Source organism: Choloepus didactylus, chromosome 12 (genome assembly GCF_015220235.1).
Source record: "Choloepus didactylus isolate mChoDid1 chromosome 12, mChoDid1.pri, whole genome shotgun sequence".
Classification (NCBI taxonomy): domain Eukaryota; kingdom Metazoa; phylum Chordata; class Mammalia; order Pilosa; family Megalonychidae; genus Choloepus; species Choloepus didactylus.
Window position 1 is genome coordinate 1 of NC_051318.1, and position 53,648 is coordinate 53,648.

Below are 53,648 nucleotides of genomic sequence, written 5' to 3' on the forward strand. Positions count from 1 at the left end.
TGTTACTATTTGGTCTACATGGTCTTTAATTAAGTCTGTTCTTCAAACTTTAAAAACTGATGATGATGAGGAAGAATATGAGTCTGATGACAATACTGGTCCCAATCCTCTTTCTGATGATGATAAGGGTAAAAAAGATCCAGTAAAATCTCAAGTTTTTTATTCTTGTCAATGCCCCAAACCTCCTTCTGTGCCTTGCTGGGAGGAATGGCCCCCGCCTCCTCCGCCGCCCCTTCCTGCACATAGCTGTACCCCGGCAGTTAAACCTGCGCGCCTCTCTGGCACACAGCAGGGTCTGGCAGAAGCCAGGCGGCAAGGAGATTTAGAGGCCATATGTTGTCCTGTTGCCTTCCCTGTTATGGTTCGTGAGGAAGTGCCTCCTGGACAAGACGCTAATTATCCTGATGGAGTTTATACTTACTTCCATGAGCATGTCCCATTTGCAGTTCTTAAAGAATTGAAAAAAGCTGTACAAACGTATGGGATTCATTCCCCTTTTTCAGTTGGCATATTGCAAAATTTAGCTGAAGGTTCTCGTCTAATTCCCATAGATTGGACCACATTAGCCCGTACAGTCCTTAGCCCAGGAGAATATCTACAATTTAGGACTTGGTGGACTGAGCATGCAGAACGACAGGCTGCACATAATCGGCAACAGAAAGTAAATATAAATTTAGATCAATTACTGGGCCAAGGAGCTTATTCCACTGTTGAAAATCAGTCTGTTTATAATGATCAGGCAATTGAGCAGATTCGCCGTTGTTTGCAAGCTTGGAACAAAATTGAATCTAAGGGTAAAGCTGCACAATCCTTTCAAAAGGTTTTACAAGGGCCAAAAGAATCGTATCCAGATTTCATTGCCCGGCTCCAAGAGGCAATACACCGGCAGGTTACTAGTTCAGAGGCTGCCGATACTATTTTGCAGCTGCTAGCATATGAAAATGCTAATAAAGATTGTCAATGAGCCATTGCCCCATTTAAAGGTAAAGCTGATCTTACTGGCTATATTCATTTATGCCAAGATATTGGGACTGAAGGTTATAAAGCAGAAATAATGGCTCAAGCCATGGCTAACTTGAGAGTTGGCTCTCGTTTCCCAGGAAAATGCTTTTCCTGTGGAAAAGTGGGTCATACCAGAAAAGAATGTGGTCACTTTAAAAATAAATCTCCACAGGAATGTAGACCCGGCATCGTGCGATGGAGAACATCTTCTTGACCAAAAGGGGGATGTGAAAGGAAATGAAATAAGCTTCAGTGGCAGAGAGATTCCAAAACGAGCCGAGAGATCACTCTGGTGGGCACTCTTACGCACACTTTAGACAACCTTTTTTAGGTTCTAAAGAATTGGGGTAGCTGGTGGTGGATACCTGAAACTATTAAACTACAACCCAGAACCCATGAATCTCGAAGACAGTTGTATAAAAATGTAGCTTATGAGGGGTGACAGTGGGATTGGGAATGCCATAAGGACCAAACTCCACTTTGTCTAGTTTATGGATGGATGTGTAGAAAAGTAGGGGAAGCAAACAAACAGACAAAGGTACCCAGTGTTCTTTTTTACTTCAATTGCTCTTTTTCACTCTAATTATTATTCTTGTTATTTTTGTGTGTGTGCTAATGAAGGTGTCAGGGATTGATTTAGGTGATGAATGTACAACTATGTAATGGTACTGTAAACAATCGAAAGTACAATTTGTTTTGTATGACTGCATGGTATGTGAATATATCTCAATAAAATGATGATTAAAAAAAAAAAAAAAGAAAAAAAAAAAAATAAATCTCCACAAAAGCAGCCTGATATGTGCCCAAAATGCCAAAAAGGTCGACACTGGGCTAACCAGTGCCGATCTGCCTTTCATAAGGATGGCACCTCCCTTTCGGGAAACGGCAATCGGGGCGGGCTCCCAGCCCCTCACAGAAAGGGAGCGCAGCAGTAGACCTCGCTGCCAATGCTGAGGTATGTCTTCTCCCCAATAATCCTGTTAAGGTCCCCACTGGCTATTATGGCCCCTTACCTAAAGGGACGGTGGGTCTTTTGCTTGGACACAGTTCTCTCAATCTTAAGGGTGTTCGTGTACACACTGGAGTCATTGACTGTAACTATACTGGGGAAATTCAGGTGGTTATGTCTTCTTCTATTCCATGGACTGCCCATAAAGGTGAAAAAATTGCTCAACTCTTATTATTACTTTATGTACCTGTTGGTTCCTCCTCTAAACATTGGGAAAATGGAAGTTTTGGTAGCACAGGAAAGGCAGGAATTTTTCTCACAGAGGCTCTGCAGGAGCCGCGCTCTATGTGTACTCTTACAATTCATGGGCATAGCTTTACTGGGCTTATAGATACGGGCGCAGATGTCTCTATTATTAGTCAACAACATTGGCCCCGACATTGGCCTTTGCAAGAGGCATGAATTACGGTTGTAGGCCTAGGCTCCCCTCAGGGACTTATGCAAAGTGTTCGTATTTTGCCTTGCCTTGGCCCTGAGGGACAGAAGGCCACTTTACAACCTTATGTGGCTGCTCTGCCTCTTAATCTTTGGGGCAGAGACCCACTTGAACAATGGGGTGCTACTGTACATATCCCTCCTCCTAGTGGAGTGTACAGTGTTCAAAGCCACAAAATGATGGCAAATATGGGGTGTGCCCCTAGCTGTGGGCTTGGCGTACGTTTGCAAGGTACCCCTTCACCCACACAAGTCTCACCAAAATGTGATCAATTTGGTTTAGGATATAAACCTTTTTTAGTGGCAGCCACTGTTCATTCGCCTCCCCAACCTGTCCCATTAGTATCGACTACAACAAAACCAGTATGGGTAGAGCAGTGGCCATTTACAAAAGAAAAATTAGAGGCTTTACATGAATTGGTTCAAGAACAATTGTCCTTGCAGCATATCGAAGAGTCTTTTAGTCCTTGGAATTCTCCTGTGTTCCCAATAAAGAAAAAATCAGGAAAATGGAGAATGTTAACTGACCTAAGAGGTGTTAATGCTGTCATTCAGCCCATGGGACCTTTACAACCTGGGCTCCCCAATCCTAGCATGATTCCTGAAAACTGAGCTTTAGTGGTCATTGATATTAAAGATCGTTTCTTTTCCATCCCTTTAGCTGATCAAGACAAGGAAAAATTTGCTTTTACTATTTTGTCCCTTAACAATAAAACCCCTTCTAAATGATATCAGTGGAAGGTTTTACCACAAGGTATGCTAAATAGTCCTACAATATGTCAATATTATGTCGACTGTACTTTACAGCCTGTCTATTTAAATTTTCCTAAAGCTTATATAATCCATTATATGGATGATATTTTGTGCTCTGCACCTCAGGAGACTGAAGTAGAAGCTTTGTTCTATGCTGTTCAAAAAGCTTTACAGGATGTAGGATTGCACATTGCTACTGACAAAGTGCAACGTACTTTACCTGTACAGTATTTGGGTTCTAGTATCAATAGACTTACAATTCAACCCCAAAAAGTACAACTCCGCAGAGATGCTGTTACCACCTTAAATGATTTACAAAAACTACTAGGGGATATTAATTGGCTTCGCCCCAAAGTAGGTATAGCTAACTATAAACTTTCCAACCTATTTTCTCTCCTTTGTGGAGATTCTAAATTAAACAGCCCTAGATCTTTAACTTCAGCTGCAGAGAAGGAATTACAATTAGTGGAAGCTAAAGTTCACCAAGCTCAGATATCCCGTGTTGATCCTACACAACCTTTATCTCTACTTATCTTTTCCACTCCCAAATCCCCCACAGGCTTGCTTTTGCAAAATGATAAGCTTGTAGAATGGATCTTCTTGCCCAATTCTTCTGTAAAATCCATTTCCCCTTATCTAGATCTCTTAGCTACTTTAGTTGCTCAAGCCAGAAAAAAGGCAAAACAACTCAATGGTTTTGACCTTCGTTTAATTGTGCTCCCTATAACTGCTAAAGAACTCTGTTATTTTGCAACAACTTCTAGCCCGGCAAATTGCTCTAGCTGACTGTGTTGGCCAGGTGGATAATCATTATCCAAAAAATGATCTTTTCCAGTTCATTCGACGTACACAATGGATACTGCCTAAGTATACTTCTTGTGAGCCTTTAATCAATGCTCCCATTGCTTTTACTGATGGGTCATCTAAAGGTCGAGCTCCCTATACTGGCCCTAAGTCCAAAGTTTCAGATCTTCCTCATTTCTCTGCCCAGCAAGCTGAACTGGCTGCTGTAATAGCCGTCTTAACAGATTTTTCTGAGGCTGTTAATATTTTATCTGATTCTGCCTATGTTGTTCATGTAGTTAGTAAAATTGAAGCAGCATCCATTAAGCAACAGTTGCCTCCTTGTTTATTTAACCTTTTTCTTGAGCTACAATCAGCTATTCGTGCTCATGTATCTCCTTTTTATATTACCCATATTCGTTCCCATACCAACCTCCCAGGCCCTTTAGCAGCTGGCAATGCTGCTGCGGATAAATTATTACTGCCTGTTATTTCAGAAGCTTCTCATTTTCACTCGCTTACTCATCTTAATGTGCAAGGACTCATGACTCAATTTTCCCTTACTAGAACACAAGCTAAAGATATTGTTTCTTCTTGTCCTAATTGTCAACTGCTTAGTGCTCCACCTTTGCAGGACCCTGGTGTTAACCCTAGTGGTCTAGCCCCTAATGATTTATGGCAAATGGATGTTACTCATATCCCTTCCTTTGGCTGCTTAGCCACTGTTCATGTCAGCATTGACACGTACTCTGGCTTTCTTTGGGCCACAGCACAAACCGGTGAAACATTTCGACATGTTCGTACTCACCTTTTTGCCTGTTTTGCCTCTATGGGCTTGCCCCGTGTTTTAAAAACCGATAATGGCCCAGCCTATACATCTGCAAAATTTGCTACTTTTACTACTTCTTGGGGCATTCGTCATACCACTGGTATTCCTTATAATCCCCAAGGACAAGCTATGGTTGAGTGTGCCCATCATACTTTAAAAATTATGTTAACAAAACAAAAAGGGGGAGATGATGGAACTCCCCATGAACGATTATCAAAAGCTTTATTTACTTTAAATTTTCTAAATTTTTATGAAAAACTGGGTGGCACTGCCGCAGAACGACATTTTCCAGCTGAAAAAACAACACTGAAACATTATTTCCATAAAGCACCTCCTATATGGTGGAAGGACATGCTAACTAATGAATGGACAATGGGTACTTTATTAACGTGGGGAAGAGGTTATGCTTGTGTTTCCCCAGGTGATGGACGAGCACCACTTTGGATACCGGCCCAATGACTGAAGCCGTACCATGAACCCAGCAAAGAAAAGAAAATTCCTATGGGACGTCGAGCCACCAGTGATGCAGTGCCAGGGTCTGACACTGAAGACAACAGTGATCGGGCCAACACCCCGAACTAGGGAAGCCCGACATCCAACTTGGGGGCAGATAAAGAAATTATATCTCCGGCATGTGCTCATTCTGAAAATTATACCTATTGGGCTTATATTCCTAACCCCCCATTGCAGCAACAAGGCAACAGTTCGTTCAGTTTTCCCTCCTCCTTATTTTGGCTGCCTGGGTCCAAACCATTGTTGGGCATGGAGGCCATGGAGCATAGGCTGTCAAGGAGACAAAACTAACCCTCTTGGGGGGCATTGCCCCTCCCTTACATCACCCTGTATGGCCCTGGAGGATGGCTGGTTAGCCAGAGACGGGTAAGATTCCTCAGGGAAGGAACAACCTAAGATAGGCACAGTCGCAGAGGCGCCATCAGGAGAAAACTTGGGGGCCAACAGAGGTGGGGCACAGAACCTCACCCCCCCAGCTTTGTGAGGGTCTGAACCCTCACCCCTTTTTAAGGGAGGTCTCCTGCCCCCCGTGGCTACTTTGTTTCCCGGCTCAGATCGGAGCCCCAGTGGCAGAGATCTAACCAGTGGCTAAAATAAAAAGGGGGATATGTGGGAAACTGAGTCTTCCATGTTGCCTGAGGCATATCTGGGGTGGTGGCTTGGAATGCTGAGCCGCAGGCCTGCACAGAATGCCATGCAGGCCCGCCCTGTAAAGATGTGTGTCTTGTGACTACCATTGTCTTAAACCTATATTGTATTCACCTAATGTAAATTATCCCTTCTGATATACACCTAAGAACCTTTAGCATATACACCTGATCTTCTGAAATAAAGAGCTGGAGCAAGGCTGCATTGTCATCCACTTAGCACGAGATGCGAGTGGGCCCCCTGCTCCCTTAATTCTTGGCTTTGTGTCCGTGTCTCATTCCTGTGTCGCCCTGTCAGCAATACCCAGAAAATGAACACACCACCTCTCCTTCACCCTAACTCGAGATGGGGACACTGGATGTGGCCACGGGTCCCTGTCCTACACATGGCCAGGGGACAACCCGTGTGGGCGGGCGCCTGGGGGCTCCCTTGGGAAAGGTCCGCCGTGAGGCTACCAGGGGCGGCAGAACCCGTGCTGCGGGCTCGGAGAGACCCCAGAGGCTGCGCTGGCTTCCCAAGTGTTGAAAGTTCAATAAGCTCCAGCCTTTCTTTTTTAACATGTTATTTTCCTCTAAGTACTACTTCAGCTGCATTCCTCAAGTTTTGATGCACAGTGTTCAGTTTTGACCCCATGTGTAAGTTGGAAGTAATGTCTGAACATATGAGGTCTTTCTAGTCACTGGGTTCTAACGTAACTGCTGTGTGTTCAAAGAACATGATCTGTTTCATTGAATTTTTCAGACATGCTTTATGGGTAAGCTTGTGTTTAACTTTTATGTCTTTTATAAAACATTTTTTATTTTATAAAATTTATAAAAAAATGAAAAGAGTGTATTTGCAGCTGTTAGGTAGAATATTCTAAAAATATCCATTAGGTCAAAATTGTTAATTACATATATATCCTGATTTATTTTGTCTGAATCACCTATTACTGAGATACGTTAAAAAGCTCACCAATAATGGTAGATTTGTCTATTTCTTTATATTTTGCCTTGTACATTTTGAGTGCATGTTATTAGGTGCATACCAATTTCGAATTGTTAAACATTCCTGATAAGTAGAACTTATCCCTACTAATGCCTTTCAGACTATTTTTCTATCAACACAACTACACCAGCTTTCTTTTGATTAACATTGGCCAGATATATTTTTTCCCTTTGACTTTCAACTCTTCTGTATTCTTTCTTTAGCTGTGCCTCTTGGAAAGGAAAATCAAAGTTCTGACTTTGGCATAAAGAAGACCTAAAGTACTAGAGGGGATTAGAAAAAGCCCTTTGTTTCTACAAGGTTACTTCTCTACAGTGACCTAGACTTAGGCAAGGGTGATTAACTTAGGGTGCAATATAAAATGTAAATACGTATATTTTCAGGTATATATAGGTGTGTATATATAAATGCATATATATTCTGTGCATACAAATCATCTCAAATGTTATAACATAGCATATGGCTCATAATTATACTCCAAAGAAGTATAGTCATTGAATAAAAAAAAATTAGATATAATTGTCTTAAACTTATGACTAATTCTCAGGTATTCTTTTTGTGATGATTTTTCTCTATGCAAGAGAATATTTTTCTTGCCTGCATATATTTTTTAAAATTTTAATGTTTATGCCACTCAAACTGGATGCAATAATTACCACAAACACAGGAAAAATTCTAGTAAAATTTTTTTCTTTAGTGATAGTATCCATATTCAATAGCATGAAATAAAAATTTACGTGGCCTTCAATTGAATTGTATGTCATTTTCTTTTAGAATGTCCCTCTTTTCTTTGAAATAATTTCTAAACCACTCTATGTGCTCAACCTTCTGTTTAACATTCAGATACGGATTTTTGGAAAGACCACAGGTCACCAGCTCCATGAAGTGGCGAATTGGTCCTTGTTTTGGAAAATCCTCCAGATATTTATCCAGAAATATGTGTTCATGAAATTCAGAACCATCATCATTGAAACCTAGGAAGTGAGAAACAATATTTTACATTATCATTTTGAATGTCAAATCTACACCATAAAATTAGCATTAATGAGGTAAAAATACTATGGTTAAAGGCATGAACTTTGGAACAAGACCTCAGTTTGCCTCCCAGTTTAACAACTATGTGACTTTGGGCAATTTAATAAACTCTGAGAATTGGCTTTCTCCAGCATAAAAAGAGGATCAAAGGACACCTTCTTCATGGAGCTTTTGTGAAGACTGAATACATATAATGCATATAATGGTGTTTTACACTGCATGGTATACTGTTAATGTTCAAAGGGTAGCTGCAATGACTGCTAATGAATGTTTTAAAAGATTAGAAGGAAATACATTGAAATGTAAAGAAACTTTGTTATGGTATAGTCAGGTTTTTTCCCTGCAATTACCAACTTTTCTACAATGAACATGTTTTTCTAAAATATGCATTTGTTTTCTTGAAAGAAATAAAGATGTGTATGCTCAGAGAAAAAATTTCAGAAACTATTTCATACAATGTACAAACTATCAATTGTAAGACTTGCCATTACTTATGTTCTGTGAAGAAAGGAAAAAAAACAAACAAACCATTGCCAATTAAACTATCTGTTCTGGTTTGAATCTACTATGCCCCCAACAAAAGCCATATTCTTTAATGCAATCTTGTGGGGACAGACTTATTAGTCTTTTAGTCAGGGTGGGACCTTCTGATTGGATCATTCCCATGGAGGTGTGAACCTGTCCATTCCAGATGGGTCTTATTTAGATCACTGGAATCCTTTAAGAGCTCAGGGAGAGAAGGAGCTGAGAAGCTAAGAGAAACATTTTGGACAGAAGCTAAGATAAATAACCCAGAGTTTGCCCCTGGGAGAAGCTAAGAGCTGATGCGGACCCAGATGTTTGAAGATACAGAAAGCCATTTGGAGATGCTAAGAGATGAAGCCCAGAGTTTGCCCCAGAGAAGCTAAGAGAGGATCCCCAGACACTTAGAGAGAAACACCCTGGGAAAACAAGCAAGGACACACAGGAGCTGAGAGAGAGAAGCTAAGAGAGACAGAAGCCCAGAGACATTTTGGAGAAAGCCATTTTGAAACCAGAACCCGGGAGCAAAGGACCAGCAAATGCCAATCACTGATCATGACAGGAACAAGGAAAATCATAGTATAAATGAGAAAAGACCATCGACAGACACCAGCACTGAGATGAGCCAGATGTTGGAATTATCTGACAAAGATTTTGGGGTGGCCATCATAAAATCACTTCCACAAGCAATTACAAATTACTTGTAATTTGAGACAAATGAAAAAGCAACCTCAGCAAGGAAATAGAGGTTATTATAGGAATGAACTTGACGAGAGATGAACAGAATTTACTCACTCTGTACAACAAAGAGAAAACAGCCTAGAAAGAAAATATTTGGAAACCATGTATCTGATAAGAGACTCATATCTTGCATATATAAAGAAATCCTGCAACTCAATGACAGTAGTACAAACAGCGCAATTATAAAATGGGCAAAAGATCTGAAAAGACATTTCTCTGAAGAGGAAATACAAATGGCTAAAAACCACATGAAAAAAATGTTCATCTTCACTAGCTATTAGGGAGATGCAAATCAAGACCACAATGAGATATCATCTCACACCAATAAAAATGGCTGCCATCAAACAAACAGGAAACTACAAATGCTGGAGAGGATGTGGCAAAATAGGAATTCTTATTCATTGCTGGTGGGAGTATATAATGGTATAGCCACTCTGGAAGACAATCTGGTAGTTCCTCTGTAAACTAGATATCAAGTTACCCTATGATCCAGCTACCTCACCTCTTGGTATATATCCAGATCTGAAAGCAATGACATGAATAGACATTTGTACACCAATGTTCATAGTGGCATTGTTCACATTTGCCAAGAGTCCTTCAAAAGACGAGTGGATAAACAATACGCATACACATACGTGTATGTGTGTACCACATCGTGGTACACACATACGATGGAATACTATGCACCAGTAAGAAGCAACAAGGTCCTGAAACATATAACATAGATGAACCTTGAAGACATAATGCTGAGTGAAATAAGCCAGACACAAAAGGAGAGATATTGTATGTTACTACTAATGTGAACTCCATGAAAAATGTAAAATAAGTGTCTTATAATGTAGAATATAGGGGACCTAGAGATAGACAGAAGCTAGTGAAGGGGGAATGATAACCTTATATGTACAGATATGATAATGAGGGTGAACTTAATGGTACAGGAATGGTCAGGTGTGACTATGGTTCATTAATGGGATTATAAGTATCAATGACTCAATGAAAACAAACATGTTTGCAAATGGTTGCTTAAAGGCATGTAACCCACAGAATAGCACCACAAACCTAAATAAGGGTTAGCATGATATATTTATAAGATATGACACTGTTGTTGTACAGAGGGTTAACAACAAAGTGGTACATGGAAAAACGACCCATTACATATTAAAGACTATGTTTAACAGGAGTATCTTACCACCACTACACTCATACTAGGGATGAATAATCAGCAGCTGATAAGAGCTCTGGGATGTATTATGTTATGGTAATGATTTAAAGTTGAGAAGGATGAGGATTGTAAAACTAAGTGTAGATAATGTAACAAACTGACCATTTAGCTTGGAATAGCATATATATTAAGTGAAATTAGGAAAATACTATTTAACAAATCAAGCCCTCAACTTGAGGCTTGTTCTTGTGAAACTTAGGGTTGTAAACGGGAGGCTGAGGCCTCCTATAATTATGCCTAAGAGGCACCTACAGGGAACCTCTTCTGTTGCCCAGATGTGGCCTTTCTCTCTCTAAGCCCAACTCGGCAAATAAATTCATGCAGCCACCACCACCACCACGAGGGACATGACCCCCCGGGGAATGACTCTCCCTGGGAACACAGGACATGACGTCCAGGAAGGAGCCAGGCCCTGGCAGTGAGGGACTGAAAATGCCTACTTGACCAAAAGTGGGAAAAAAGGAAAGGTAACAAGCGGAGGTCACAGTGGCTGACAGATCCCAAATAGAGTCGAGAGGCTATCCTGGAGGTTTCTCTTATGCAAGCTCCAGCGAGACATTCCAAATGGCCACAGTATGCCATGCCCTTACAAATAGTAGTCCCCAAATACCTAGGTCCCTACCTGAGATTCTGTAAATACTCGCTCAGTTTCTCTCTCAGAAACTTAAACCCACCAGAGTGTTCCTATGCCAGACAGTTCCTAAAACCCAGAGGCAACAGCCTCTTTAAGAACAACAACCAGATGCAGTCCCCTCCCCATGGTGTCCACACCCCCTTTTCAATATGAACAAGTTAGTGTGCTCACTGCCTAGACACCCCTTTAGATGGAGAAAGAGATTAAGTGGGAGGAAGCGGTAGCAACAAACAAGATAAGATGTAACAAAGATCTATGAATACTGAAACTTATACATATGTAGATGCTGGGGTGTTGGAATGGCTGGAAGGAGGAAAATAACATGGTGGAATCGTAACCTATAAACATCCTTTGAAATTTGCTCTATAGCTATTCATTAAATTTTGCTTTGAAAGTCTTCACCTTTCTGTATATACCCATTGAATTTTGCTTTGGAAGTCTTCACCTTTCTGTATATACCCTATATTGCATAATAAGGAAAGAACTGAAATTGTGGAACCATAACCCATAACAATTTTTGTACTTAACTATATAACTGCTTGTTAAACTGTACACTGAAAGTTAACAACTTTTTGTATACATGTTATATTTTACAATAATGGAAATAGCTGAAGTTGTGGAAGAGTGACCCATATTATTTGAAATTTGCTAACTACTTGTTAAATTGTACTTTGAAAGTTATGTATACATGTTAAAATTCACAATAAAAAAATAGTTTCCCATTGTAATAGAATAAAATCTGAATTCTAAAAAAAATAAAAAATAAAATAAAAAAACAAAACAAAACAGAGCAAAAGGTTGAAAGAGATTGGCTCTGAGAGCAGACCTGATGGGTGGGGAAAGAACTGGTTTATACTATAAGCCTATGGTACTATTTGATTACTATGATTTTAGAAATCACATTAATTTAAAAAGAAAGAAAAGAGAGTGGGAGAAAATATTTCCAATATATATATAACAATTGATGGCTTAAACTCTACAAAACATTGACACGGATAGAACAAACAACCTAACAGAAAAATAAGTCAAAGAATACTGTGCTGGTTTGGATATATTATGTTGTTCTCACCCCCCCCCACCCCGAAAAGCCCTGTTATTTAATGCAAATGCAATCTTGTAGGGCCAGACCTTTTAGTCTTCATTAGGGTGCAACCTCTTGAGTGACTGTTTCCATGGAGATGTGATTTACCCAACTGTGGGTGATACCCTTGATTAGATTATTTCCATGTAGGTGTGGATCCTACCAACACCTTGATTGATTCAATGGATTGCTTAAGAGAATTCAAGGTTGACACAGACACTTGGAGACCCTTGGAGATGCAGACAGAAAGATGTTTGGAGATGCTAAGCCCAGAGTCTGCCCTGGAGTAGCTAAGAGAGGATCCCCAGATGTTTACAGAAAAACGCTCTGGAAGAAAAAGCTAGGATGCACAGATGCTTAGTGAGAGGAGCAGACAGAAGCCAGAGACATTTTGGAGAAAGCCATTTTGAAACACAACCAGGGAGCAAAGGACCAGCAGATGCCAGCCACATGCCTTCCTCACTGACAGAGGTGTTCTGGATGCCATCGGCCTTTCTTCCATGAAGGCTCTTGTTGAAGCCTTAGTTTAGATACTTTTATGGCCTTGGAACTGTAAACTCGTAACCTAATAAATCCCCTTTATAAAAGCCAATCCATTTCTGACATTTTGCATAACAGCAGCATTAGCAAAGGGAAAAAATCACACACTGTATTTTGCTGGTTTTCTGCTCTTTTTAGAATTCTAACATTTCTTCATATAAATTGTGCTGAGCAACTCAGTAACTTCTTAATTCAAATATTCTCCCCAAGAAGTAGTTTTAGTTTTACAGATAAGAAAACTGAGCCAAGAAGGTTAAATAATTCTTTCAAAGGCAAATGGCTAATAACTGACAGAACTGCAATCTGTACTCAGGTTTGCACAACTAAAAAGCCTTTGGTCTTTTTCCCATACCCTCATACCTTTTGGAATAAAGAAACTGAAATACTTTAAGAAACAGACATGTTATGTAATACTTAAAACACATCATATTATATCACTGGCTATTATCATCTGAATATACATAACATTAAGAATTTGCTAAAGAGTATGTAAGTCTCTGAAGTCTTTCTTATAGCAGGTAATACTTTAAGGAGATACAAGTAAGTGTTTCTGATATTTAAACTTCCAATCCACTCATTAACCCAAATAAACAAGAGGTTATCAAAAATTAAAGTATTATAGTGACAGAATACTGCAAAGGTTAAAATATGGATTATGTCTTCCTAAGACTTATTTTGGTGTTTGCATCTTACCATAAAAGCAAATGGATCTCTCCTAACTGAAAATGCACCTATAAAATCCAATGGAAATCCTTACTTGATGACAACATGGGTGCCACAGAAAAATAAATAGCATAGCATCCCATTACCTTTTTCCTTTTACTCGAGGAAGAGGTAAGATCTCCAGGAAAATCCTCAGGAAAGGGCATAATAGTCTATTACCATTCAAAGCATCTAGATTATACAGCCAAGGATTTCTAAAGAATTCCAATCTCCTAATAGTTTTGCTTTGAGTGGCTTATATAAGTACCTTACAACTTAATGCAATGTTTTATGAATAAAAAACAACATAAGACTTTAAGAGTTTTAAGTTTCAGCAAAATTGACGTCTATTCATTCACATAACTCAGTAATTAGTGTATTCAAAGATTCACCAGGTAATCTGTGCAAACTGTCATCATTTGTGGTTGTCAACACTTTAATATTGTAAGATTCCCGATGCATTTGTGCTGTAAAATTTTATTTCTTCATTTTCCTTACCAGACATCTAGAACTAAATAAAATTTCAACAGTCTTTTATAAAACACTGGCAGCATGTTTATGACACCATGTTTACACAACCTTTTGAAATTCACGTAAAAATCTAGACTACAAAACTGAACATCTACCAGAAATAAAGTCAATCAATTAATTTTACAAAACCTCTGAGGTTAAAACCTACCTGCTTCATTGTTAACTGGGAATTCCCAGAGTTTCCCCTCTTTTGTCCATTGGATCATTTCTTCAAAACCGTTCTGAAAGGGCTGTTGATTCACTGAGGCTAACTGCTTAGCAAATTCCACATCCCAAAGCGAAGGTGATGTTTCTGCATAATAAAACATTTCAAATAAGTACAAGTCAATGTAAATATATTTCTTTCTCAAAATGTGACAATCAAGTCTTAATTGATACTACATTTTCAGACCTTAACACTCATATAACTAAACAGTACCCAAATAATGAAAGATCACTCATTGAGGGCTAAAAATGACAAGTAATACATGTTACTACGATTGCTAAGCCTTAACTTTTGTTTTATTACAATAACAGGTATTCAGCCTTGAAGCATCACTGCCCCAGCCACTGGAAAGGAAAAAAGGAATTTGAATTTTATTTAAGGATTTTTCTAAGGGTGGATAATTTTATACAGCATGATTTTTATCTTTAATCTACAGCCTGTTTATTATCTTTACTTTGAGAGTCTGTGAAGAACAGGACTAGTGTACCTGTTTGGATATATTATGTTCTCCAAAAAAGCCATATTCTTTAATGCAATCTTGTGGGGGCAGACTGATTAATCTGTTGATTGCGGTGGAACCTCTGATTAAGTTATTTCCATGGAGGTGGACCCCGCCCATTCAGGATGGGTCTTGATTCATGGGACTACTTAAGAGAAATCTGGAGCTGGAGCAAAGAGAGATGCTTAGAGATGATCGGAGATGCTTGGCGATGCAGACAGAAGGATGTCTGGAGATGTTAAGCTAAGAGATGAAGCCCTGAGTTTGCCCCAGAGAGAACCACCAGATGCTCAGACAGAAATACTCTGGGAGAAAGCAGCAAGGAAGCACAAATGCTTAGAGAGAGGAGCAGACAAGCCGAGAGACATTTTAGAGAATGCCATTTTGAAACGCAATCTAGGAGCAAGCAGACACCAGCCACGTGCCTTCCCAGCTAACAGAGATCTTCTGGATGCCAATGGCCTTTCTCCAGTGAAGGTACCCTTTGTTGGTGGACACTTTATGGCTTTAAGACTGTAACTGTGTAACCAAATAAACCCCCTTTTATAAAAGCCAATCCATTTCTGGTGTTTTGCATTCCAGCAGCATTAGCAAACTACAACACCTAGTATTTGTGTAATACTAGTATGCTATACCTATTATAGTCCCTAGTATGCAATATATAGATTTTTCCCACATACCCTTCTGTTGTCAACTCTCTCTGTTCTGGTGTCATAACTTAGAAGTATACCATGCAAGCATATATCTATATTTGTGGTGCTCACCTGTGGAAACATGCCTTTAAACCCCTTTCAATCTTATTTGCCTTCAATACAGCTCTGATACTTACAATCCCATTAACAACTGCTACCCCTATCCATTACCATACCTTCGAGTTCAGCATCATTTACATATCTGAACATATTAGATTATCATTTGCCAACTAGGTACTATCTATCACTAGGTCCCCAATATTCTACATTATAAGACATTGATTTTACATTGTTCAGAGAGTTCATAGGGATATTCTATCCCAAGCTAAATGGTCAGTTTCTTACATTATCTTCAATTAGTTTTACAATCCTCATCCCTTGCAACTTTAAACAATTATCGTAATACAATACATCCCAGAGCTTTTATCAGCTGCTAAATATTCATCCCTAGTATAAGTGTAGTGGTGGCAACATATTGCTATTAAAGTCTTTAATATGTCATGGATAGGTTTTCCATATACCACTTTGTTGTTAACCCTCTGTACAACAAGTGTCATATCTTACAAGTATATCATGCTAACCCTTATTTAGGTTTGTGGTGCTACTCTGTGTGTTACATGCTTTTAAACAACCATTTATAAACACGTTTGCCTTCAATGAGTCATTGATACTTATAATCCTATTAACGAACCACAGGCACACTTGACCATTCCCATACCATTAAGTTCACTCTCATTATCATATCTGTGCATTAGGCTATCATTGCCCCTTCACTATCTCTAGGTCCCCTATATTCTACATTATAAGACACTTATTTTACATTTTTCATGGAGTTCACATTAGTGGTAATATACAATATTTCTCCTTTTGTGTCTGGCTTATTTCACTCAGCATTTTGTCTTCAAGGTTCACCCATGTCGTCATGTTTCAGGACCTTGTTCCTTCTTACTGCTACACAGTATTCCATCATATGTATATACCACATTTTGTTTATCCACTCGTCTTTTGAAGGACACTTGGATTGTTTCCATCTCTTGGCAATTGTGAACAATGACACTATGAACACTGGTGTACAAATGTCTGTTCGGATCACTGCTTTCGTATCCTCTGGGTATATACTGAAAAGTAGAATTGGCAGACAATAGGGTAATTCAATACCTAGTTTTCTGAGAAACCACCAAACTGTCTTCCAGAGTGGCTGTACCATTATAGCGGACACCAATGATTATTATATTTGTTCACTTCATGTAGTCCATCATTTCTCTGAAATCCATTTCAAATTTTTTAACTTTTTTCCCCATTTGTTCTTTTGTGTGCTCACATTCAATTCCTCTGCCCTCAAGTTCATTCATCCTTTCTTCTGCCTATTCAAATCTATTACGTCTCTAGTATATTTTTAATTTGACCCACAGGGTCTTTTATTTCCATAAGATCTGCTATTTTTTTAATTCTTCTTTCAAATTCTTTATGTTCATATAGTCTTCTTGATTTCATTTGTCTTTAGCCATCTCGTTGAAATTGTTTTGGAGATTTGTTTGTACTTCTTTAATTAACTGCTCCAAATTTTGTCTCTTACAGCTTTTCAATTTGTTGGTTTGGCTTGTCCGTATCTTCCGGATCCTTCAAGTGCTTTGTAATTTTCTGTTGGCTTTGGGGTATTTACTTGCCTTTTAGGGTTATTTTGGGAAGTGCAGAATTATTTGATCATTTATATATAATTTGGTTTACTGAAGTGCAGTTTCCCTAACCTACCTGCAGGTGGCACTCTCAAGTCAGTGTTCATGGAACTTCTGTGCAGCGGGCAGAGTCCAAACTAGGTGGCGCACCAATCAGTGCACCAGATCTTCATGTGCAGCGGGGAATGCCTATCCCGGGGCTACGATGCAGGTCTGAGCAGGAAGGCAAGCAGCCTGACCAAGGGCACCCCACAGGTGGAACGTGGGCCCTGCCTGCTGGTTCTCTGCCTGCCATCTGCCTGTGAGTCTCTGGGGTGTGAGACGGGCTCCTGATCACCGGCATGGCGCCTCTCCCCTCCCGATTTCTCACCGCTGCAACCATCCCCAACTTCCACGAGGGGACAGCAAACACCACCGACTGGGTTCCCTCACAGGAGCTCCCTGATGTCCGGCTGTGGGGATCACCCTCCAGCAAACTGTCAAGGCAGGTGCATGGAAGTGGAGAGCCACTGCTCACTCTCTTGGCGGTTTTGATGTTGCTAGCCAGGACATCCAATGGTAACACACTCACAAGGTCCCTCCAGCCGACGTTTCGCCTCCATTTTTGTTGGTGTCCCCTCCATGTCCTGGGGGGACCTTCTATGGCCACTCCCACCCTGAAACCGCAGTCCCTGGTGTCCTCTGGCCCCTTTCTAGTTACTTTCACGGAGGAAAAGCCCGTTCCACCTCACCTCTTCCACCACCTTTCTCCACTCACTTGCTTTTAAAATTTATGATTGCAAAGGGGCACGAGGAAACACCTGAGGGGGACGTTCAGGACTTTGACTGTGGTGGATGTTTCATGGGTACACATTTTCAAAACACATCAAATTGTACACTTTAAATGTGTGCAGTTTGTTGCACATAAATTATAGTTCACTAAAGTTATATAAAAAAAGTAAATGAGTCCCACAAATATCTATCCTTTAACCCACTTTTTTCCCTAAAATTTTACCCTTTATTTTTTTTCCAAAACTTTGTGATTTTTTTTCATTTTCCCCAAACTTTTATGATCTAATTTTTTTTTCTGTGTGGTACTGCTTTCTAAATAAATTAGGATCATATCATTTGGTGACCTCCTTTTTCACTTGATAAGGGCTGCCTGCATGCTCCATTACCTAAATGTATCACACTCAGTGAATCCCTATCGTTGAACACTGTGATCACTTACACGTTTCCTCTTTTAAATGCTGTACATCCTTATAGTTAGAATTTTGCAAATACTTCTTTAAAATAAATTCTTAGGAATGAAATTTCTGGGTCAAAGGTATAGGTCACATATGATTCAATCTTTTGCCTCTTTACCACACTCTGCCAAGCCCCTAAACTAGCCCAACTAATAGCTCATTTATTCTTCTACCCATGTAAGGCTTATTTCACCTGCTTTGCTTTTTCTGTTTCTACAAGCTTTTATGTGTACGAACACAAAGGATCACACCCTGATTGGTGGTTTTAAGAATGCTGACCTAGAACATTTGAAGCCGAAAAGATCACAGCAATTACGTTTAATTATTTAATTGCCCGTGTTTACAAAGTCATCATAACAGTAAGATAACAATGTATTCAAACAGTGCACACTGGCCAGCCTGTCTCCCCAGTATTAGCAGTGGTATACTTGCTAATAGCCGCACTACTTTTTGAACGTCTGCTGTCTTCCAGGTACTGCACCTGATACTTTTCCTAGATTAGCTCATCTAATTCTTGAGATGTTCTAGCCCATTTGACAGGTGGAGAAACGGAGGCTCAGAGAGGTCAGTGTAGCAGAATCTTAATTTGAATCCAGATCCACCCAACCAAATCTCTTTCCATTAAATTATGCTTAAGTAAGACTCTCAGCTCTGGATTACTCTAGGATAACCAAGAGGGCCTATGACTATATCCTTGGTTGCAGCTCTGTGGGGAGTGAGAGGTAGGAATCATGGAGCAGAGGAATGCATTCATTCATTCAGTCAATAATTAAGGAATGCCAACTATATGTCAGGTGTTGTTGCAGGTACTGGGTAAACACCAGTGAACAATTACTAAATGTAAGTTTCCACAGTGTTCTATCCTTGTATTTAATAGGGAACATAAGACCTTCTTTAGACTCATATATGTATAGCTAATGGAGTTAAACAATCACATAACTTTGTTCATTTTCATTATTAGCATATAATCATTTTATTCTTTTATAAAATTCATAGAATTTCAATGTTTCCATTCTGGTTTGCTGGTCCAAGTGCCTTCCCAGCTGACAGAGGTGTTCTGGACACCATCGATCTTTCTTCATTGAAGGTATCCTCTGGTTGATGCCTTGGTTTGGACACTTCTATGGCCTTAGAGCTGTAAATTTGTGAACTTATAAACCCCCATTGTAAAAGCCAATCCATTTCTGGTATAATGCATTTCTGTCAGCTTCAGCAAACCAGAACAGAAACACTGAAATTCTATGAATTTTATAAAAGAATATGAAGATGCACTTGGTTGGCATCTGCTTGTCCTTTTCTCCCAGGTTGTACTGCTTTCAGCTTCTGATTCCAGTGCCTTTCTCTTTCTAAGAATCTGTGGGACCTCACTTAACCTCTCCAGGGCAAACTCTGGATTTCATCTCTTGGCTTCCCTTGGCTGTCTCCAGGTTCTGGCTATTTCTGTGAGTCCTTGCTTAGCATCTCCCGGGGATTTCTGGCTGCATCTCCAAACATCTGTGTCTATGTCAGCTCTGGCTCTCTCTCTCTCTTCCCCTCAGTTCTCTTAGGGACTACAGTAAACCAATTAAGACCTACCTTGAACGGGCCAGGTCACATCTCCATGAAATAAACTAACCAAAAGGTCCCAACCACAATAGGTCTGCCCCAAGATTGGATTAAAAGACCATGGCTTTTCTGGGGTACATAATAGATTCAAAACAGCACTGCTTCCTTGCCAACTAACTTCTGTCCTAGGAATAAAATTTCAGATTAAAAATCCAAGAATCCAAGTACCTCCTGGTTGTTCATTAAGTTGACAATAGCAGCTGTCCTGACAAATTCCCTTTCTGAAGCAAGCTTAACGGATGCCATTTTAAACAGAAGAAAGAGGTGATCCATTCTCCATGATTACATATTTTACGCTTTCTTTTCATTGTACCCAACAGAATGCACTTTTTATAATACAAGAAGGGGTTATTTTCTCAGCTTCATCTTCAGTTCAAATGAACAAATATTTATTGAAGGAACTCCTTTCCTCGATGGATATATACTTTAAGGCTCAATTTGTTGAAAAATGGGGTTAAGATTTAAGATAATCCTTTCTATGTGTAAATCACTTGGCTAGGTACTATAAGGTATACAAACATGAATGAGACCTAACCACTAATATCAAGGAGTTTATCAAGTAGTGGGAAAATCAGATGTTTATATGAGTAACTGATGTAAAGATTAAATGAGCAATTTTAGGCTGGCCTAGGAATCCAAACTATTTATATAACATTGTTTCTACCAAGTTCCAAAAATCTAATTTACAATCTTTAAGATCACAAGTCACTTGTAAGCTAGAGACCATTTGTATTGAGAGTTTATTTATCAGTAAACCAAATTTAATGTCAAATAAGAGGGGACTATTTGACTTCCTACCCAAACACACTAATGCTAAATATACACCCAGAATACTCCTCCTGCCATCTTCTGAACAATCACGTCACTTTGAGTCAGTAACTTCTATAAATGTTATCTTCTCTTACTGATAGTGAGCTGCCTACTGACAGGAATCACAACTTATTTACCTTAGTATAAGGGTATGGGGGGTGGGGGAGTGAGGACAGTTGAAAATGGTGATTATTGATGTTCTAACCCAAATCAGTAATTAATCTATGGCTCTGGATTCATCTGGCTAGTAGTACTTACCACCCTTTGTCTCGTGGGATGTAACATTTGCAGGGGAAACCTGACCAAGACTCACTGATTGCAGTCATTAGGACAGAGAGATTTACTAAAACACCTGACTTTCCTGCAATGAAAACATTAAGGATGTATTTGAAAGATGGAATGTTTCTCCACCTGAAAAACATCATTATTCTTTTCTTAACAAACCTGCTTCAGGTATCTCTTCAGTAATTGCCTTAATATCAAAAATATTAAGTCTCTTCCCCTTGAATATATTTTTCTTAAAACTAAAAAAGAAAAAAAATATATTTTAATGAATTTTTTTTATACTATCAACCATAAATTCTTTATGAGAAAAACATTTTTAGATGAAATATTCAGTGTAGAAATTAAAAATAATTCCACTAACTCACATCAGGCATTATAACTAATTTGCCATATTTTTAGGACAACTAAAAATAGGAACATAGGTACTTAAATGTTTGCTTCATAATACATCAGACCAGTTAAAATTGTTTAATTTCTATAATATCTAATTGAAAATATTAGCTTAATTTGCCACAATTTTTATTTGCTCCATTTCAAATTAAGGTATCACAGAATTTAATATTGTGGAAAGCTATCAAAATATGCGAAATTAGAAGTTATTAAAGTCAACATTTGTCTTAGTTTCAGGGCAGAAAACACTACAATGCTGAATTACAAATTATAAAAGATTGCACATGTAAATCAAAACATTCTAATTTATAAAGCATTCTGCAATTTAAAAATAATTATCTTTATTTATAAAACTGCTTTTAATTAACTATTGAAATTAATGTCAGAGTTCACAGGTAGTTTTACCTTGTATATTTTAATCACTGCTTTATGCATCAATTCATACTCATATGAATAAAATTATGGCATATTAAAAACCAGTTTATAAACTGGAAGACTAGTTTCAAAAGTAATTTTGAATTATTTTATGGACCAAATTACTTTTTTCTACTACATGAAACCAACTGAAGAAATGTAAATACCATATTAAAATTAGATAAAGTGATCTCAAATCATATAAGCTTTCCTCCTGCAGGACCCATGTCTTTGCAAACAAAGGTATTTATGCTCCAGAACTATCGGTAACACCTTGTATTCTTCTCTCTACTCAGCATTCCCTCAACTAGGGGTCAAATCTGCAGGATGATTTATTAAAGGAACTCAGTGTAAAGAGGAAATGACTCACAGGATTAGCGGCCCTCCAGAGTATGGAACCGTAAAAGAGGAATGTACTAAAGAGGAAAGGAAGGTAACTAACATTTGCTCCTAAGCAGTTTACGTGTTTCCTTTCTTTTCCTCAAGAAAACCATTTAAGGTTTTGCCATCAGCATTTTACAGATGGAGAACAGAGACTGAGGGAGGCTATGAACTAGCAAGTGGCAGTGCCTGGGCTCTGAGCCGGGCCAGTGCTCCGTATCTCACATCTTCAGACTCCAACAGAAGGAATCAGTTCAGGGTGTATTTTTGGCTATGGATACTGGCCTGTGCTGTCTCGGCCAATCACCCCGCATGTAATTCCTGCCAAGTATGAGCAGGGGAGAACAACTTGGTAATTCAACATTGCTTAGTCAGCTTTTTAATACAGTCGTATCCAAAAAACCCCATTCCTATGCTTTTAGCTTATTCCTTGTTGCTTTCTTATGTTTAACAGCAGCTAATATCATTAGAAATCAAACTATGATATACCATTCTGATGTATTACAGAGTAATATTTCAAAAAAGACTGATTCATTTAAATATTCTTGAGAAATCTTATATAAAACTCCAGCCATATATTTTACTTTATTCAATAATATGTCTTAGATAATAATTACTTTAAATTAGTAATTAAAATAATCTCCCTAAGTCACTTCAACTTCTGAAACTTCCTGTCTAACAGCTGACCAACTTTTCCAATCTTCCTCTATGAATCAGTAATTTAACACTAGAAGGAGTTGAATCAAGTTCCTGAGATAATGGTTAAAACACATTCCAGGGAATATACAAAGCATTGAAAATACTGTAATTGTGAGCACATCCTGCTATAAAAATGAGTTAGTCTTTGTCAGACCATGTCAGATACCTGCTTCCCCCTCCCCAGTGACCACTTCCTGGGCTTGAAGGAGAGAAAGAACATAAACTTTATTTAAATACAGAACAACTTTCAATTATCAAATAACTATGTAGGCATTGCTTATTATCTTTAAGAACAATGAATTACCAAATTCAAATGTCCACAAATAATCTACCACTTTAAGGTATTACATGTTTTCCTTTCAATTTCTTTTTTGATGTTGGGTTATTTCTCCAAGGTATGAAGAAAGATGACCAGATTGAGCGATATAAAGGATATATTATATGAATATATATTGCTAGGCACTTATATTTGAAACATTCATTCAGTCAGAATTCAGTCAGTTCCACTTATTCTAAATCTGGAGTCTCCTATTCAAAGTGGTTAGATGTGGGGCAGGGCCTCTTTAGATTTATTAAATAGAAAAATGTAGGACTACTAAGCCCTAAATATTTTCCCTTCCTAGGAAATGGTATATGGAGAATAAGAAAACATATATAAATGCATCCATACTGCTCAGATACCTATCAGCAATCAATACTGACAAGTAATAAAGTAAATCTACAGTTAATATAAAAACACACCAAGCAAACAAAACAAAGAGACTACAAAGCCTGCATACCTTTTTCTAAGATCAGCAGTCTTTTCCTCGTCAACAAAATTTTCTGGTCCTTCATCAAATTGAATCTGATGCTCTGGTCTTCTATTAATTCTAGCTATAGCCGATTTGGCAACTTTCATATCTGATATTATGTTACTGAAACTGAAATAGTAAAAAAGGTCAAGTGCATTACAAATTTCAGCCATAGAATAGTAATAAACTTTCTTAAACAGGCAATTCATATCATTTAATTCTTATTTAACTTTTATTCACTAATAGAGCTAAAGAAGTTAGGTTAAAAGTCAAAATGAAAAACAAACTGTTAAGAGTTATGTTTACTTCTTGCTTTTAAAGATGCTCTTCTGAAATATTCACTTAAACATAAACTAAAAGTGTCACTTATGGGACATCATCAAACACCAAGAGAAGGTTAAAGGACAGTACACCTAGACAGTACACCCAACAGCTACACCCCATCACCTAAATTCAGTGCCTATTCAAATTCAGCTGTGTTTACTTGTTGCCCTTTATTTATTCAAAAATTGATAAAATGGGTCATTTGACTGGCAATCCAAATATCCATATTTTTCTTTTGACTTCCTGAGATAAATCTGCGGTACACCCTCACTGACAACTACTGATTGAAATCACCCACTGTGCCGGTTTGAATGTTTTATGGCCCCCAAAATGCCATTATCTTTGATGCAATCTTGTGTGGGCAGACATATTAGTGTTGATTAGATAGTAATTCTTTGAGTGTCGCCATGGAGCTGTAGATGATAACTCTGATTAGATAATTTCCATGGAGGCATGGTCCTGCCCATTCAGCATGGGCCTTGATTAGTTCACTGGAGCCCTATACAAGCTCAGAGAGAAGAAGCAAGCTTGCTACAGCCAAGAGGGACACTGTGAAGAACACACAGGAGCTGAGAGAGGAGCAGCAACTTACAGACACATTTTGGAGAAGGTCTTTGACAGCAGACTTTTGATCCGGAGAAGCTAAGAGAGGACAAAAGCCAAGGGCAACTAAGAGGGACATTTTTGAGGAGTTGCAGCCCAAAGAGGAACGTCCTGGGAGAAAGCCATTTTGAAACCAGAACTCTGGAGCAGACGCCAGCTACGTGCCTTGACAGCTAACAAAGGTTTTCCGGACGCCACTAGCCATCCTCCAGTGAAGGTACCCGATTGTTGACACCTTATCTTGGACACTTTATGGCTTTAAGACTGTAACTCTGTAAACAAGTTATAAAAGCCGATCCATTTCTGGTATTTTGCTTAACGGCAGCATTAGCAAACTGGAACACCCGGTAAAGTACATAGCATCACCACTCACTATGTTTTAGCAGCAAGTAGTTTAACTGGCATAAAAAATGAGAGATGAAGAGGCTGAGTAGAAAGATGTCAAACTCACACAGAAGGATAAGAGGGAAAAAAGAAGGGGACAGGCCTGAGGACTTTCACACTGTGTATACTGTATACAACCAGCAATATATTTAACTGAAAAATTTTAATCTTCAGAGAAATTATTTTATGCTGTTATTTATTTATATTAACATTATTGAATTCACCTTTTTTTTCAGGGACAAGAAATTACATAACTTCTTATAAGAAAAGTGGAGCCACCACTTTTAAAAACTACAGTCTTAAGATATAAAGTGTTTTAATAAAAATTGCTAAAATTCTATTTCTGCAGGGTGTTTTATATACAAATGTATGTATTAAATATGTATTGCTCACCAACCACATGAAAATGGTCTATTCTGAGACTGAAGCGTCACTGAGAGAACTACTCATGCCACTAACCTAACTTTCCGTCTTTCTTCATCTTTCTGAGCCCTCCATTTCTCCTCATGCTGCCGTAGCTGTCTGAGCAGCTCTGACTTGGTCATCTGCTTGTCAAAAGGGAGAGACTCTGTAACAGCAGATGCAGCTGCCACTAACTCAGGACTCAGAGACTCATTTCTGAAAAGAAAATGAAACACAAATGAGAAAGGAAAAACAAACATCACTTATCATTCCATCAGTTTAGTGAAAAGTAAAATGATTTGGGGGGAACACTTCTTGCTGTTCACAGAAGCATCACTTGAATCAATTTCTGACAAAAGCAAGAATTCTCAGGCATTAGGTATTAATTTTATATAAACTTTGAAACGGTAAAGGTCAACATTAATGGACACTTGCTGAAGCACAATATTAACTCAGAACAATGTGAGGCTTTAGCTCCAAAAATTTTGAATTCATGGAATATTTAATAGGATGCTATTTTATTTCAAAGACAATACATGCTGCGAGCAAATATAAAAATGGCCACACTTGTTCACAGCAGCTTTATTCTAACAGCCAAAAACTGGAAACACAAATGTCTCAGGACAATGGTAAAAAAAACTGTGATCCAGTCATAAGATGGGATACAACTCAGATCATGCCAACAACTTGAATGAACCTCAAACACTGGACTGAAAGAAGCTGCACACAAAAGAACATATATGGAATGCATTTATCTCCCATTTTGGAACTGGTAAAACTAATCAAACATTTTAAAAATCATAACCATGGTTGATTCAGGACAGAAGGCTAAGAGACTAAGAGGTGAAAACGAGAGTGCTGTCATGTTGGTGAGTGTGGGGTCACATGGCTTAGGGTTAGGGTTTGACAGCTAAGATCTGTATATTTCAATGTATGTAAATTTCACCCAAAGAAGAAAAGAACCCAAATCACAATCATCAAGTAGGAGATGGGGAGTGGGTATAGAGAGATGATACACGAAAAGCAAAATGCTGATAATTGTTGAGGATGGGTGACAAGTACAATGACATTCATTATACTATTTTGTTTACTTTGCATATGTTTGAAATTTGCCACAATAAAAAGCTAAAAAAACGGCTACTTCTAAGTAAATTAGGCTAATAGAAAAATATGCCAGACATAAAATTATTATTTACAACTTTTTTTTTTAACTCATTGAGATTTGCTAAAGTTTTACTACATCTGGCTTGCTATAATCTGTTATTTAATATGCAAATCAAAATTCTCAAATCCCTGAAGTTGTTGGGGGGAACCTTTTTTGTTGTTCACAGCAGCAAAAAGGGTGAACAGATTTTAAGTACTTCAAGACCTGGGAGATTTAAAATCGAATGGGAATGGAAGAAAAGCAGGAGAATAAAAAGGGGAAATAAAACAATTAGTCTTAAAAAATGCGCTCCTTACAAAACTGTTATCTGCAACAAAAGCTTAAACCTTATCCTCAAATCACTGTATTTCTTTCAGAAACTATTTGCAAACTGTAACTATTATTATATGTATTTAATCAGGGTATGCAAAGATCATGGATGAGCACTCATTCTCTAGAACCAGGCATTTTACATCAATGATTTCCTTCACAGTCATGGTCTCTGACTTTATCACTTGAAATGTGCTAATTAATTCAAATAGTGGGAGAACCACTGGCCTCTGTCAGTGAAATAAGATGATTTTTACATTCAGGGATCTATCTGCATAGGTTCTAACAAAGTCATGAAAGCATGTTAAATTATCCTTTAACAATCTACCTACCCTATAATTCACAGACTGCGGGTATACTTAGCTTTATTGCACTTCACAGATACTACGAGTGTTACAAATTGAAGGTTTGTGGCAACCCTCTGTCGAGTCAACCAAGTCTTTCAATGCCATTTTTCCAACAGCATGTGCTCACTTTGTGTTTCTGTGTCACACTCCGGTAATTCTTGCAATATTTCAAACATTTTCTTTATATTTACATCTGTTACAGTGATCTGTGATCTTTGAGGTTACCACTGTAATTGTTTTAGGGCACCACAAACAACACCCATATAAGACAGCAAACTTAATTGGTAAATGTGTGTGTTCTGACTGTTTCACTGACCAGCCATTCTCCCATCTCTCTCCCTCTCCTTGGGCTTCCCAATTCCCTGAGTCATGAAACCAACTACCATGCTGTGAAGAAGCCCAGGCCATACGAGAGGCCATGTGTACGTGTTCTGGCCAAGAGCCCAAACCAATGTCTCAGCCAACAATAAGCATCAACCCGCGGAAATGTGAACCAGCTCTCAGATGAACCTTCCCTCACCTAGGCTGAGTGGGGCAGAGATAAGCCAGCCCACAGCACCCAGCCCCAAGTACAGATAAATTCTGTCATTGTTTTAAGCCACTGAACATTAGGTTGTTTTGTTATGCAGCAACAGGTAACTGAAACAGATTTTGGTACCTGGATGTGGGGTGCTGCTGTGACAGAAAAACTAAACATATGGGAAAGGCTTTGGGAATGGACAGTGAGTGGAGGCTGAAAAGATGTTGAGGCAAGTGTTAGTGAAAGCCTAGAGGGCTCACCGAGTCTGCTGGTACCCCGATGACCCTAGAGGAAGCTGTCAGTGAGGGCTTTAAGCAAAGTAAATGTTACCGGGAGCTGGAAGAATGGGATCTTTTGTTTAACAACACTGTTGCTTATGGTAATGTGGAAAGTAGGAAATATACTTAATGAATTGGATGATCTGGCTAAGGAGATTTCCAAGCAGTGCTGAAGCCTCCTGGCTTCTTAGCTGCCCATGGAAAATGTGAAAGGGGAGAAATGAGCTAAGTAAGAATGTTCCATATAAAGAAGCCAGTACTTGCTGGGATCAAAAATAGAACAGTTCCTCATTCTCAGCCCCTATAGACAGGAGATGATGCTAAAACTTAAAAAGGCTGCTAGACAGAGATCACATCCAGCGTACTGTATGAAAATAGGATCTAAAATGACCATGCTGCTAAGATCTCTGTTAAGATGCCCCCAAAAGCCTTTCAAACACAAAGCAGGATTCTAAGAACCCTCTCCTAGGGAGCTCAGTGTAGAGATGGACTCATCCCAAAGATCTTGGTTCCCAGCATCCGAAAGCCAGAGCACCACTGTGAACAGAAGGGCTTTCAAGGGACAACCATGTGGGTTCTCAAGGCCAATCACAGTCTTAAAATTAGATTGCTACATTCCTCCATGAAGGTGGGATTTCAGCAGAGGCAGTGATAATAGAGCAAGTACCCTGTGAAAATCGATGTGGAACAGGAAATGAAGGTGGTAGTGTCCAATCTGATTTCAAGGCTGGGCCATAAAAAATAAAACAAAACAACTTTCTCTTGGGACACCTGCCTTTGGAACCCAGCCACTGTGCTGTGAGGAAGCCCAGCCCACACAGAAAGACCAAATGCAGGGGTTTCCACTGACAGCCCCAGCTAAGGTCTCAGTTGACAGCCAGTATCAACTGCCGGACAAATGAGCGAGCAAATCTAACAATGACTCCAGCCCCAAAACTCCCAAGTCTGCCAACTGGGGTCCCAGACATCATGAGCACAGAATAGCCTTTCCTCTGCTCTGTCCAAATTGCAGACCATGGAAGCCATGAGCAGAATAACTGGTTGTTTCATACCACTAAGTTTTGAGGTGATTTGTTATGCAGCCATGGTAACTACATCAATGAGGGTTCCAATATGACAGTAATGTCAAGGATGACAGTAAAAGACACTTCTTTTAAAAAACTTCAAACAAACATACCTATTCACCAATCTTTTGATGTAGGGCCAAAGCCTCTTCTTTGAACACAGGCTTGCTAATAGGAGTTTTAAGACATATCTTTATATATACCAAACCCATAACACATCCAATTTTGGTTTCTTTAAACTAGAAAAGTGGAGCAAGAACTTAAAAATGCTAACAAAGCAATCTGATTGCAGGATTCTCCTAGACTTTTGTCTTATTCACATCTAATCAGAAAGCAGTTTTTAAAAATCACCTTTACTGAATCTTTCTAAAGCATTCAAACCATTTTAACTATTTAATAATTGATTAAATTGCATAATTATAACAAAAAGCACAGTGAGTCACAAAAAGGTCTACAATTAAAAAACAGAAAAAACACACAAGAACCTCACTCTTGACAGGCATACAACTCGATTGCAGAAGTATGTGAGAGTGCCCCAGAGCTTCCCGCCAGCAGCAGGCCACCAACAGAGGGATGGGGAGTATTTAAGATGACAAGTTGGTTAGCTAGAAGCAGTGGATTAAAAGAACTTGTGCTATATATCCACATGCACTGTACTGTACAAAATATTTACTAGCACGGAGAAAGTTTCACAATAAATTGCTATATGCACAAATCAGGTTAGAAAATAGAAGGGTCTCAATTTTGTAAATAACTATGAATATCTGTAAGCACAGAAAAAAATTAGAACATTAAAATATAAATAGAAGTTATTTCAGAAAGATAGGGTTATGAGTGATTATTTTTTCTTTATGGTTTAAAAATGTTTTCCTACATTAAAAGAATTACCTTTTCATTTAAGTACATGCATGTGTGTGTATATATTAATAAATATTTATTTATAATTATTTGTTTTTGCTTCTAAAAAGAGGAGGAGGTCCCTATTATAGGCAGTTACTACTGCTTCAATTAACCTACTCTATACTTCCCAATTATATTTTCCAGAGGCCCTTTTGATACAACGCAATACAGTATCGAAACCAGGAAGTTCCATAAAAATGTTAAGTCATTCTGAAAGACATGGATCTAACATCTCTGTTTGTTCTGCTAATGGAAGTCAGCGATGGGTATCCTAAAACCACCTGGTTACTTGAATTGATGATGTCATCGATGTAAGACACATCATTACTTTATCACTAAAACAAAATGCTGCACTTAAACTGTGACACAATGGTAAGATACCCTCATTTACTCAGAATCACTGAAATATAATATATTTTTAACAAGCACAAGTAGTTACAATCCTCTGAGGAACCCATATAAAAGGATGAGAGCACTGATAACTACTGGTCAAAGGAAGCGATCATCAAACTTGCATTTAACATGTTAAAACTGGATCCTAGAAAGAATTTTTTAAATGGAAGAGTTCAACTAAGTAAGTCCTTCACAGACATAAAGCTACCTTCAAATAAGACTGCAAAAAGTATTTGTTAATTAACAGCTTTAAGTGGCAATTAAATAGCAGTTAATATCACTGATGAATATGTTAAGAGGATGTGTTGAATTCTCAATTAGATCACTACTCTTTTCCTTTCTCTAGATTTTTTACAGATATCCCTTCTTAAACATAGAAAACAATAGCATTTCTCAAATATTACAAACTGATTATTCATTGATTAAATATCTCATGTATTCTAACTTTTAAAAAATTTCTAAAAAAGAAAACTTACTAGAGTTTCAAAAATTAGTTTCAAATAAGAACATTCAAATTTCAATTTAATTTACCTCTTACTTGTGGTATTTTCTGTAGGTTTTTGAAGCCTATCAACTGTAGCCTCCAAACTTTTAAGTGGTCTTCTGTTGGGTGGCTTGGTTGTTTGTACATTTACTTTGCTTAATTCAACTTTCATGCCCTTAATAATAGTTAACAAGTCTTTTTTCATATTCTCTTTTACATTGTCTTGGTTCTTTGACGTTCCTTTGGACAGCTCATTGGTTGGAACAGACTGTTGCTCATCTTTCTTACTACATATCACACTGTTAGTGCCAAAGTATCTCTGGATATTATTTTTTGTCCTAGAAAAAAATATTAAAGAAAAAAATGAAAAATACAATGCAAAATAACAAATAACTCAAAACTGCTTCTTGTGTTCTACAAATTTTCACTTCAAGTCCCTTCCATTTGCTTTCTTTAACAACCATAACACCAACAATTTACTATTTACTGAGCATATACTTTGTGCCCTAGCCTTGTGAAAACATAGTTTACATACATTGTCTCATACTGACATCAATTCCATGATATACGTATTACCCCCCACTTTGCAGATAAGGAAACTGGAAATCAGAGAAGTTAAGTAACGTAGCTCAGAGCTTACTCAGGCTCAAGACAGGCCTGTGTGCCCCAAATGGGTGACAGGAGGGCTGAGAGAGCCCTTTGGTCCCCAGTCTGTTGCCTCCCCCCATGTACCCAAGGGTCCTGTACAAATGACAGTTTCTATGTATTCTACGACAGTAAAAAGGTTGGGGAACACTGACATGGCTAATAAATGGCAACTATTATTCTCAAACTCCAATATGACTGCTTCTCAAGTCTTGCTCTTAGCCTAATATATCAACACCTCTTTAAAAGTCAAAATTAAACAATAATAAAGACGTTTCTAGCAATAAAAAGTGGTTACTTTCTTTTAAAACAAGAATTCCTGGGTGTTATTCTAATCTGATCAGCATTTTCATTGAGCTAAAGAGAAGACTGAGTGGTTAGGGTTCTCATTCTGTTCTCTAAATTAAACAAATTTATGAAAAAGAACAATGTAAGTGAGCATATCTATTCAGACCCACGCAAAAGGATTCCTAATGCTAAGTAACTGAAATAGCTGAACATCTTCAACTATAGTATATCAAGTATACACATCCAGGTAGTTCTAGCTACACACAAGAGCCTGACCCAAAAACTCTGGGATTTAGGAGGCAATATAAAGAAAGAGAAAGTTAAGGGGCAAGACTATTTTTGGGGGGGGGGGGAGGTCGGCGGGGAATAGAATACATTTTGTAGAAATTTTATTTTGCAAAAGTGAAAAACCTCTTTTGATATTTGATATTGAAGATCAAACATATGGAACTTTTAAAACTAATGAATGCGTTAGTTTCAATAGGGAAGTATAAGTTGTAAAAAAGGGATTCATTCAACAAAATGATATCTACTCTGTCCTGGTCACTGGAGATATATTAGTAAATATGAATTTCATGCTCCCTTCCTTTACAGAGCTAACAAGCTAGAGTAGTGCTTCCCAAACTTTAATGTGCATGGGAATTACAGGAGGACTTGGAAAAACACAGATTCTTGTCCCCACCGAGAAGTTCTGATTCAGTAGGTTTGGGGTGAGACTGAAGAATCTGCATTTCTAACAAGTTCCTAAGGGGATAGTCATGCTGCCCATCAGAGGACTACCTCTGAGTAACTGTTACTTATGCTATTCAACCCTTACTATCTCACAGGTGTTACTTTTGCTATTTAACCCTTACGATCTTACAGGACAAGTTTATTATTCCCATTTCACACAAAAAGAAGCTGCTGCTGACACTGATTAAGTCAGTGACTCCCAACCTTTCAAGGTTATAAGTATCACCTGGGGCCCTAGGCCCTTAATAGAAGAAAAACGGCAATTTCCAAAAATGGTGAAACAAACTATTTGATCTGTTTATGAAGACATCAAAGCCTATCACATCAGACACTCAAAAACTGGAATGAAGACATCTTGGTGGAGAGTCGCCAGGGTTTCCTGCTTCAACAGTGCTTGAACGGAACCAGCGCTCGCTGCCTCCTGTCCTCAACTGCCCACCATGATGACCACGTCCCTGTCGCAGGTGTGCTAGAACTACAACCAGGACTCGCCAGAGGCCGCCATCAACCTCCAGAGCAACGTGGAGCTCTATGCCTCTGAACGTCTACCTGTCAATGTCCTACTACTTTGACCGTGATGATGTGGCTTTGAAGAACTTTGCCAAATATTTTCTTTACCAGTCTCATGAGGAGAGGGAACATGCAGAGAAACTTATGAAGCTGCAAAACCAACAAGGTGGCCGAATCTTTCTTTAGGATATCAAGAAACCAGAATGAGACAACTGGGAGAGCGGGCTGAATGCAATGGAGTGTGAATTACACTTGGAAAAAAAGGGTGAACCAGTCACTACTGGAGCTGCACAAACTGGCCACTGACAAAAACAATCCTCACTTGTGTGACTTCATTGAGACTCATTACCCGAATGAGCAGGTGAAGTCCATCAAAGAACTGGGTGACTACATAACCAACTTGTACAAGATGGGGGCCCCGGGTTCTGGCTTGGCAGAGTATCTCTTTGACAAGTACACTCTGGGAAACAGTGATGAGAGCTAAGCCTTATGCCGTCTTCCCCAGAGCCATAGGTGACTTCCGTGGTCACCACAGCAGTTGCATGCATATTGGGTTTACCTTTACCTTTTCTATAAGTTGTACCAACATCCACCAAGTTCTTTCATTTGAACCATTCCTTCAAATAAAGTAATTTGGTACCAAAAAAAAAGTAATGAAAAACCAGTTGCATAACTATTATCCTCATAATCAATATTCTGAACACTCACTATAATATCATGCAACATATGGTACAATCCAAATTAGGAAAATGCTTTAATTATTACTTTACATCTGAAAGTTAAAATACTACTAAAGGTATTATAATGGAAAGGTGCCAATCAGGAGAACGAATCTCCCATATAACCCTTACTTCAATATTTCTTTCCAAAACTGTTACAATACCACAAAAAGTAATTTATATTTATTACAGTTAAATCATGTATAGGAAGTAACCTCATAGCACTAAAAAATAACATTGTATACCTAACCTCCCACCTGAGTTCATTTCCCTTGAAAGCATCTCATCCACACTCAAATGCAAGACGTCCAAAACTACATTCAAGAGCTCCCCTCTCAGAATGACTTTATATTTTTCACCTCTCTGTATTGTTTTGGCCTCTTAGCATGAATATGTACTCTAAAAACCATGCTATATTTTAAAATCTCTCAAAAGCCTGCTCCTTATCCTCTTCTGTCTCCATTAATGATGCTCTGACCCTCCAAGACAACAGTTGGTATCTCTGCTCTGACCACCCTATCATGAAGTCATCATATGTCAATTCTACCTGCACAATTTTTCTTTTCCATCCAACAGATCCTTCCATCCCCACTGCTACCAACCTGCTTCAGGAATGTAGTTAACCAAACATGACATATATGCAGAATTAATTCTAAGCATGCCACAACTCCTTTTCCTGCCTGGCAACTCCAACGGATGGTCCCCCTTGAGGTTTTATCTGACTTCTCTTCCAGAAAGGATTCCCCAAAACTCTCCTATTTGCTCCCAGGCAATTACCTGTTGACTGAATGAAGAGCACTCGGTTACCTACTGTATCCCAGCACTTACTTCACTATGCTTGTATTTCCTTCTTGGTGGAACTATTAGCTCTGTGGCGAGAGGACTGTCACATTCGGGGCTTAACACCAGTAGTGGCAAGCTATCAGCACTCTCAATAACGAGCTAAAGAATAAATTAAAGAGGCAAGAACGAGACAGTAAAGAAGCCTCGGAAGCAAAACCAAAACGCAACAACTTCGGTTTTGGAGCCTGTATAAACTGAAAGGCGAGAAGACAGACGCAAGACGGAGGCGGCACGGCGGGTAACAGAAACAACAGAAGAAAACGGCAGAGGTAGTCTGCAGATAATCTCTGTAAAACGAAATAAAACAAAATACAGTTACTACGGCCAAGAGATTTAAAACGGAGTCGGGAGGTCATTCTGGAGGTTACTCTCACACAAAGTTTAGCCAGATGTCACAAACTGCCGAAGTATGCAAAGCCTAATTAGCAAGTTCCTCAAAACCCGAAGGTCATTCCAACACCAGAAACAAACCACAAGATAAGGAACTCAGTAAACCTGGAGGCCATGCGGTATGTCCGGAGTATCCACCAATCACAAGCACCTGAGTAACCGTCTTTCTTTAAACAACCTTGCCCGGAAGCGCCGAGAGGAGACACAATCTGGGTTGCCACCTGCATCTACGCTCCCCAAACTGCAATTCTAAGACTCCCAAATAAACGCCTTTGTTGCTTTGTAGCTCAGTCTGTTAATTCTCTGTCAACACCATGGACCAGTCCCTTTATCTTTCTGAGATTTCGCTTTCCTCAGATTTAAGCAATGATCTATGATCCCGCAGGTTACAAGGCAGGCCCCAGGAGACCCGAGAAGAGGACTCGGGGGTGGCCTGTGACCCGCGGGGCCGAAAGGCTCCAGGGCGTACCTGGCCGTTCGCCGACGAGCGGCGAGGAGCAGAACACCCTCTGCGGTTGCCTCGCGGCTCCCACTAGACAGAGCGCGGAGGGAACGCGGGCGAAGAGCTCGGAGAGCCCCGGCTCGAACAAACATGGTGGAAGACGCGGCTGAACCCGGGACGCGGAGAGCAGCACGTCCCTCGGCCAAACAGGTCCCCCACGCTTCCGCTGCCCCACCGGGGGCGCTCGCCGCCCTTCGCCCTCCGGCGGACAACAGGAACCCGAAGCTGTGTTCCGGGCTCCACGCCGAGCGAAGCGGGTGCCTGGCTGGCGAGCATGCGCGGGTGGCGGCGGCCCGCGGAGTGAGGGGCCGGGGGATGGGGGGCGGCAGTGGCCGGGAGGCCCAGAGGGAAGGGATAGGAAGAGGGTGGCCAAGAGGGGAGGGACGGTGTGGTCAGAAAGGTGGGACTGGGAAGCCATATCTGGGGCCAGAAAGACAAGGCGATTTGCGTCGCTTTGGCGAGAGGACCCAGAGTACGTGTTCTCAAAATAAGCCGTGGCCCCCAAAGAAGATTAAAAAATGACTACATGGCACGTTGCGGAATAATTACAGGTCGGGAACGGGCACCCTCCGGCCACTATGGCCCCTGGCGGCCCCGCGACTCCACGCTCCCGGGCTCTGGCGCCACCTCGCGGCCGCGTTGTGGTTGGTCCCGGGGGTCGGCCCGGGGTCCCACCTGGGGACAGGTGCCTGGGATCCCACCTGGGATACAGGTGCCTGGGGACAGGTGCCTGGGGGCCCACCTGGGGACAGGTCCCTGGGGACAGATGTCTGGGGTCGCACATGGGGACAGGTGCCCGGGGTCCCACCTGGGGAACAGGTGCCTGTGGGCAGGTGTCTGGGGTCCCACCTGGGGAACAGGTGCCTGTGGGCAGGTGTCTGGGGTCCCACCTGGGGGACAGGGGCCTGTGGACAGGTGTCTGGGGTCCCACCTGGGGGACAGGTGCCTGGGGACAGATGCCAGGTCCCATCGGTTGCCCAGGGCCGCCCTCTGGGACCATGTGGTCCGTCCGGCTTCACAGTCAGTGTCCTGGCGGGGTGAGGGCGAGGGCGAGGTGGAGTGCTGGGTTCCAGGTTGGAGAGGGCCCGGTGACTGGTTCAGTGGGGGTGAAGCTGGAGAAGGGCTTGGATCAAGTTTCCCAAGTGACCGTGCCCTCCGAGGCCGGACCCGGTCTGAACCGAGTGAGGTGGTGGGAAGAGGTGCCTCCCCCAGACCCACGTCCCTTCGGGTGCCGATCGAGGCTGGGACTCCAGAAATGCCAGCGTCACCCTCATGAGATCAGGGCATGCCGGGCCCGGGGAGCTGTCCCGGGGAAGGCAATGCAGGCCCGTCCTCAGCTCTGCTTCCAGCTGGGAGGTCTGAGGGTGGACTACAAAATTTTCTTATTCCTGTGAGGCCCGCGAGGAAACTGCTCAAGATGGCCCGGGACCCAGGGGAGCGCATGGCAGACCTGCACCGGACTCCCTGCTATTGCCTGGTGGTTATAACAGCCCATATTTTTGAAGTTCCCTCTCGCGTCGGGCACGGTGCTGCAGCCGCTCCCCACACCCCCGCACACCCCATCCAACCCCATGGGGGGCCCAGGGACCGGCGGCATCACAGCCCTCTCCAATGGACTGAGGACAACGCTGCACAGAAGATCCTCCGCATAGCCTTCCAGGTGCAGCCCCTTGGGCCCAGAACACATCCAGGTGACCAGACAGGCCCAGGAAGGCCTGAGGAAATGTTTCCAAGCCCCCATGTGGAGAAGGCAAGTTAAGCAAGTTGAGGAAGAGGGTGTGAGGCCTGTGCTTGGTGGGTCCCCTGATTGGCAGGCGTTCCTGCGGAGACTCGGTGTTGTTGGTTCTTAACAGAAAATGTTTTTAAACCCTCCTTCTGGTCTTGGGTCCCACCGAGCCCACCTAAGAGGGCTGAGGATGTGGCAGGACCAGAAATCCTACACGTAGCAGGGGCCATTGTGGGTCAGCTATGCGGGGCTGGTTAGGTGGGTGCTGGTGCTTCTGGGTGGTGGGCGAGTTAGCAGTGGGAGAGGTCGGGGCAGAGATCCGTTGTTCTGGGATGGGATTCCTGGCAGGGTGGTGGCTTAAGCAGACTTTTTTTTTTTTTTTTCAGTTAGAGAAGTTACAGAAAAATCATACATAAAATACAGAGTTCCAACATACACCTTGCATTAGTGTGGAACATTGTTACAATTCATGAAAGAACATTTTTATAATTGTACTGTTACTTATAGCCCATTGTTTACAGAGTTCCCTGTTTGTGTTGTATTGTCCTATATGTTTATTTTTGTTTGTTTTTACTTTGGTAACATATATACAACCTAAAATTTCCCATTTAGCTACATCATAGAAATAAGTTTAACCAAGGAAGTGAAAGACTTGTACACTGAAAACAAAATATTGCTGAAAGAAATTATAGAAAACTTAAATGTGAAGAAACCTGTGTTCATGGATTAGAAGACTTAATATTGCTAGGTTGTCAGTACTACTAGAAGCAATCTACAGATTCAACACAATTCCAATCAAAATTCCAGTGGCCTCTTCAGAAATAGAACTGATTCTCAAATGTATATGGAATCACAAGTGTCCACAAATAGCCAAAACAATCTTGAAAAGGAAGAACAAAGTGTGAGGTCTCACTTCTCGATTCAAAACTCACTACAAAGCTTCAGTAATCAAAATAGTGTCATAATAGTATAAGGATAGACATATAGAATAATGGAATAGAATTTAGGGTCCATACATGTATAGCCAATTGTCAACAAAGGAGCTGAGTCCATTCAATGGCTTGTGAGAAGGCCACATGGGAAGGAACTGTGGGCAGCCACTAGTAGCTGAGAGCAACCCCTGGCTAAGAGCCAGCAACAAAACAGAACCCTCAGTTCTGCAGCCTCAAATAACTTAATTCTGCCAACAACCCCATGCACTTAGGACAGTATCCTAAGCTCTAGAAAGGAAAACTGACTGACACCTTGATTGCAGCTGTGTGAGACCCTGAGCTGATCCAACAAGCTCGGTGTACTCCAGTCTGGATCAATTCACAGCGATCCACACCTAGATAAATTATAATCATACTGCCAAATGCCAAAGAAAAAGAAAGAATTTTAAAAACAGAAAGAGAAAAGCAACACATCACATTTAAGTGATCCTTAATAAGATTAGTATGTGATTTCTCATTAGAAACCATGGAGGCCAGAAGGTAATGGGATAACATATTTCAAGTGCTGAGTGAAAAAATTTTCTACCATGAATAATATATCTGGCAAAACTATCTTTCTAAAATAAGGGAGGGTGACATCATCAACATGGTGACATAAACAGCTACTGAAAACTTCTATCCAGAAATTCAACCAAAAAAAGGACAATTCTGAATTGTTTGAAACTCTGGAGGAGGATATAGATGGAAAAGTACCCTGCAAATGCTGAATTGAAGAAAGAGGATAAATATCAGGTAAGAATCTTCTGTCCTGGACCAGCCAGTCCTCTCCCTTCCCCCTTACTCAGTCTCTGAGGCACAAAATCAGCAGACTGGAACCTTCCCACCAGGGACACAGATTTTAAAATCTCTCCCAGCAATGAGAAATACCCTGTTTGAAGATCTGGTGGACAGGGGAGGATATTTCAAGGCCCAGGTTAGTAAGTGACAAAGAGACTGAGAAAACATGCACAGAGATTGTGTTTCCAGCCCCAGGTCTGAAAGCCCTTTCCCCACCCTTGAGGGCAACAGCCAGTGGCCATTTCCTTTTGCATGAACAGGAGACCTCCTTTACAAGAAATACTAAAGGTAGTGCTACAGGCAGATAGGAAAATACAGGAGAGAGAGGTTTGGAGAAGAGTGTAGAAATGAAGATATCAGGAGACAGAGGGTAGAGATCAGGCATTTGATGTTGAAGGAGTATAGAATGTTCTAGAGGATTGATTGTATAGATCGAGAAATGGATAGCACAATACTATGTGACGGTAGCACAATATTGTAAGTATACTGAAAAAAGATGACTGTGAATATGGTTGAAAGAGGAAGATTAGGGGTATATATGACACCAGAAGGAAGGATAGAATATAAAGACTGGAACTGTATAACTTAGTGAAACCGAGAGTGGCCAATGGGTGTGATTAAATGTATGTTCTAGTTTGCTAATGCTGCCAGAATGCAAAACACCAGAAATGGATTGGTTTTTATAAAAGGGGGTTTATTTGGGTTACACAGTTACAGTCTTAAGGCCATAAAGTGTCCAAGGTAACACATCAGCAATCGGGTACCTTCGCTGGAGGATGGCCAATGGTGTCTGGAAAACCTCTGTTAGCTGGGAAGGCACATGGCTGGCATCTGCTCCAAATTTCTGGTTTCAAAATGGCTTTCTCCCAGGATGATCCTCTCTAGGCTGCAGTTCCTCAAAAATGTCACTCTTAGTTGCACTTGGGGTATTTGTCCTCTCTTAGCTTCTCCAGAGCAAGAGTCTGCTTTCAAAGGCCATCTCCAACATGTCTCTGTAAGCTGAATCTCCTCTCTCAGTTCCAGTGCGTTCTTCAAAGTATCCCTCTTGGTTGTAGCTCCTCTTCAAAATGTCACTCTCAGCTACACTGAGTTCCTTGTATTTGTCAGCTCATTTATATGGCTTCACTGACCAAGGCCCACCGTGAATGGGTGGGGCCACGCCTCCATGGAAATTATCTCATCAGAGTTATCACCTACAGTTGGGTGGGGTGCATTTCCATGCAAACAACCTAATCCAAACATTCCAACTTAATCCCCACAAATATGTCTGCCCCACAAGATTGCATCAAAGAATATGGCTTTTTTCTAGGGGACATAATACGTTCAAACCAGCACAATGTATAAATATATGAATGTTTTTACATGAGGGAGGAGCAAGAAGGAATGAAGTTGTGAGGTATGCAACAAAGTGAATGAACCATGAGGACAGTAGGTTGAGTGAAATAAGCCAGAGATGAAAAGACAAACATTATAATGCCTCACTAATATGGACTAATAATAATGTTCAAACTCAGAATTGAATCTGGGAGCATGGGTTATCAGGGGAAGGCTTAGGTAAATGTTCCTAGATTGTAAGATCTTACAGCAGTCACATCTATGTATGAGTTGTAATAGTTATTTCTAAAGTTTGAGATTCTGAGCTGTTTGTGTGTGACATGGTCAGTCCGTGGAGCTTCAGGTGTCTGTGTGGGGCTTGGGGCTCAGAGACAGAGTTTGACAGCTGTGACTGTTGGCATTGCCCCATGAATCTACTGTTAAAGAGGCTGAAAGAGAGATCAAACTTCAATTGGAGATGTGAACAAAATGAACTTGATTGAGATTGGGGTAGATCAGACTAAAGGGTAGAGGATGATATTAACTGTGTTTTAAAACTGTGGTTTCTGTGTGGGACCAAAGAAAAAGATGTTTATTTGGTGCAAAATCTGTATTTTCTGTAGCACACTGTATAATTTAACTTGTATGGTCAGTTTACTCAAATGCCATAATTACATGGAACCTAGACTAGGGGGTGAGATCTTGTTGGTTTGTACAGGTTAGAGTGAAGCCCCGATACAACCCAGAGTAATTTGGGCAGAGAATAAAAAGTATTTGCAAAGCCCCCCTGAGGGAATGAGGAAAAATGTGGAAATATTAAACTTCCCCACCTGGGGAATTCCTGATATTCTCACAAGCACTGCAGACTACCAGCTTAGTAGGCCGAGAGCTTGATCTTGGGGCTTGCCCTTAGGAAGTTTGTTCCTACAAAGGAGAGGCTAAGCCTACTCATAATTGTGCCTAAGTGTCACCCCCAGAGGGCCTCTTTTGTTATTCAGATGTTGCCTCTCTCTAAGCCAACTCAGCAGGTAGACTCACTGCCCTCCCCCCTACATGGGACATGACTCCCAGGGGTATAAATCTCCCTGGCAACGTGGGACGTGAGCCCTGGGGATGAGTCTGGACCCTGCATTGGGTAACTGAGAAAGCCTTCTGGACCAAACGAGGGAAGAGAAATGAAACAAAATAAAGTTTCAGTGGCTGAGAGATTTCAAATGAAGTCACAAGGTCATTCTGGAGGTAACTCCTATGTGTTATACCCCTTTTTAGTTTTAGTTTTTAATTTATTAGAATAGTTAGGAGGGAATATCTGAAACTGTTGAACTGCAGTACAGTATCCTTGATTCTTGAAGGTGAATGTATAATGATATAGCTTATATGGTGTGACCATGTGATTCTGAAAACCTTATGGCTCACACTGCCTTTACCCAATGTATGGACAAATGAGTAGAAAAATGGGGACAAAAAGTAAATGAATAATATGGGGGAGGAGGTATGCAATGTTTTGGGTATTCTTTTTACTTTTGTTTTTATTCTTATTTTTATTTTTTTGAGAAATGAAAATGTTCAAAAATTAATTGTGATGAATGCACAACTATATGATGACACTATGAACAATTGTTTTACAGTTTGGATGATTGTATGGTATGTGGATATATTTCAATTAAAACAAAAGTCCAAAAAAATAAGGGAGAAGTTAAGACATTTCCAGATAAAAGCCGAGAGAGTACATTAACACTAGACCTGCTTTAAAGAAATGCTAAAGGGAGTATTAATGTTGAAAAGAAGGAAACTAGATAATAACTGCGGTCGCAGTTGATTTATCTGGGGGGGGGGGGCGGCCGGTTGCTGAACCCTCGGCTCTCGGCGTTGCTCGGAGGGTACCGGCGGCGGGGGCTCTTTCCCGGAGGCGAGGGCGAGGCGGGGGACTGGGCCCGGTCCCCGGCGGAGGCGTGCAAGGTGTGGAGGGCGGCGAGAAGGAACAGGCAGGACACGGTTCTTTGAGGGTGAAGAAGCCAAGAGAGTTTATTAGGGGTGAGCACAGGTTATATAGGCTGGCATAGAGGGCGGGGGTTGTTACAAGTCAATGCTGAGGGGATAAAGGCTAGGATTGGTTCTGAGAGGGTGCGGAGGTTAGGATTGGTTCTAAGAGAGCACGGAGGTTGTTTGAAAAGGGGCGGGAGTTGCTCTGGCAACGGAGTCTGGCAACAATGTATGCGCACTGGTGGTGATGGGAGTTGCACTGGCAACGGGGAGTGTCCGGGCAAGATAAGGGGGTGGGGAAAAGGCGGTTCCCTCTGGCAAGCCTCCCCTAACGGTGGTATTTTGGGTGAGGAAATGGGGCCTGCCTCCGGCCTCACTTTCCCAGGCCTGGGGGGCTGTGGAGGGCGCTGTCGCCCGTGCCCACCACCCTCCCCAGGGGCGGATCCGGTCCCCTGGCCCAGGCCCGCCAAGTTGAAGCACGTGTCCCGCAATAACTCAAAGCTGTATGAAGAAATAAAGACCTCCAGTATAAGCAATATGTGGGTAAATATAAATACCACTATTGTAATTTTCATTTGTAAAACCATTTTTACTTCTTATATGGCTTAAAAATCAAAGCCATAGAAATTATCATAAGCCTTTGTTACTGGGCATACAATGTATAGTGATGTAATTTGTGACACGCACAACATAAATGTGAAGGATGAAGGGATTTAGGAACACAGTGTGTGTAGGCTATTGAAGTTAAGTTAGTATCAATTAAAGTTAAATTGTAATAGATTTAGGACATTAAATGTAATCCCCATAGTAATCACACACACACACACACACACATACACACACATACACACACACACACACACACAACCTAAAAAAGCTACAGAAAGAATAATGAGAATTGATTCAAAATGGCTCATTAGAAAATGTCAGCTAAAGAGAAAGGAAGACAGTAGTGGAGGGAAGGAGGGGCAAAATGGCAGAGGTAAGTCTTGTCTTATCAGTAATACCTCAAATGTAAATGTATTAAACTCTCCAATCAAAAGGCAGAGATGGGCAGAATTAATAAAGAAGCATGATCCAACCATATGCTGCTTACAAGAGTCTTATCATAGATCCATTGACACAAATAGGTTGAGAGTGTAAGGATGGAAAAAAATGCTCCAAGCAAATAGTAACTAAAAGAGAACTGTTATGGCTATAATAATATCAGACTATTGATAAAAGAGTAAATTCAGTAAGATGATATAACAATTATAAACGTATACACACACCCAACAACAAGACCACCAAAAAAATGAAGCAAACTGACAAAATAGAAGAGACATGGTTCTACAATAATATTTGAAGATTTCAATACACCACTTTCAATAATGGATAGAACATCTAGACAGAAGATCAACAAGGAAACAGATAACTTGAACAACACTATAAACCAACTAGATATAACAGACATATATAGAACACACATATAGACCATGTGTTAGAGCACTAGAGATATTCCAAAAAGCTTGAAAATATTGAAATCATACAAAGTAACTTTTCCAACCACAATGGAATAAAGGTAGAAGTCAATAATAGAAGGGAAATTGGAAATTTTACAAAAATGTGGAAATTGAAACAGCACACTCTTAAACAATCAGTTGAAGAAATCACAAGAAAATATTTGGAGACAAATAAAAAATAAAATACAACATACCTAAACTTATGGGATGCAGCAAAGGCAGTAATCAAAGGGAAATTTACAGCTAGGAATGTATATGTTAGAAAAGAAGATCTCAAGTCACTAACCTAACTTTGCATCTAGAGGACCCAGAGAAAGAAGAGCAAAGTAAATTCAAAGTTAGCAGAAGGATGGAAATAATTAAGATTAGAATGGAGATAAATGAAATAGAGAAAAGAAAAGTAATTGAGAGAATCAATAAAACTGAAACTTGGTTCTTAGAAATATTTAATAAAATTGACAAATCTTTAACTAGACTGACAAAGAAAAAAGAGAAAAGACAAAAACTAAAATTAGAAATGAAATTGTTGACATCGCTACTGGCCTTACAAAAACAAAATAATAAAAAGACTGCAAGACTACTATGAACAGTTGTATGATGACAAATTAGATAATCTAGATGAAACAGAAAAACTCCCCAAAAATGCACAAATTACCCAACCCGAATCCAAAAGAAACAGAAACCTGTAACATGTACAGAGATTTAATCAATAATCTAAAGCCTTCTGCCTGCTCTAATCTGCTGTTGCACTCCTATTGAATTTTTAATGTCAATTTTTGTACTTTTCAGCACCAGAATTTCCATTTGGTTCCTCTTTCAATTCCTGTGATGGTTAGGTTCATGTGTCAACTTGGCCGAGTGATGGTGTCCGGGTGTCTGGTTAAGCAAGCACTGGCCTAACCGTTACTGCAAGGACATTTGTAGCTGGTTAATAAACCAGAAGGCTGGTTTGTTAAATCATCAGTCAATTGGCTGCAGCTGTGACTGATCACATCCATGAAGGGTGTGTCTTCTGCAATGAGAGAATTCAATCAGTTGGATTTAATCCAATCAGTTGAAGACTTAAGTGAGGAACATAGAGACTAGCCAGTGAAGCCTTTCCTGAGGGTTTCATCTAACACCTTCATCCGAGTTGCCAGTTCGCTGCCTGCCCTATGGAATTTGGACTCGTGCATTCCCACAGTTGCATGAGACACTTATATAAAATCTTATATGTATAGATATCTCTTGTTGATTCTGTTTCCCTAGAGAACCCTAACTAATAGAATTCCTATCTTGTTATTCATATATTGTTTTCCTGATTTCCTTTAGTTCTTTGTCTCTTTTAGTTCAATGATCCTATTTAAGAGAGTTGATCTAATATCTTTGATTACTAATTTCAATGACTGGGCTTCCTCCAGAATAGTTTCTGTTGAATTCTTTTTTTCTGTGACTGGACCATATTTTCCTGTTGCCTTATAAGTTTTTTTTTTTATTTTTTTATTGAGATTGTTCACAAACCATACAATTATCCAAAGATCCAGAGTGTACAATCAATTGCCCATGGCAGCATCATACAGCTGTGCATCCATCACCACAATTTTTTTTCAATTTTTAGAACATTTTCATTACTCCAGAAAAGAAATAAAGACAAAAAAAGGAAACTCAAATCCTACCATATCCCTAACCTCCCCCCCTTCCATTATTGATTCGCGGTTTTGGTATAGTACATTTGTTATTGTTGATGAAAGAATGTTAAAATACTAACTGTAGTATATAGTTTGCAATAGGCATATATTTTTTCCTATATGCCTATTATTAACTTCTAGTTATAGTGTCATACATTTGTTCTAGTTCATGAGAGAGATTTCTAATATTTGTACAGTTAATCACAGACATTGTCCCCCACAAGATTCACTGTTTTATACATTCTTTTAACCTCCAACTTTCCTTCTGGTGACATACATGACTCTGAGCTTATCCTTTCTACTACCTTCACACACCATTCAGCACTGTTAGTTATTCTCACAACGTGCTACCATCACCTCTGTCCATTTCCAAACATTTAAGTTTACCTATTTGAACATTCTGCTCATAGTAAGCAACCACTCCCCATTCTTTGGGTTCATTCTATATCCTGGTAACTTATATTTCATGTTTATGAGTTTACATATTATAATTAGTTCATATCAGTGAGACCCTGCAATATTTGTCTTTATGTGTCTGTCTCATTTCACTCAATATAGTGCCCTCAAGGTTTCTTCATCAACCCATTTTTTAAAGACAGTTTTGTTCACACACCATACATTCCATCCTAAGTAAACTATCGTTGGTTCCCTGTATAGTCATGTATTTATGTATTCTGCACCATCACCACTGTCTATATAAGGACATCTCCATTTCTTCCACAAAGAAGGAGGAAGAGTCAAAGAAGGTAGAGGTACTAAAGAAAAAGAAAAAAGAGAGAGAAAAAATACATGACAGATAGAAAGCAACAAAAGGAAAGATAGCATTAAACTAAAGTAGAATAAAAAGCCAGACAACATCACCAATGCCAGGAGTCCCATACCCTTCCCCGTGCCACCCCCCATATGCATTTAGCTTTGGTATACTGCCTTTGTTACATTAAAGGAAGCATAATGCAATATTTCTGTTAATTATAGTCTCTAGTTTGCATTGATTGTATTTTCCCCCCAATCCCGCCCTATTTTTAAAACCTTGCAGTGTTGACATTCATTTGTTCTACCTCATGTAAAAACATATTTTTTTCCTTTTATTACAATCATTGAGCACTCTAGATTTCACTGAGTTACACAGTCCTAGTCTTTATCATTCCTCTTTCATTCTGGTGTCCCACATGGTCCTAACCTTCCTCTTCCAACCATGCTCACAGTAATCTTTGTTCAGTGTACTTACATTGCTGTGCTACTATCTCCCAAAATTGTTTCCCAAACCTCTCCCTCCTGTCTTTTCCTTTCTGTCTGCAGTGCTTCCTTCAGTGTTTCCTGTAGAGCAGGTATCTTGTTCACAGCCTCTTGTCATTGTCTGTTTGTCAGACAATATCTTAAGCTCTCCCTCATATTTGAAGGACAGTTTTGTTGGAAATAGGATTCTTGGTTGATGGTTTTTCTCTTTCAGTATCTTAAATATATCACCCCACTTCCTTCTTGCCTCCATGGTTTCTATTCATAAATACGCACATAGTCTTATCAAGCTTCCTTTGTATGTGATGGATCACTTTTCTCTTGCTGCTTTCAGTATTCTCTCTTTATCTTTGACATTTGATAATCTGATTATTAAGTGTCTTGGCATAGGCTTATTCAGATCTCTTCTGTTTGGGGTACCCTGCACTTCTTGGATCCATAATTTTATGGCTTTCATAAGAGATGGGAAATTTTCATTGATTATTTGCTCTGTTATTGCTTCTGCCCCTTTTCCCTTCTCTTCTCCTTCTGGGACACTGGTGACATGTACATTCCTGTATTTCATTTTGTCCTTAAGTTCCCAGAGATGTTGCTCATATTTTTCCATTCTTTTCTCTCTTTATTCTTTTGTGTGTAGGCTTTCAGGTGCCTTATTCTCCAGTTCCTGAGTGTTTTCTCTGCCTCTTGAGATCTGCTGTTGCATGTTTCCATTGTGTCTTTCATCTCTTGTGTTGTGCCTTTCATTTCCATAGATTCTGCCATTTTGTTTTTGAACTTTTGATTTCTACCTTATGTACGCCCAGTGTTGTCATTATACACTTCATCTCTTTTGCCATATCTTCCCTAAACTTTTTGAATTGATTTAGTATTAGTTGTTTCAGTTCCTGTATCTCAGTTGAAGTGTAAGTTTGTTCCTTTGATTGGGCCATAACTTTGTTTTTCTTAGTGTAGGTTGCAGTTTTCTGTTGTCTAGGCAGCTGGTTTCTTGGTTACCCCAAGACCAGAATGGGTTCAGGTCTTGGAAGGAGGAAATAGTATCCAGTTTCACTGAGGGTGTCTTAGAAGATTGATGCCCTCTGTGAAGCCTCAAGTCACTGTGCTTTTCTGCCCAGCAGGTGGTGCCTGTCAGCCTGTGGCTCCAGACCGGTGTAAGGAGCTGTGGCCCATGGCTGTTTTCCCCCAGGCTCTGGGGTCTTGTTCTGAATGGAAGGCAGGTAGTAGAGCTGGGCCCCACCTCTTTCCTCTTAGGGAAGATAGACCCCACTAGGGAGAGGTCATTAGTATTTGAATAGTCTCTCTGCCTGTGCTATCGCCACTCTTGTCTGGGTCAGAGTACTGGAACTGAAAATGCCTGAGGCTTTCTCCACTGAGTCAAAAAAGGGACGGAAAGCCCCCTTCAGGGCCAGTCCACAGCCACCCTCCAGCTCTCCGAGGTCAGTTGTCACCAATAGCCTCTGCCTGCTTGTTGGGGATTCATAGCTTTTATTAGCGGTCCATGTTTGTTAATTAAAACCCCAGCTGGAGTTCAGCTGAACTATATTTGCTTGCTCAGAGAAAGCTGCTCTCTAGCACTGCGAGGCTTTGCAGTTCGGGCCTTGGGGGTAGGGGGCTCCCAGCTTGGATTCACAGTTTTTAATTACAGATTTTATGCTGCGATCTCGGGCATTCCTCTCAATTCAGGTCGGTGTATGATGAGTGGACAGTCACGTTTGTCCCCCCACAGTCATTCCAGATTATTTACTAGCTGTTCCTGTTGTTTATTAGTTGTTCCAGGGGGGCTAACTAGCTTCCACTCTTCTCTATGCCACCATCTTCTTCCATCATCTTGTAAGCTTTTAATTTTGTTGTTGCTGTTGTTGAGAACTGGACATTCTGAGTATTATGTTATGGTACTCCTGGAAAGCCAGTTCTCCCATTGCTCAGTCTACTAGACCAAGAAAAAGAAGGAAAGAAAAGAAAGAAAGATAAAAGAAAAAAAAGGGAACAAAAGAGAGAAGAAAATAACCTAACAATCAAAACACCCCCTGAAAAAAGTTACACTGCCTCTCCAATCTCTTGGCAGATGCCGGTAGGAATCTGGAAGCTTCTGCTCCTGAGGCCAAAACAGAGGCATCCATGCCATTCCCTCAGGGATCTGCAAAGACAAAACACAGGAAAGAGAAAGAAAGAGAAGAAGAAAACCACCACCAACAGAAGAGGCTCACTGTTCTGTACATCCCAGCAGGTGGTGTGAGGCCAGAAGCCACTGCTGCTGAGAGGCCTGAGCAGATGCCAGTGTCCACACTGGTCCCTCAGGCACCTGTCAGATCAAGAGACACAGAAAGAGAGAGACGGAGAGAGAAAGGAAAGAAAGAAAACCAAACAAAAACTCCCGGTGGATACTGGTGAGAGGCCAGAACCCTTGCTGATGTGAGGGCTGCAACCACAGCCAGCCTGTGGATCCACCGGACCAAGAAACCCCCACATACAAAAGGAAGGAAGACAACCACAAAAAGTGCTCTGGCTCCCTACATCCCAGTGAAGCTGGTGGGAGGGCGCTGCTGTGGAGAGGGCCAAAACCGAGGCCAGCACCTGTGCAGCCCCTCAGGGATCCCCCAGACTGAGCTTGATCTTCAACACCAACTTTTGAAAGATGAGGCTTCCTCTGCCTGCCTTGGCCCTAGCCCTCTGCATCTGGAATCAGGGCTGCCTGCACTCTCCCCTCCTAATTCTGTACCCCAGAATTTGACAGACCTACAGAGCCATTCACAGACAGTGCTGGCCTGAGACAGGGCTCCACCAGCAGGGAAGGTAAAAACGCCCACTGTCACGCAGACTGGTTAAATGCTGCCTTTTAGATCCTCAACCCATTTCTGTGACCTGGTGCTTGTCACACTGTACAGTAATGTCATCTCACTTGTCCCCACACCCTTGAACATGTTTCCTTCATCCTTCTTCCACTGACTCAGCCAGTTTTGTTGAGCCAAGCAATTTCTAGGTCTTGAGTACAGGACCTCCCAGAGGTGACGGAAGCTGACACAACCACTCTCCTCAGGGTATCAGGATATAAAATATTCTAAGGGGAACACACTGAGTGCTGCATAAGAGGATAAGGAGGAGGAACAACTTAAAGTAGTGAGAGAAGGCCTTGCTCTGGAAATGACATTTAAAATGACACCCTTAGGTCAGGAATTGTCTCACCGATGTATTTGTTCTCTGGTACTGGTAGAGACCCAGCACACAGCAGACTTCAATGTTTAATAAATTAGTAAATGAGTCATGTATGTGAAAACACTTTATAAGCCATAAATGTATCACACAAATGTAAGTCATTATCATTTTGTTAAAATGGGGAGCTCATTAGGGTGATACTCTCCTAATGGGAACATAACTTACTGGAGCTTAGTTCTGCAAAACAATAATAATAGCGGAAAACTTCGCATCTGCATCTGAAGCTCCACTCCAGTCTTCCCCCAAGAACCATAGGGATGAACTTGTTTATGTGTGCATAACTGAAAGAGCCCCAGATAAATCCCACAACTTCTCCAGAGTGATGTTTCTTTAAGCATGGTGTTGACAATGTCAAGCATCTATATGAAAAGGCTTCCACATCCTGCACTGATTAAATGGCAAATGTTAGCCTAGAGCAGGTCACAGGTAGTCGAGCCGCTCCAGGTTCATCTTCTGCCTCTACCTCTGACGTCCTAGGCTCCAACCACGGCAACCACTCACCGTGGCCCTTCGCACCTCGGCCTGTTTATGCACTGCCCCGGTGTTTGGGACGCCCTCCACCCCTCTCTAAAGGGAAACCCCTTACCCTCCCTGCAGGACAAGTGGAGCGGCTTGTGCGTGGGCAGCCCTTGCAAACTCTTCCCGACAGAGCTGGTGTCGGCCTTCCCCTCGCCCCTTCGGGAGGGTGGCACAACCTCAGGGCAGCACGCTGGACTCTGGTGGCTAGCTGGCTAGCTGTGTCACCCAGCATAAGTTACTGAACGCTTTTCTGTCTTTTTTTTTAAATTCTATTTTATTGAGATATATTCACATACCATACAATCATCCATGGCGTAGAATCAGTTGTTCACAGTACCGTTATATAGTTGTACATTCATTGCCACAGTTTTTGAACATTTTCATTACCACGCATAAAAAAGAATAAGAATAAAAGTTAAAGTAAAAAAGAACACCCAAAACATCCCATAACCCCCATCCCTCCCTATTATTCATTACTTTTTGTCCTCCTTTTTTATACTCATGTGTCCATACACTGGATAAAGGGAGTGGGAGCCACAAGGTTTACACAATCACATGGTGACACAGTGTAAGCTACATAGTTATACAATTGTCTTCAAGAACCAAGGCTACTGGGCTGCAGTTGAACAATTTCAGGTATTTCCTTCTAGCTATTCCAATACACTAAAAACTAAAAAGGGATATCTATATAATGCATAAGAATTAACCTCTAGAATGACCTCTCGACTCTTTTTGAGATCTCTCAGCCACTGAAACTTTAGTTTCATTTCTCTTCTTCCTTTTGGTCCAAGAATATGTTCTCAATACCATGAAGCCAGGGCCAAGCTCATCCATGGGAGTCATGTCCCATGTAGAGGGGAGGGCAGTGAGTTCACCTGCAGAGCTGACTTAAAGAGAGAGGCCACATCTAAGCAACAGAAGAGGTTCTCTGGTGGTTACTCATAGGCAAAATTTTAAGTAGGCTTAATCGAGGGCTTGGCCTTCTAAATTGGTAGCCCCCAATGCTTTTGAGAATATCATTAATTCCCCAGGTGGGGAAATTTAATATTTCCACATTTTTCCTCAATCCCTCAAGGGGGCTTTGCAAATACATTTTTATTCTCTGCCCAAATTGCTCTGGGATGTATTGGGGCTTCACACTAACCTGTACAAACTGGATTTCACTCCCTATTCAACGTTCCATGTACTTAGTTGTTTGAATAAACTGACAATACAAGTTTATAAGTTATATAGTGTGTTACAAAAAATGTAGATTTTGTACCTAATAAACATCTCTTCATTTGGTCTCACACAGAAGTTGAAGTTTTAAAAACACTGTCGATATTGTCCTTTACCCTTTAGTCTGATTTACCTTAGTCCTAACCAAATCCATTTCGTTCATGTCTCTAACTGAAGTCTGATCTCATTTTTCTGACTCTTCAGCATTTGCTGTATGGAATAATGCTGACATTCATAGCTGCTGGACTCTGGCTCTGGGTCTCAGGTGTCACACAGATACCCTAAATTCCAGGAACTGACCAGGTTATAGACAAACAGCTCAGCATCTTGGAATTTAGAAATAACCATTACAACTCAGAAATAGATTTAACTGCTGTGAGAACTTACAGTCTAGGAACCTTTACAATAAGCCTTCCCCCTATAACCTGTGCTCTCAAACTCAATTTTCACAGTTTGCATGTTATAGTTAGTCCATATTAGTGAGTCATTATGTTTTCCTTTTAATTTCTTGTTTATTTCACTCAACATACTGTCCTCAATGTCCATTCACCTGGCAACATTACTCCTTCTTGTAGCAGCTCAATATTCCATTCTACGTATACACCATAGTTCATCGTTCCGCTCATTAGTCAGCATACTCTTAGGCCACCTCCATCCACTGCAAATTGTGAATAGTGACACCATAAACCCCACTGTGCAAATGTCCATTTGTGTTCCTCTTTTCAGTTCTTCTAAGTATATACCCAATAACCTACTTTCAGGCAACCCCATGCTTAGCTTCCTGTGGAACCACCACACTGCCCTCCAGATGGGCTGCACCATTCTATTTCCCCACCAGTGGTGATTAGGTACATCCCTTTGTCCACATTTTCTCCAGCACTTGTATCCCTCTGTTTATTTCTTAGATACTTTTATTCACACACCATCCATTCCATTCTAAGTAAACAATTTTGTTCCCTGTATAATCACATAGTTATGCATTCACCACCACTACGTATATAAGGACATTTCCATTTCTTTTACAATGAAAGAGGAAGAGGTGAAAAAAGTAAAAAGGAAAAAGAAAAATAAAGAAAAAGAATGACAACTACAAAGCAACAAAAGAAAAAATAAAATTAAAATAAAATACAATAAAAAGTCAGACAACACCAATGCCAAGAATCCCATACCCCTCCCTTATATCCCCCTCTTATAGACATTTGGCTTTGGTATATTGCCTTTGTTACAATTAATGAAAGCATATTACATTGTTACTGTTAACTATAGACTCTAGTTTGCATTGATTGTATTTTTCCCCAATACCACCCCATTTTATGCAATTTTATTGAGATATAATCACATAACATACAATCATTCAAAGTGTACAATCGGTCGTTCACAGTTTCATCATATGGCTATGCTTTCATCACCACAATCAAACTTTGAACATTTTCTTTACTCCAAAAGATAAGATAAAAATTTAAATAAAAAAGAACATCCCAAACATCCCATTCCCCTTCTCCCCCCATTGTTCATTTACTTTATAAATACAGTTTAATTGAGATATATTCACACACCCTACAGTCATCCACAGTGTAAATCAGTTATTCAGAGCACCATCATACAGTTCTGCGTTCATTACCAGAATCAAATTTTGAACCTTTTCCTTACTCCAAAATAAAAATAAAAGCAGAAAAGAACACCTAAATCTTTCCATCCCCTCCATCCCAGCCTATTCTTCATCGAAATTTTTGTCCCCATTTTCCCACTCATCTGTCCATACACTGGATAAAGGGAGTGTGAGCCATAAGGTTTTCACAGTCACACAGTCACATTATGCAGTCTACATAGTTATACAATCGTCTTCAAGAATCCAGGTCACTGGGTTGCAGTTTGACAGCGTCAGGTATTTCCCTCTAGCTATTCTAACACACTAAAGACTAAAAGGTGATTTCTATATGGCACATAAGAATACCCTCCTGAGTGACCTCTCAACTCCATTTAAAATCTCTCAGCCACCGGAACCTTATTTTGTTTCATCTCTCTTCCCCCTTTTGGTCAAGAAGATCCTCTCAATCCCACA

General features: G+C 40.3%; 1 protein-coding gene and 1 pseudogene across 1 annotated transcript; one reads left to right on the forward strand and one right to left on the reverse strand.

The window, feature by feature from the left end:
• Positions 1-7,632: 7,632 nt before the first annotated feature.
• On the reverse strand, positions 7,633-36,716 carry LOC119507442 (28S ribosomal protein S31, mitochondrial-like). Its single transcript, XM_037800604.1, has 10 exons — positions 36,657-36,716; positions 36,374-36,471; positions 35,992-36,291; positions 35,410-35,703; positions 30,861-31,151; positions 25,411-25,569; positions 23,629-23,769; positions 21,125-21,204; positions 14,116-14,259; positions 7,633-7,933 (listed from the first exon to the last, which is right to left on the reverse strand). The coding sequence occupies exons 1-10, from the start codon at positions 36,714-36,716 to the stop codon at positions 7,704-7,706; spliced, it is 1,797 nt and encodes a 598-aa protein (XP_037656532.1). The 3' UTR covers positions 7,633-7,703.
• LOC119507178 lies at positions 32,826-33,472 on the forward strand (annotated as a pseudogene).
• Positions 36,717-53,648: the final 16,932 nt, after the last annotated feature.

Excerpts from the sequence above, each read along its gene's own strand:
- LOC119507442 (XM_037800604.1), bottom strand. The coding sequence starts at position 36,716 with ATGAGGGTGACGCTGGCATTTCTGGAGTCCCAGCCTCGATCGGCACCC. Across the intron at positions 36,472-36,656 it reads CGGCACCCGAAGGGACGTGG|GACACTGACTGTGAAGCCGG; the intron begins GTCTGGGGGAGG and ends TCACCCCGCCAG. Across the intron at positions 31,152-35,409 it reads GCTCGTCGGCGAACGGCCAG|GACAAAAAATAATATCCAGA; the intron begins GTACGCCCTGGA and ends ATTTTTTTCTAG.